This window comes from Xenopus laevis, chromosome 7S (genome assembly GCF_017654675.1).
Source record: "Xenopus laevis strain J_2021 chromosome 7S, Xenopus_laevis_v10.1, whole genome shotgun sequence".
In the NCBI taxonomy this organism is placed as follows: Eukaryota; Metazoa; Chordata; class Amphibia; order Anura; family Pipidae; genus Xenopus; species Xenopus laevis.
Window position 1 is genome coordinate 99161871 of NC_054384.1, and position 60225 is coordinate 99222095.

At 41.0% G+C, this 60225-nt stretch overlaps 3 protein-coding genes across 5 annotated transcripts; 2 read left to right on the forward strand and 1 right to left on the reverse strand.

Annotated features, from left to right (window-relative positions):
* Positions 1 to 6432: 6432 nt before the first annotated feature.
* MGC68606 (Ferritin light chain, oocyte isoform) lies at positions 6433 to 10182 on the forward strand. The gene is given in 4 exon segments (NM_001086458.1): positions 6433 to 6652; positions 7708 to 7854; positions 9071 to 9196; positions 9868 to 10182. Coding segments are annotated over 4 exon segments (534 nt in total). The 5' UTR covers positions 6433 to 6544; the 3' UTR covers positions 10021 to 10182.
* Positions 10183 to 14146: 3964 nt separating this feature from the next.
* Positions 14147 to 54425, reverse strand: LOC108697800 (circularly permutated Ras protein 1). Of its 3 annotated transcripts, none has more exons than XM_041571610.1 (23): positions 54322 to 54424; positions 42810 to 42940; positions 38807 to 39019; positions 38172 to 38312; positions 36375 to 36443; positions 36152 to 36304; positions 34930 to 35073; positions 33976 to 34065; positions 33618 to 33700; positions 33254 to 33430; positions 33054 to 33110; positions 31265 to 31354; positions 30675 to 30826; positions 28607 to 28688; positions 28248 to 28375; positions 27246 to 27330; positions 24782 to 24888; positions 23385 to 23497; positions 22928 to 23039; positions 21705 to 21845; positions 15970 to 16057; positions 14890 to 14946; positions 14147 to 14442 (listed from the first exon to the last, which is right to left on the reverse strand). In XM_041571610.1, the coding sequence occupies exons 2-23, from the start codon at positions 42922 to 42924 to the stop codon at positions 14353 to 14355; spliced, it is 2487 nt and encodes an 828-aa protein (XP_041427544.1). In that variant the 5' UTR covers positions 42925 to 42940; positions 54322 to 54424; the 3' UTR covers positions 14147 to 14352. The 3 variants fall into 3 exon arrangements, 2 of the variants coding, with proteins under 2 accessions (XP_041427544.1, XP_041427545.1); XM_041571611.1 differs by having other exon boundaries at positions 14148 to 14442; positions 34930 to 35049; positions 54322 to 54422; XR_005963085.1 differs by lacking the exons at positions 14147 to 14442; positions 14890 to 14946 and having other exon boundaries at positions 21705 to 21840; positions 54322 to 54425.
* Positions 16898 to 19449, forward strand: LOC108697801. Its single transcript, XM_018228226.2, has 2 exons — positions 16898 to 17394; positions 18377 to 19449. Exon 2 carries the CDS (start codon positions 18495 to 18497, stop codon positions 19419 to 19421), a length of 927 nt encoding a protein of 308 aa, XP_018083715.1. The 5' UTR covers positions 16898 to 17394; positions 18377 to 18494; the 3' UTR covers positions 19422 to 19449.
* Positions 54426 to 60225: the final 5800 nt, after the last annotated feature.

Below are 60225 nucleotides of genomic sequence, written 5' to 3' on the forward strand. Positions count from 1 at the left end.
ACATGCTCAGTGTGGTCTGGGCTGCTTAGGGATCATCATAAACAAAGCTGCTTGAGTTCTGCAAGGCTGGGAAGTAAGGCGGGGGCTCCCCCTGCTGTTCATAAGTATGATTGTTTCCCTGCAGAGCAGTTAGGGACCATCTGACAATTCCTATCCACAGCAGTAAATGAAGGGAGAATTTCACTGCATACAGTCAGGTTTATATAAAAACGGTACACATTTTTTTAATTAAAGTATATTGCAGATAGGTTTCTTTTTAATCAAAGAAAGTAAAAATGGGATTTTATTTTTTTGCCTTTACATGCCCTTTAAGGCTTTTTGAATGGAAACACGACAACATTTATTTGCTAACTCAGCAGCATTTGCCTCAGTCAGTGTCTGAGCCACAAGTCCCATGATTTCCCCTTACTGTATGGGACATGTGACAGTTCCAAGAACTCTGGGGTTTACAGCCAAAAACATGTTTTGTTCCCCATCTTGCTTCCCCTTTTCCAGTTGTATCACTAGCTGTTTGCCAATGAACAAACAAAACAATGATACACAAAAATGCTACACAAACATAATGAAATATATTTGCAGGAAATGCTTGACATTATTTGAGGTCGAAGATGGTTTTAGAGTAGGGAAGAGACAATATCTGCCATTGGCCACCAGCAGCATGAGACAACTGTTGATAGTAAAGTAAAGCCAAAATAGAAAAAGGCGTATATCTTTGCATAATAATAACTAGATATTTTCAGTGATAACATAAGTACAGTACAGCCTGTAGCCCTTCTTCTAATGTTAAAGTGTAATCATCCCACCAGTCTAAGACAGGAGATCCATTTAATTAACCTTTACTTATACAGAAGCAAATAAAGGACCATTATCAGTGTAATGAAAAACCATAGTGTCAAAATGTCCAAAATTGCCAACAATCACTCCCCTTTGTTCTCCCTGAGTGGATCGTTATCACCTCTAATGCCAAGGGTTAGGTCAAATGGCAAGGGCACACAAAGTGTATCTAATGCTTCTCTCCAAAGTCAGCGAGAATCGTTGGATATGCTTTGTGTGCCCTTGCCCTCAGTGCAATGCACCCTTTTAAACAAACCCTTCGGATAGTTAAAGGAGAACTAAACCCTAGAAATTAATATGTTTAAAAATGTCATATGTTATATACTGAACTTATTGCACCAGCCTAAAGTTTCAGCTTGTCAATAGCAGCAATGATCCAGGACTTCAAACTTGTCACAGGGGGTCACCATCTTGGAAAGTGTCTGTGACACTCACATGCTCAGTGGGCTCTGATTGGCTGTTGAGAAGCTAAGCTTAGGGCTCGTCACTAATTATCCAGCAGAAAATGAGCTTCCCTGGCTGTAATATAAACTGATGCTACAGGTTTGCTGATTATTAAATTCTGATGCTAATTGCACTGGTTTCTGTGCTGCCATGTAGTAATTATCTGTATTAATTACTAATCAGACTTATATTGTGACATTTCTATTCTATGTGTACTGTATATTGTGAGTGGGTCCCTAAGCTCAGTAAGTGACAGCAGCACAGAGCATGTGCAGTGAATCAGCAGAAAAGAAGATGGGGCGCTACTGGGGCATCTTTGGAGACACAGATCTTTACTGCTAAAGGGCTGTGGTTGCCTTGGGCTGGTACAGAAGCACAAAACTTAATGTACAACATTTCTAGCTACTGTACTTCTTTAGTTAAGATTTAGTTCTCCTTTAAGGGGTGCTAGGAGCGAGTAACTTTCAGCAAACCAGTACCTCAAGTACTTGCACTTGAACTTGAATGTAGCCCAATGTAGCAGTGTGATGTTAGTGAGAGGTCTCAGACAGTTTGTATGACTTGCACATATAGTACTGAGTCAGGATCCCATGTCTGTGACTCAGCAAAATAAACAGATTCTTGGCAAAATCCATCTGATCCTCTTAGCACTGCTTGAAATCTATGCTTTATCAGAAAAGGTGGCAACTATAGGTAGAACAAGGTAAGCATTTGTGTTGCCCCCCCCCTCATCTGAGGGGAATCCCTGTGATTGTGTCGATGGGGTTAGCGTATCTACAATGGAACAAAAAAGTCCCCCATACCCCTAATGCTTCTTCCCCTAATGTCCAGATGGTGGGACCTCTACTCGCCTTCTACTCAGGACTCAGGACACAACAATAAAAGTGAACTAGGAGATATCACACATTAAACAACAATTTAGGGGGCTAAGTCTAAGGGGGCATAGAGGTACAGCAGTGGTTCTCAACTGAGTAGCATGTGCAAGGGGAGCCCAGTCTGAAGGCCAGATTGGGTAAGATCTGAGGACAATGCCTGCCTGCTTGCTCTCCTAGATATGATTGCAGACCAGCTCAATCAATTAAGGCAGAAATCCCCAACCTTTTATACACAAGCCTGAGAGACTACATAAACATACCAAAAGTCCCTGAGGGTGCCAAATATGGGCTGTGATTGGCTATTTGGTAGCCCTTATGTGGACTGGCAGCTATAGGAGGTTCTGTTTGGCAGTACACATGGTTTTTATACAACCAAAACTTGCCTGGAATTCAAAAATAAGCTCCTGCTTTGAGGTCACTGGGAGCAACATCCAAGGGGCTAGTGAGCTGGAGAGATGGCTGATATTTTCTTGTAACTTTTATCTTGTTATCAGCTAAGAGGGGCCTAGACAAAATTATGAAGGGGGAGCTTGATATGAAAAAGTCTGACAATCATTGGGATAGACTATTGTGATCACAATGGCAGGGAGAAACTGTCCTCTTTGTACCCATTGGCAGGGGTGTAACTATGGGGTCCTTCCACCCCCAAAAAAACCTGTTATGGGTCCCTTATGTGATATTTTGCAAGGGGTTTCAAGTGATCTGCAGCTTAGCTTCCAGAGTGGGACACTTGTGACCCCCTTGCTCAAAATTGTGGTGACTACCAAAGAAGCAGAACCCGGCCATAGGACAATATTGGACCCAGGCAGTACATCAGTTGGGTTGGCTGTGAGGAGCAACACTCATATATCTACCACCCTGCAAAAGACTTGCCTCCATATGTAATATAAGGCACTAGGTTTGCCCAGGAGCAGTAACCCATAGCAACCAATAAAATGTCTGCATTTAAACAGGTGACCAGTAAATTCTACCAGCTGATATTGGTTACTGCTCCTGGGCAAACGTAGTTTCTTATATTACATAACCCCCTTTGTGTGACATGGCAGTACCTGGAGAAATCAGAGATCTTTATTATCTCTTGGGAGGTGGTACTGATCCATCTATAAGACCTTATTTTATGTTACCTTTAGTATATAGTTATAAAACTCCGGTACTGGCTTATTATCATCCTAATGGCACTGGGTTAGTTGTTATCTCTGAGAATCATGTATGCAACATTGAGTATAATGACAGGCAAAAGGAACAGTAAAGGCGACACAGTTGCAACCATACACCTGCCTTTTGTTATTTTCCATTGACTACCTCTATCCAGGTTGCAGTCAGTTACAGCACCTGTCATTAGTGCATCTCCTTAGTAACCCAATTGTTGCACCCGATGCTCCAGATCCACCCACATTAGATAGTGTCTCTCCCAGGCGTGTGCAGATACAAGGTACCTGTTGTGTAACTCCTGACACAGTTCCAAAGCCTCACGTCACGTTGCTTTCTGTGTGCCTGGCCCTAATGACCTCCTTTATGCTTTATCTTTTGTATTGTTTTCAACTGCCAGGGATTAGATACACAGCAATGCATTTATTATTTGATTGTTACTTCCTTTAATGGGGTTGTTCACCTTCCAACACTTTTTTGTAGTTCAGTTGGTTTCAGAGCCCGAACGATTAAATCCTTCGAATCGAACGATTCGAAGGATTTTAATCCAACGATCGAAGGAATATCCTTCGATCAAAAAATCTCAGGCAAGCCTATGGGGACCTTCCCCATAGGCTAACATTGACTTCGGTAGCTTTTAGCTGCCGAAGTAGGGGGTCGAAGTTTTTCTTAAAGAGACAGTACTTCGACTATTGAATGGTCGAATAGTCGAACGATTTTTAGTTCGAATCGTTCGATTCGTAGTCGAAGGTCGAAGTAGCCCATTCGATGGTCGAAGTAGCCCAAAAAACACTTAGAAATTCGAAGTTTTTTTAATTCGAATCCTTCACTCGAGCTTTGTAAATGTGCCCCTTAATGTTCCTGTCTCTGGTGATTGAGTCTGACAGGGCTTATTTACTGTGTGACAGCCACTGGCGTAACTATAGAGGAAGCAGAGCCCGTAGTCTGGGGGGGGGGCTCGGGGAAAGGGGGACAGAATCACAGGGTCTGTTTCCTCTAGTGTTGAAATCCCCCTCCCTGACACTTTCTTTTTCTTTAAATTGACACGCTTGTGCCTCAGCAAATATTTATCTGGCGATGGGGGCCCAGTGTTCTGTTGTTACGTGCCAGGCCCTCCCACCAGAAAATATTAGGAGGGCCCGGTCACATAGAGTCCTGTGCATATATTGCTCATCAGTAGAAAAACATTTTGCCTTTAAATTGTAAGCTCTTTTGGCTGGACCTCTCTGTTGTATTGGTTATTTTTGCATGTACTTTATTAATCTTATATTTGGCAATTTGACACAATTTGGGCTACTTTTACTCACAGCAATCAAAATCCCCCCAATCTCAGTGTGTGTGTATTCATGTGTGTCAAAAGGGATACTGTCATGGAAAAAACATGTTTTTCCAAAACACATCAGTTAATAGTGCTGCTCCAGCAGAATTCTGCACTGAAATTCATTTTTCAAAATATATTCAATTTTGAAATCTGACATGGGGCAAGACATTTTGTCAGTTTCCCAGCTGCCCCAGCCATGTGATTTGTGCCTGCACTTTAGGATGGAATTACTTTCTGGCAGCCTGTTATTTCTGAATCAGTCTCAGTGGGACTTGGCTTTGACTATTTAGTGAAGTTCTTAGATCTTCCAGGGAGCTGTTATCTTGTGTTAAGCTGGCCATAGATGTTGAGATTTTTAAAAGATCAGATCCTCATGGTGAGACCACGATTTTCTCGGAACGATCATACAATCTTACTAATTGACCATCAACTAAAAGGAAGGGGAGCTGACTGCTTGGCCCTGCAAACATAGATAGATTGCACTGGGACCGACAAAGATTTTTTGACCTGGCCGATCAATTTCCCGACAGATGTCGGCCGAAAAATCGTAATATTTACGATCGTTCCAATCCCACTAACTGCACGATAATTTTGAAGGATTGGTCGGACTTCCCTAAAATCGATCATTCGGCAAGAAGAATTGTCGCGTCTATGGGGAGCTTTAGGGAGCTGCTATCTCGTTACCTTCCCATTGTTCTGTTGTTTGGCTGCTGGGGGGGGAAGGGAGGGGTGATATCACTCCAACTTGCAGTACAGCAGTAAAGAGTGATTGAAGTTTATCAGAGCACAAGTCTCATGACTGGGGGCAGCTGGGAAATTGACAATATGTCTAGCCCCATGTCAGATTTCAAAATTGAATATAACAAAATCTGTTTGCTTTTTTGAAAAATGGATTTCAGTGCAGAATTCTGCTGGAGCAGCACTATTAACTTTTGAAAAAAACATGTTTTCCCATGACAGTATCCCATTAAGTATACTTTTAGTATATGTTATAGAATGACTAATTCTAAGCAACTTTTCAGCTGGTCTTTATTTTTTTCTATTTTTTTTTTTCTATTTTTTGAATTATTTGCCTTTTTTTCTTTTGACTCTTTCCAACTTTCAAATGGGGGTCACTGACCCCATCGACAAAAATCCTATGTAAGGATATACATGTATTGGATAGTTCACCTTCTAGTTAACTTTTAGTATGTTATAGAATGGACAACTTTTCAATTGGTCTTCATGATTTTTTTCTTATTGTTTTTTTAATTACTCGCCTATTAATTCTGACTCTTTCCAGCTTTCAAACAGGGGGTCGCTGACCCCAATAAAAAAATGCTCTGTAAGGCTACAAATGTATTATCGATACTTTTTATTACTCATCTTTCTATTCAGTCCCTGTCCTATTCATATTCCAGTCTCTTATTCAAACCAACGCATGGTTGCTAGGGGAATTTGAACCGTAGCAACCAGATGGCTGAAATGGCAAACTGGAGAGCTGCTGAATAAAAAGCTAAATGACTCAAATAATAAAAAATGAAATACAATTATAAATTGTCTCAGAATATCCCTCTCTACATCATACTAATAATAATGGTGGACTGTCCATTTAAAGAACATTTTCACGGAGATTCAACGCTAAAACCACAAGTGCCAGAACCCCGTGACAGTTCAAGGGATGGGAGGGTCCATTGCTGTTTGTTTTATGAGCTTGGACCAATCGCATCGCTCCGAAACGAGGGCTCGTCCGTCCCTCCAGAAACTCCGCCCATTTCCCCTATAAAAGTCCCGCCGTAAACAGTTGAAGCTCAGAGACATCCGCGCAGAGACAGCTGAATCCGCAGTTCTTGCTTCAACAGTGCTTGAACGGAACTCGGCTTCTCCCGCATATCCCGCACTCTTATTTCTACTTGGCCAAGTCCAGTAAAGTCGTGACATCATGAGCGCTCAGAGCCAGATCCGCCAGAACTACCACGAGGAAAGTGAGGCTGGAGTCAACCGCATTGCCAACCTGGAGCTGCAGGCCTCCTATCTCTACCTGTCTGTGGTGAGTCGGCCGTTTAGATCTCTCGGTTCCCTCTACATAAGCCCCATCACACCAGGCACATCTAGTCTCCCCCTAGACCCAGGAGCTTGTTATTTAAAGGGACAGGCTCCTGAAGGATCAGTTCCTGTTAACTCAGTCCTCTACCCATCTAACTAGCAGTGCAAAGTATTCCCTAGTCCCACAAAATACTTCTATTCCCTATTTAGATTTCTAGTGTCTGAGTCCTCAAGTGTCTACTGCACTAATTAATAGCAGGTGCAGATATTCCTGGGTTTTCTATGTTTCTGCAGAGTCAGTTTCTTGCTTTTTAATAAAATATACCCAGGGACGTCATCAGAAATCACAGGGCCATTTAAAAAAAACTGGGCCACCTTGTCTCAGCCCATGGCCACAATATAAAGGCCACACGGACATCTGCACTAAAACAGTAAAAACAAGTTATCATTGGTCATAATTTTTAAAAAAAAAAAAAAATTATTGGTGCAGCCAGAGCCCCCTATAAATTAAAAATAAATTGGGGTGGCATAGCCTGTGGTCCTCTATAATTTAAAAAATAAAATGTTGGTGGCCAGGGCCCCCCTGAAAGTTAAAAAATAATATTCCATGACCTGGACCACCCACAAGTTACAAAAGCAGGGGCGCTCCCCCAATGAGGTGAGTTGCCGCTCCTGGTAATTAAGAGCCGATTTTCTGGTTTTCAACTCGGAAATTCGGCTCTTCTAGTGTACTAGCAACGCGGCAAAAACTAAGGCCTCCTCGGGCAGCAAATTGGGCAGGAGCGCCCCTGTACAAAAGACATTGGTGGCCAAAATCAAAAAAGAAAATGTTATTGAAAGATGATCTCTTACCAGGGTAACCCCCAGTCCAAGGGTTTACCAATTTTTTGGGGGAAAATACAAAGAATTCAATTGTAGTTCAGGGTGACCTCTTCCTACATTTGAATTCTTTGTATTGGCCCAGAATATACCCCTGTAAATCCTAGGTGGGTGGAGAATGGTCTCTTGAGTATCCCGGGTTTTCTTATTCACGTGCTGTAGTTTCTCCCTCCCGTTTAGGGCTATTACTTTGATCGTGATGATGTGGCACTTTCCAAGTTCTCAAAGTTCTTCCGGGAACTGTCTGAGAAGAAGCGGGATCATGCCGAGGACTTCCTGAAGTTCCAGAACAAGCGAGGGGGGCGTGTTGTACTCCAAGACGTCAAGGTAAAGGATATCGCTCAATTCTTGGTTCTGGGCTTGGGATGTTGATGATGGTCCTACACCAGCTTTTTAGAGGGGTCGTTCACCTTCCAAACACTTTATAGGTTAAGTTGTTTTCATAATGTTCTCCAGAAATACTCTTTCAATTGCTTTTCCATTTAATTTTTGCTGGTTTTTCCAAAATCTCAAGTTTAAAGTTGAATGTTTGTGTCTCTGGGGTTTCAGTCTGACAGCTCAGTAATTCAGGTTCAGACTCTGAACTGTTACAATTTTGCAACATTTAATTGATAAATTTGTCAGCAGCATCTCTGGAATATCGGCAACTATTGTATCAATTCTAACAGCCGCTTGTAATGAAACTCAGGGATTCTGCTCAGCAGGGACAAAGATAAGAAATGTATCAATTTAGAACAGTTTAGAGGGTCGGTGACCCCCTCCCCCTTCCCAGAGCAGTTTTAGAAAGGTGAAAAATTAGATTTACACTTCAATATTAGAAAAAGTCACACATAGAAAACAAATAGGGATGGGCGAATTTGTTTCGTTTCGCCAAAAATTCGCCATCGGTGAAATGTCGCAGACGCCCATTAAAGTCTATGGGCATCAAAAAAATTGTTGTGTGGCGAATTTGTTTTGACGCGCGTTTTTTTTTTTTTTTTGACGCAAAACGCCATTTAAGTCTATGGGCGTAATTTTTCGGCGAAAAAATTCGTCCCATCCCTAAAAACAGTCATTGGAAAGTCTTTATTTCTGATGAACTGTCTGAAACCAACTGAACTAAAAAAAACTGTTGGTAGGCGAACAACCCCTTAAAGGAAAGTGTAGTTCTGCATGGAAACCAATGGATCTTTTAGGGCAGAGACATGGGTTCAGATTCGGGGAGATTTAGTTGCCAGGTGTCGGGGCGGCTAATCTCCCCAAACTGCCTCCCCCAGCTAGAATGTAAATCGACGGCCGGATGGCAATAGGAGCCCTTCGTTTTCCGAAGTTGCCTGAAGTTTCCTTGTGAGGCGACTTCGGAAAACAAAGTGCACCGATTTACATCCTGTCTGCGATTTACATTCTTGCCAGCGGGAGGCAGTTCGTGGAGATTAGTCGTTCCGAAGAAGAGGAGATTCGTCAGTGAGGGACTAATCTCCCCAAATCGGAGTGTGTCTCCTGAACAAATGGAAAACTTAACAAATTGCTTAGTGATCCCGTTTGTCTCATTTCGTTCCTTTAGAAACCTGATGATGACGAGTGGGGCAATGGAACCAAGGCTATGGAGGTTGCCCTCAATCTTGAGAAGAGCATCAACCTGGCTCTCCTAGACCTTCACAAAATTGCCACTGATCACACTGATCCACATGTAAGTACAGAGGTTTGCTATTTATGAGCAAAAGGGCTGGGTCCTGCAGGGAAGTGGGTGGATATGGGTGTTTAAGGCCGGTCCGGACTGAGAATTAAAATAGGCCCTGGCATTTCAGGTACACAGAGGCCCAAGCAGCCCCCAGCAGCCCACTAAATACTGACTTTTTATGGCACCTTAAAGCAGCCCCTCTGGCATTTGCCAGAACCCACAGATTGCCAGTCCGGGCCTGGTTTAAGGTGTAATAGGGTCAGCGCCGGATTTCACTGAGGCGCGCCCCTAGGCCGCGCGGTCCGACCAGGAGGCCGCGCGGTCCTAGCGCCCACCACACCTCACTTTCCCAGCGCGCCGGCGAAAAAACGCCGGCGCAGCTGCTGTAAATGAATAGGGACGCACGCGTCCCCATAATGCGGCTGGGCGGCATGCCGTCCCTATTTTTTTGCCGCCCTAGGCCCGGGCCTATGCGGCCTTGCCGCAAATCCGGGCCTGAATAGGGTAGTTCATATGACAGTTTAGGAACCACTACCTTAGGCAGTCTGAGCCGATTAAATACTGTGGCAAATAATCCAGAACTGCCCCCCTGGACCTAGAAGTAGTGGACATACCCAGCACATACACATAATCCAGATTATTGAATCCATTCGACTCAATACTTTTTTCTCTCTTGTCAGATGCAAGACTATCTGGAGCACGAGTTCCTGGAGGAGGAGGTTAAGCTGATCAAGAAGCTGGGAGACCATCTCACCAACCTGAGACGCGTAAAGGCAGCTGAAGAAGGCATGGGAGAATACCTGTTTGATAAACTCACCCTGGGAGAAGACTAAGTGACTAGAAGTCTTTAAATATGTGGGGTACAGCTCCTGCCTGGCCAAGTGCCCCCTTCCTCCAGCTTCTTGCTCATTTACTGAAATCCAAAGTTGAAATCTGATCTATGGAGTGTGATTTGCATGATCTGCATAAGCAAAATAAAGCTTTTATCAGCAGCAATAACTCGTGTATGTCTGTCGTGTTTGGGGGGGGGGGGTCAGCAAGATGCACGCCATACAATGGCAGATATTGCCTGCTTGCTCCGCCAGTTTTGATCAAGTCTGCAATTTAAAGGGGAACTTTCACAAAAATGAACATTTAATATAAGCTTCATCATACTGAAATAAGAAACTTTCTAAATACAATCAGTAAAATATTCTGCATTGTTTCTGAAATCAAGTATCTTCACTATCCCTCTCTCTGCTTCTGTTTCTCTTAATTCCGTCTTCATGCAGGTGTTGGGTGTCGGTTATTAATTGACATATCCAATATATATTATAGGGGGCTTCCTTTCCTTGCAGATGAATTAGAGCTCACTCTAACTGATTCCAATACAAACAAAATCTAACAAAATAACTGCATTTTGCACAAATCCTGCATATAGAGAGACCTTATGTCTGTTGATTTTATATAGTGAGCTCTAATACTTCTAGGCAAAAGGAGCCCCCTATAAGATATATTGGATCTAACTGTCCAATATCTGACCCCCAACTCCTGCATGAAGACGGAATGAAGTGAAGATGAACTTGATTCTTTCAGAAACGGTACAGAATTTGCAATTGGTTATATTTAGAAAACTTGTATGCTGAAGCTCATATTACATTTTCATGATGGTTCCCCTTTAAAGGAATTGTTCAGTGTAAAAATAAAAACTGGGTAGATAGGCTGTGCAAAATAAATAATGTTTCTAATATAGTTAGGCAAAAATGTAATGTATAAAGGCTGGAGTGACTGGATGTGTAACATAATAGCCAGAACACTACTTCCTGCTTTGCAGCTCTCTTGGTTTACATTGACTGGTTACCAGGCAGTAACCAATCAGACTTGAGGGGGGCCACATGGGTCATATCTGTTGCTTTTTAATCTGAGCTGAATGCTGAGGATCAATTGCAAACTCACTGAACAGAAATGTCCCATGTGGCCCCCCTTCAAGTCACTAACTCAGTTAGGGAGCTGAAAAGCAGGAAGTAGTGTTCTGGCTATTGTTACACATCCAGTCACTCCAGGCTGTATAGATAAAATTTTTGGCTAATTAACTATATTAGAAACATTTTTTATTTTGCACAGCCTATCTATTTACTTAGTTTTTATTTACACACTGAACTGTTCCTTTAAGGTTGAAAAGACAAGGCCACCAGGTTCAGCCTTTGCAGTTCTAGCTACTGCAGGGGAAATGTGTATTTCTTACTGCTTCCATCTCTTCTACCATATAGAAAAATAACACCCTTTTTGCACCAGAGATGAAACCACCTTTCTAGGGATGCCCTTGTGTCCTTACTGGTGTACTGGTAAATAAGGCATCAGAGGGTTTTCTTCTTGTTCATCTTATATAGTCCCAAGTTAAGCAACTCTTGTTCAGTTCAAAGCCATCATAACTAGGCCTTATTTTTTGTATTTCTTCATAGGCAATACTGTTGAATGAATACCCACAGGTGCACTTGGATACTTTTGTAACAATTTAAGATAAGCAAAGAAACCATTGTAACAATTTAAGATAAGCAGGTCTCCTAGGGATACTGTGACTTGCAGCTTAAAGGGCAATTTGCTTCATTAGCTAAACTGTAATAACACAGAAGAAGCACAGAAATGTGTTCAAACTTTCATAACCTGCCAAATTTTGTAAAATGAACTTGGTAATTAGGGGGTGTGACCACAAATATGTGCAGGGTACAAAAAGTTTCTGCCACGCTCCGTGCAGCAAATCTTTTTTGTCCCTCTATTTCCAAAATTTGTGAGGTTTGTAAAAGGTTTCTTTAAAGGAGAACTAAAGTTTAACTAAAGAAGTAGCTAGAAGTGTTGTACATTATGTTTTGTGCTTCTGTACCAGCCCAAGGCAACCACAGCCCTTTAGCAGTAAAGATTTGTGTCTCCAAAGATGCCCCAGTAGCTCCCCATCTTCTTTTCTGCTGATTCACTGCACATGCTCTGTGCTGCTGTCACTTACTGAGCTTAGGGTCCCACTCACAATATACAGTACACATAGAATAGAAATGTCACAATATAAGGCTGATTAGTAATTAATACAGATAATTACTACATGGCAGCACAGAAACCAGTGCAATTAGCATCAGAATTTAATAATCAGCAAACCTGTAGCATCAGCTTATATTACAGGGGAAGCTCATTTTCTGCTGGATAATTAGTGACGAGCCCTAAGCTTAGCTTCTCAACAGCCAATCAGAGCCCACTGAGCATGTGAGTGTCACAGACACTTTCCAAGATGGTGACCCCCTGTGACAAGTTTGAAATCCTGGATCATTGCTGCTATTGACAAGCTGAAACTTTAGCCTCGTGCAATAAGTTCATTATATAAAACATGGCATTTTTAGCCACATTCATTTTTAGGCTTTAGTTCTCCTTATTTCCATTCAATGAAAGCTGGTGATTTGGTTAAGAAATAAATGAGACCCATTCACAGGTGACTGGAAATAACCACACTAAATTTGCCTTTCTCTTCTGCCAGCTTTCAAATGGGGGTCACTGACCCCAGCAGGCAAAACAATATTGCTTGTGAGGATACGTTTGTTTTGTTATTGTTACTTCCTATTCAGTCTATCTTCTATACTTACAGTATTCCAGCCTTTTATTCAAAACTGGAGAGCTGCTGAATAAAAAGCTAAATTGAAGAACCATAAAAACTGAAGACCAATTGCAAACTGTCTCGGAATATCACATGGTATATATACATCATAGAAGCTAATTTAAAGGTGATCAATCTCTTTAAAGGATAAGAAATTATATATAAAGCACTGCGTAACCTGTTGGCACTATATAAATAAATGATGATGATGATGATTACATTATGACCCACTATTCCTTGTTTTCCCTCCTGTTCCAATACTGACACCTACAGGTTGCTCATAGTAACACGGGACATTGTGCCTTGTCCTGGCTGTTTCCAAAACGCCAGTCAGACGCGATATAAATGAACACGAACAACCATGCAAAAAATCATTTTCAGTTTTATTTACTACCTGTATTAAAATGAAATATAACCTTAGATGTCACACTGTAATTGTAGATGTTGAGAGTTGCAGTACAACAACAGCTAAAAGTTCACACCCGATACCTCAGCTTCATGTCATTTTCACCTCCAACCAGTGACTGTATTTAAAGCTGATTACAAGTGACAGTGGTCAGGGGATGGGGCTAGTTCTCTAATGACAGTCTGACGGACAACCCCAATATTATATCTGTTGGGGTAACTTCCAGCCCATTATTTATGGCAATAAATAGATTCCTTGAGCCTGACAAATACTTCACAGAAGTGCTGCACGACACGCAGAGCTGCTGTTCATTTTCCTGTCTGGGGTATCAGAGGCGCACAGCAAAATTCAGCCAATCAGGAAGTGCCGTTGGAGGAAGTGATGTCACGTGCATGCACGTAATGTCTCCGGAAGTCACGGATTCCACACTGCTCATGCGCTCATTGTTCCGCTGACATCACTTAAATGTTCTGCACATGCGCATGCCAGATTATTGCCCGAAAATAGAGTAAAATCATCAGAAATCAGGTGAATGCTTAAAGGAGAAGGAGAGCTCCAGAGTCATTTTATTGCCAATAGATTAGCTGCAATAGTGCAAGATAGAATGCTATATTTATTCTGTAGAATGGTTTACCATACCTAAGTAAAAAGCTCTAGAAGCTCTCTGTTTGTTTAGGATAGCAGCTGCCATATTAGCATGGTGTGACATCACTTCCTGCCTGAGCCTCTCCCTGCTCACTTATAGCTCTGTCCTCAGATTACAGCAGAGATGGGAGGGGGGAGAGGAGCAAACTGAGCATGCTCAAGCCCTGCCCTGGAGGTTTAAGCTGAAAACAGGAAGTCTGATACAGAAGCCCATGAGTACACAATAGAAGGAAAGAAATGTGGTGTTTCTTTTGACAGAGGACTCAGAGCGACATTACTTTGAGGGTTTACTGGTGTATTTATATAGACCTTTCTGATAAAGCTTACTTAGTTTTAACATTTCCTTCTCCCTTAAGAGTGTGGGGGATGTAGCCCAAAATCTCCCCAAAAAATTGGGAGGGGTGGGGTTGACAGCTGTGGCTGCACATGGTTAACTGCTCCACTCCATTGTGGGATTCTACATCTTCTCTGTTAGCCATGCCCTCCTATATTTTCTATTTATTGGGGCTGGAGCTTCAGCTTTTTTATCACTTTGTTCTTGGCCTGCTTCAGGTGGAACATCATGTTTGCCATTTCATCTGTAAAGCCCTAGAAAGCAAAGGTATTGTTACTTTCCCAAGCGTGAAAATACCATTGAACATTTGCAAGGTTGATTTTTGAAATGACTCTTACCCACAACTCAGGTCATCATTCAACCCAGAAATGCATATGCTGAATTTCAACCAGATGATCCAATTAATCAACCAATCCAAAACCTTTTTATACCAATCAGCCACATTCAAATATAAAAAAGAGTTCGGGTGCAACATAAGCATGAACATAGTTCCAGGGGGTGCCAAATGAGGGCTGTGATTGGCTATTTAGTAGTCCCTATGTGGACTGGCAGCCTACAGGAGACTCTGTTTGGCCAAAAACCTTTTTTTTCATGCTCCAAAACTTGCCTCCAATCCAAGAATTCAAAAATAAGCACCTGTTGTTTCCATCAGAAAGTACCAATGAGGGTAGAAATAGGTTACGTACTCTACTACAACTTACTTTCACAGCAGGGACATGCTCGTTTCCTTGTTCACGTTGTCTCTTGATTGAATTCCCCTAAAGAAAAGTCAGACAGACACAGATGATCACATTAAAACAGACTCTCTACTTCTATAGTGATATAGACAATTACGCATCCTGATCCAGTATCCTGCAACAACCAATGAGATGTTTCTTTTCAACATAATAACTGCACACAATGCATTACAGTTAACTGCTGATTGGTTACTAGGGACAAACTTCCATAGCTACAGGCCCCATCTAGAATATGCCGTACAGTTTTTGTCTCCATCACTCAAACAGGACATTATTGTATTAGAGAGGGTACAGAGAAGGGCAACTAAGCTGGTAAAGGGAAAATCTTAGCTATGAGGAAAGACTGGCCAAATTGGGGATGTTCACGCTGGAGAAGAGGCGCTTAAGGGGTGATATGATAACTATGTATAAATATATAAGGGGATCATATAATAATCTCTCTAATGATTTATTTACCAGTAGGTCTTTTCAGCTGACACAAGGTCACCCATTCCGATTAGAAGAAAAGAGGTTCCGGCTAAATATTGGGAAGGGGTTTGTTACAGTGAGAGCTGTGAAGATGTGGAATTGTCTCCCTGAATCAGTGGTACAGGCTGATACATTAGATAGCTTTAAGAAGGGGTTGGATGGCTTTTTAGCAAGTGAGGGAATACAGGGATATGGAAGATAGCTCATAGTACAAGTTGATCCAGGGACTGGTCCCATTGTCATTTTGGAGTCAGGAAGGATTTTTTTCCCCCTCTGAGGCAAATTGGAGAGGCTTCAGATGGGGTTTTTTGCCTTCCTCTGGATCAACTGGCAGTTAGGCAGGTTAAAAGGTTGAACTTGATGACTTGTGTCTTTTTCCAACCTCACTTACTATGTTACTTTAACTTTGTATTCCCCCCAACTTACAGTCCATGGTAACCAACAGAACTGACTCTGCTGCTGACATTACCTGTAGCCTGACAGTGTCCAGACTTAACTAGCCAGTAATAACCTGCGCTAATGACAAAAGCTGGCTGTGTATTCAAATATAAACAAGCGCCATGATCAAATACTTACATATATTTTCAAATCTTCATAGATTGGCGACATGGTGTTCTCCCATTCCTCATACACGTCATTGCTTGCCTCATACTTTTCATGTTTCCTGGTAGACCACAAATAATCACTATTCATCAGCATGTATGAGATAATACTCCCATCATACTACCAAAGGCCTTATAACTTGCTGCTTGATTGTTAGTGACATTGATGAACTCACTGGTCATATCACGCCCCCTGCTTTTATCTTCCTGGGGCAGGAGCTTTCTTATAATTAATAACAAACTGCACTTTGTTATTCATGAAACAAGCCCATTTGTTCCTATATGTCTCATTAGTAGTGATGGCCTAGGCATCAAAATTCGAGAAACTCCCGCGAAAATTCGCCGTCATCACAAAAATTTGGAACAGTCGGTTGTGTCAAAACCATTGCACGTCAACACTATTTGGACGCCCACTGACTTTAACACCCATTGTCTTTTGATGCGAATTGACGGGGCGTCAACATTGAGTTTATCAAATTTTTCGCCATTCCGCGAATTTCGTGTGAATTTTTCGGCGAAGGCAAACAGGAGAAATTCCCCCATCACTACTCATTAGCATGAACTAGTTATCCCAGGTCTGAGAAGGTATCATGTTATCAAAGATAAAAGCTGAACGCTGATTAAAATGTTATTTGTAGGGCAGATTTACTAAGGCTCGTATGGTAAATTCAATTTTTTTAATTTTTTGGGGGTCAAAACTCACAAATTCGAATTGAAATCTACCATCCCTGAAAAAAGTTCTAATTCAACTCTTCTCCACCTAAAACCTGTCGAGTTCATGTAGAAGTCAGTGGCAGAGGTCCCTTGAACTATTTGAAGATGTTAATAGTAGTGATGAGCCAAATTTTTGCCAAGTTTCGCTTCGGAAATTATTCTCCATAGACTCCAATGGGAGAGAAAAATGTTGCGCGTCAAAAAAAAAGTTGCACGTCAGAAAAAAATTTGACCCGCGCCAAAAAACTCTGACAAGCAAAAGTCGAGTTTTTTTTCGGAGGAAAACATGATTAGAATTCGATGTGAGTATTCAGGTCAGGACTATTCCATCAAAATTTAGACGTCCGAATTTTTCATAGATAATATACTATTTGAATTTTGAATAAAATCAAATTTATTAGAGTTTAAAAGAAATTCAGATTACTCTAAAATTTGACCTTTGATAAATAACCCCATACTGTATATTTTTCACTAGTAGATGGCAGCAAAGAGTTGTTGTTAATAGCAAAAGGTGTAATTACTGCAAGCCACCACCAGAGGGAGAAAAGGAGCCTCTCTGGAAAGGTTCTAGAGAAAGGGGAGGGGCACCAAAACTTATAAAAAGGAAGGTACGGTTGGGTGTGGTTCTCTTTGGTCCATGAAGACATCTAAAGAAGCAAGCTGGGAGCCTGAGACCCCAAACTAGGTAAGTAGAAACCAAAAGTAAAACATTGGGTGGGAGAAGCTGTCAAGGTAACCAGAACAGGAATAGTTTTTGTCATAGCTCTTCCTACTGATGAGAAGCAAAGAGGGAACAGATTGCAAGGGCAGCCTGTGCCCCATCCAGATGTGAGAAGGGGTTAGTTCCTCTGATGGGAACTCCTCAAGTTAGAGCCCAAGTGGAGAGTTTAGGGCACAGGAAGGCAGGGCAGCCATCAGGGGATGACAGGGGGTGAGTTGTAGGGGGCCCGAGGGTAAGGGGGGCCCCGGCCACGCCACACTTACTTGATTAGCCGGGCCCCCCATCTTTCTGAGAGCTGCTGACTTCAGGAAGGCATGGACGTTTAAGGGGCCCTGGCCACCAATTTTCTTATAATGTGGGGGGGGGGTCCTGGCCACCAATTTTTTTTCTCATGTGGGGTCCTAGCCACCAATATTTTTTAATGGGGGGGCCCTAGACACAAATGTTTTTTTATAGGAGGCCCTGACCACCAATATCTTTTTATTTTTTATTAACATGTGGGAACCGTAGCCAGCAATATTTTTTTAGTTTTTTTACTGTGTGGTGGGGAGGGCGGACCTGTAGGTGGGGCTTGCGGTGGGAGCAGCCCAGGGGCCCCAGGAAATGTTGTCGTACGGGGCCCTCCGGTTTCTGATGGCAGTCCTGCAGGAAGGACCCTGGTGTCCTTTAAGCTAATGCCCAAGAAAAAGTTAGGAGGGACCCAGTAAGAATCACCTGGCAAAGCTGGTACTGTTGGGTTAAGCCCCATGGAAGTGGGTGTGGAGGTCTCTCTGAGTAAAAGTACTGGAGTCTGAAGGTAAAAGGGGTGAAGGAACAGAAGGAAGGGTATAGAAAGGACCCTGGTGTGGGAATACAATTACTGAAGGCTCCAAGCAGGGGCCATAGTTTAATCACTTGCTGGAAACCACTGGACTGTAAATTTGAATTTGGCTCCATTTGTTTTCAGTGAACAGGAGGCGACTGCGTGGAGACGGAGTAGCTCCAGCCGTGGTGCCATATTGCTGAAAATTGAGAGTTTTAACACACTTTCGAGACTGTGGTTCTCTTATTGCCGATTGACAAACATGGCCACAAAAAGCAGTTCTGAGCCAAGTACCGATACGTGCAGAAGATACATGTGGGCTGGAGCTTTTTCGCAAAAGATTACAGCTCACGGTATTACCAAAACTGTGCCGATATGCAGCAGCTGTGAGCATGAGCTAACCTGGGCCATGCAGGATGTTAAAGCCTGCTGCTCTCACTGTGGAAGACCTTGCTTCTTGGGCCCTTATTACATGCGTGTGACTTTGCACCCTAAGACGGAGGTGGTAAGCAGATTCCGGCAGTTCCAGGTTGACGATTGTGACCTAGATGCAGAGTTAAACTCAGAGCATTTGTTTCCTGATGAACTGGAGCCTGGTGACAATTTGGAGCTCCCAGAGGCTACCTCAGAATTCTTTTCACCCAGTGGGAGTAATTCAATGGCAGAGCAGGGTGAAATTTCAAGTGCTGTGCTTTGTGTGCCCAGGCGCACCCCGCAAGTAGACGAAAGTGACTTTTGGGTATTACCAGGGGTAGCAGATACCAAATCCCTTGGTGCAGTGTCTAAAGTGCAAAAAATCATAAGTCTGGAAATATTTAAACAATATGGCTATTACATGCCTTACGCACCTGCCTGGGTTTTCGATGAGGTTGATGCACGAGTAAAAGACTGGATTCATAAAGATATCCTGGCCAATCGAAAACCAGAGAAGAATTCAGCCTTTTGTTCAGATAGAGAAAAGCATTGGTGGTCCTGGGAACGAGTGTGGGAGATGAGCATACAGTGGTGGTGGGGGCAAACAATAATGCGCCACGCTGTGAAGAGTTTTGGCGAATATCAGCCAGTACGCTATTTAAGCATAGATGTTGTCATGCCTAATGGTAAAGAGGTTGAAAAACCACACCCTGCCTATTATAGGTCATTGGAGGAAACCAAGGACTGGCTCCACCGTCTCTTCCAGACCATGTAAGATTTTTGCCAGAATATAGCCCTGTTGGCTGTCAGTTCATTTAACTACTGTGTGTTCTATAGGGATACTTCACAAATTCTAACTCTGAGACAAACATGTTTAGTTGCTGGCTGTGAAGTTAACAGAGCAGAAAACACTGTGCCGTAACAGTGTATTTTTGGGGTTCACTTAAAGAGAAGTTGCTGTGCCTTGATCAGTATAATGTTTTATCTCTATATCCTGTGATGTCAAAGTTTTTCCATATTTCATTCTAAAAGATTTCATTTATAAAAGTTATTTGCAACATCATGTCTGCGTCGTGTATTTTTGTGAAATGATCAGACTGCGGGTTATGAGCTTAATATGTGATTTATATATATGAATGTTGAATATTGTGTGTAGAGTTAAAGCCACAAATAAGTTAAGCAGGCTTTAGTGGCAAAGTGGTTTAAATATAATGGTGTGTGTAATGTATATTTTTTACCAATAGATGGCAGCAGAAAGCTTTGTTGTTAATATCAAAGGGGGTAATTAAGTCACCACAAGAGGGAGGTCCACCAACCCTGGAACGGGAAGGGCCTCAAATGGTAAAAAAAAAAGGAAGGCAGATCTGGTTGCCAGTTTGGAGGTTTTCCAGCCAAATTGGTCTACTAATATAAAGCCCAAGTGGGTTTTGAAAGTACAAACTAGCCAAGGTACAGATTTGGGTTGCTTTTTGCGCCTTTGGCTAGTTTGTACTTTGGAAACAAGCCAACATTTTTTCTCGCCCTAATGTGCCAAGCCTGCGTCTCCCAATGCATGTTGGGTAATGTAGTTTTTGCTTTACTTTCAACTTGGCAGTTGGCAAATTGTTAGACTACAATACCCAGCATGCAATGGGATTAACTTGTATAGAAGTCGTGAGTTACCAGATTTTGGGCTCTGTACCCCCAGTCTCCCATCACTCTTAAAGGAGAAGGAAAGCTACGGAGGCATTTTATTGCCAATAGATTAGCTGCAATAGTGCAAGCTAGAATACTATATTTATTCTGTAGAATGTTTTACCATACCTGAGTAAAAAGCTCTAGAAACTCTCTGTTTGTTTAGACTAGGAGCTGCAGTATTAATGTGGTGTGACATCACTTCCTGCCTGAGTCTCTCCCTGCTCTGGGCTCAGATTACAGTAGAGAAGGGAGGGGGGTGGGGAAGAGGAGCAAACTGAGCATGCTCTTGCCCAGGGCAATGAGGTTTAAGCTGAAGGCAGGAAGTCTGATACAGAAGCCCATGTGTACACAATAGAAGGAAAGAAATGCAGTGTTTCTTTTGACAGGGGACTCAGAGCAACATTACTTTGGTGGTTTACTGGTATATTTAGATGGACCTTTCTGATAAGGCTTACTTAGTTTTAACCTTTCCTTCTCCTTTAAGCATTCTTGCATTTTCCAGTGACTTTCCTCAATTTCAGAGAATTTTGGGGCAAAAATCTGCTGGCCACCAAAATTTCTAGAGGTTGACCTGTTTTACCAATATTTATTGAAATTGTATATATATTAGGGCCTTAGGGGGCCCCTATACCTCCTGGGCCCCCTCTGTAGTTACGCCCCTTGGTGATGGGCAAATCTGTCCCTTTTTGCTTCATAGAAAAATTTGAAAAAGGCATATTTTCAAATATATTCAATTATTTTTTTCACGGCACACATGCTATTTTTGGGCTACTTTTAAAGTGCCTCTTGGCTAGTTTTGGGCTGGTTTTGAAGCTGACTTTGGCTGGTTTTGAAAATTTGATCAGACAACCCTGGGTGTGGTCCTCTTTGGCATATTGGAACATCTGAGAAAGCAAGCCGGGACCCTAAGATGCTAAACTCAGTAAGAAAGAAATGGAAGCAAGACACCAGGTGGGGAAAGGTACTAGGGTAGCTAGGACAGGAACAGTTTTTGTCACAGCTCATCCTAGGGATGAAAGGCAGAGAAACAACAGTTAGCAAGGGAAACCTGTGACCCACATGTCTTGTCGTGTCAGGCAAGTCCCTTAGGACTAAAAACAGATGGGTCTGCCTGTAGACTGTAGGACAGTTCCCAGCAGCCCTCTTATTACCACCACAGAGCAATGTCTCACTAATACCTTTAAACATATTTTACATCAAACAGTGGGCCCTAAATATCAGGCCAGCAGGTTAGTCCTAGGAGGCCCAGACTGACACCACTGAAGCTTTCCTTTCTATATTACTGCCTAGGAAATAGCTGTTGATAGAGAACTGGGCTACTTTATAAAGTTAGCATTAGAGCAGCAACATTGCTACTGTACTATTAAACAATGATACTTACATAATCTGAGCAATGAGATCTTTCAGCGCCAGAGCCACCTTAGTGGCCTCATCCACACGTCCTTCTATAGCGAGATGGGCACTAATCTGGGCACTATGGATCTGCAGGACACTCATATTGAGGGCTTCCAGAGCAGCTAAACTAATGCAAAAGAGAAACAAAATCCAGTCAGAAACACAGTGTATGTAAAGTATGTGTTCAGTATATGCCTTGACAGGGGTTCACCTAAATTCCTATTGGCTCCACCAAAAAAGGAGCGGTTTTCAAAATTCAGTAAACTCAAGTACTCCCCTTGCACTTGGTCATGTACCAAATGAAGATTAAAAGTGTGAGTTGGGTTTTGGTTGGAAAGAAGTGAGTTGCCTGAGTGTGTGTATATAGAGTGTGTGTATATTTCTGTAGTTTGACTGGTAGAGTATTACTGTCTCTAAGCCTCATAGCAGACTACCTTCCATAAATTACCTTCCTATTATGTTCCTTGCACCTTTGATGGCAATTCATTGTAAACTACAGGCAAGTTAGAGTTAGGCATTGGGTATGGGTATTATAGTAGCAAGTCAAGCTTTGAGTACAAAATTAGACTCACATAGGGTTCTGTAATGTGTCTAGATCTTTGGCAGCTGATAAAACAATACATTATGGGGGTTATTTATTTAAGTCCTAAAAACTGGAAAAAAAATTTTACTATATAATCTGAATTTTTCATGGAAAAAACCCTCACATTTTTCAAGATTTATTATACCCCGAGGATGGAAAAAGTCTGAATTCGAAAATCCGGCATCTCAGACCTAACAAGGTTGTATATAAGTGATTGGGAGAGGTCCCTATCCCTATAGGTCCTTATCATTTGGAAGCTTCTGTGGTCTGCGCTGGAATTACCCCAAAAATCAGGCATTTCAGGCAAAAATGCAAAAAATTCAGACTTTTCGGGAAAAAATTTGAGCAATGCGGGAAAGAAAATTCAAAAAAATCGTACCATTCGGATTTATACGCGGTTTTATCAAGTTTTCCTCCAATCCAATTAAATCGAGTTTTTTATTAACAAATAAGGTCATATCGTGGATTCTATTTTGGTCTGAGTTTTTTATTTTAAATAAAAAAAAAACCTTGTCTGTTGGACTGCAATTGCCTCTATAAGAAGACAATATATATTATAATGTTAATAATAAAATATATATTAAAATATAAGGTTTCTTTTCAGTCCCCCTGTCCATTATGCTCACCTGTCATTGGTCACTGGCCGTCTATGAGTCAGAATCCGGTGGCTTCTTCTTCCGTCCGGCAGGCAAAATGTCAGCTGCACTTGGACTGGTAGTTGGGAGTGACGCAATGCATCTGTGATCCAATCACACAGGGAAATGTATATTAGTCCAACACATCCATACTAATTTGCTTGATATCACCTTTGCTAAAAAAGGTCATTATTCATTAAAATATACGGGCTCAAATATGAGCAGGAAAGAGGTTACAAGGTACAAAAAACAGGTTCAGTCCATTTTGCACTTGACTAAATTAATTGCTGCAGTTAACTCTTTGTTTTGGAGCACAGACAACTGCAGACAGTTGCCTGCGCACAAATTGTGACCCGGGGGGAACCTGGCCACATGGCATACATGTAACACACCCAACAACATTGCTAATTACTTAAATTTGTAAAAATAAACCATTTTACTTAATCACCCTGAATCTTGGATGAATGGATGTCAAACTCCATAGACAGCACAGTGTCAGGTGTTGTGCTTCCAATGGTTCGCTCCAATATGGGTGCAGAGTGCCCCTCGTATACAAAATACCTGGTGACAGAGAAAAAAGGAAAAAATTGTAAAATAAAAGAGTACGGTAAACCCCCGTGGGGCAGCACTTCAGATCACAAGAACAAATACTGTACCCTGCTAAGTGCTCATTACTCCTCCTGGTCATGCAGTTTATTTATTAAAGCAAAAAGAGATTATTCTCTAAAATAAAAAAAAGTCAATAATTTATTGACATAAATAGGAATCCTGCAGGATTCATAGCTCAAAACATGGAGCAAACTCTTCTGTAAGTATTCAGAGTAGGTCTCACTGTAGGTCTCAGCCTTGAGTGTGGCTGCTTTAAAATGGGAACACTTTTTGTTATGCCTTGCTTTGTGCCTTGTTGCACTTGCATCCACACACATACTCCTTTGCATTCTCCTATAATTGTGCTCGGCACAACCATGTCTGTCACATGTTCGTTAATGAACTGCCCTACTGGCACAGAGGAAACCCTGGAGTTACTGTGCCCTTTAAAAATGCCGGTAATCCCGGTGTTCCCTCTGCGGCCGCATTAATAGGCGAGGCAGACTTGCATCCTGAGAATCACGTGCAAAGGCCATATTTATAAAGAGGGTGGGAAATTACACAATTTACACGCTTTGAACATAATTGCATCTGATCTGTGAAAATGTAACCATCAGTCGGACAGTAACCCTTATCTGGAGAAAGAGAACTATCTAATTTAAAGACATTACCAATAACAACCCTGAGAAATTCTTAGAACTTGATAAACCTTGATAAAATGTTGGACCAGTGAGGAACCAGTGCTCTATCTATTTAAGGCATAAAATTCAATCAAAAACGGAGCACCGGGAATCCAAAATTCATTGATTAAAAAGTAGAATTTATTGCATAATCTTTAAAAGTTTGCATACGAACTTTTAAAGATTATGCAATAAGTTTCACTTTTTAATCCATGAATTTTGGCTTCCCCGATGCTCCGTTTTTGATTGAATTTGTTGCTACGTTGTACTGTTGGGATCACAGTGGATGTGATGCATGTCGGAGCCAGTTTGAGACCGGTAAGTGCTCCCACTACTATGTATGCTGGATTTACATATTTAAGGTATGACTCCCAGCAAAGATTCTTTGTCTTTCCTTGTCTTTTCTTTCCTTGCCATGTTTGTAGGAGATCAGTTCTATTTCAATCTCATTTTTTAAACTTTTTAAACATAGCTTTCAGTCAGTTCATACAACTACAGACATTTCAATAAAATCAAAGTGGTTCTATATCAGAGCCTCCTTGGTTCGTATTGCCATAATAATAAACATTCTGCTTACATGTAACTTGGTAGGTAAACCCTCACGTTCACATCTGTAGCATTGATTTCTTCTTCCAGAATAGACTGGAACTCTTGCGCCAAGTTCAGAGGATGGACAATATTTACCTACAGAGCCAAATAACAAGTAGTATCAGTCTATATTTTTATCAGATCATAGTTTTGGTAATTAGCAGCCTTCCTGTCTATGCTTAACGCCCAGGAACCCGTTAGTAGCCTCAAAGAAAATCTGACGCTTTTTGCTCCATGATACCATCCATCAATATCTGCATGTTCCCTGGGAGACAGCTTATATATTTACTCCTTAGGCCATTAGCAGGGGTGTAACTACAGAGGAAGCAGACCCTGCAGGGGGGCCCAGGAGGTATAGGGGCCCCATGAGGCCCTAATTCATATACAATTTCAATAAATATCAGTAAAAGAAATCAACATTTTGGGGGCATGAAAAACTTTTTTACGATTTTAGCATTCAGTCTCACTCGAAAACAATCACTGCGCTTAAAGGGCGTGTAAAGGCAAAAAAGAAATGAAATGAAAAAGAAAACTATCTCCAATATACTTTAATTAAAAAATGTGTACGGTTTTTATAAGAAACTTGACTGTGTGCAGTGAAATTCTACCTTCATTTACTGCTGTGGATAGGAATTGTCAGACGGTCCCTAACTGCTATGCAGGGAAACAATCATACTTATGAACAGCAGGGGGAGCCCCCGCCTTACTTCCCAGCCATGCAGAACTCAAGCAGCTTTGTTTATGACGATCCCTAAGCAGCCCAGACCACACTGAGCATGTGCACAGTCTTAGTCTTGCAAAGATGTATAACAAAGTTACAAGATGGTGACCCCCTGTAGCCAACTTTGAAAGCATAACTTATTTGTTTGATTAGGCTTGTGGTGCAGTGAGTTCATGTTTATGTTTAGTATCCAAATACAGCATTTCTAGCCTTATTCTATTTTAGACTTTACATGCCCTTTAAATATGATATTACAGCCCTGCAGTGAAATGACTTGTTTTCACCATAACAAAAGAAAATTGGATTCAATAAGAAAATCAAAACAGAAAAAAACTGACTAAAGGGGTGGTTCACCTTTACATTATCTTTTAATATGTTATAGAATCACTGATTCTAAGCAACTTTATAATTGGCCTCCATTTTCAAATAAAAAGGCTACACAATGGATTGTTATGTTACTTTTTTTTTGCTCATCTTTATCTATCCTATCTCTCCTATTCATATTTCAGTCTCTTATTCAAATCAATGCATGGTTGCTAAGGTAATTTGTACCCTAGCAACCAAATTGCTGAGATTGCAAACCAGAGTTTCCCCAAAAAAAAAGGCTAAATAATGTAAAAACCACAAATAAAAAATGAAGACCAAATTGTCTCAGAATATCACTCTCTACATCGTACTAAAAGTTAACTCAAAGGTGGACAAACCCTTTAACCTATGCTGGTAGAAGATGTAGTTATAACATCAGAATTAATAGATTTGTATTTGTTTTCTGCACAGTCGCTCTTAATATCTACTTCCCCCCCAAACATGATTAAAGTGGCTTTAGCCTCAGGGCTGGATTTGCGTCCATGGCACGCTGAGGCCTCGCGATCCTAGAGCTAAGATCCGGACGCACCCCCTGTGAGCGGACGTTCGCGCATACACTATGGCGATGGGGAATGCTGTGTTCCTAATGCGGATGGCGGCATGCCGCCCTTAAACTTTCGCATCCCTAGGCCCGGCCTGTTTAGCTTAAAGGGATACTGTCATGGCAAAAAAAATTTTTTCAAAATGAATCAGTTAATAGTGCTGCTCCAGCAGAATTCTGCACTGAAATCCAGATTTTTTTATATTCAATTTTGAAATCTGACATGGGGCTAGACATTTTATCAATTTCCCAGCTGCCCCTGGTCATGTGACTTGTGCCTGCACTTTAGGAGAGAAATGCTTTTTGGCAGGCTGCTGTTTTTCCTTCTCAATGTAACTGAATGTGTCTCAGTGAGACATGGGTTTTTACTATTGAGTGTTGTTCTTAGATCTACCAGGCAGCTGTTATCTTGTGTTAGGGAGCTGCTATCTGGTTACCTTCCCATTGTTCTTTTGTTTGGCTGCTGCGGGGAAAAAGGGAGGGGGGTGATATCACTCCAACTTGCAGTACAGCAGTAAAGAGTGATTGAAGTTTATCAGAGCACAAGTCACATGACTTGGGGCAGCTGGGAAATTGACAATATGTCTAGCTCCATGTCAGATTTCAAAATTGAATATAAAAAAAATCTGTTTGCTCTTTTGAGAAATGGATTTCAGTGTAGAATTCTGCCGGAGCGGCACTATTAACTGATTCATTTTGAAAAAAAATTTTTTCCCATGACAGTATCCCTTTAAAGGTTGAAAAACAAAATTTGGGATGGTAAATCTATATATCAAAAGATGTGTACCAGTGATTGTTGTATGACTGTAGAGATGTGTCACTTACCTTGCCTCCAGTTTTATCAGCTAACTGGCCGAGCTCAGGCAACCTGCAGTCAGTCCCTTCTATGGTCAGTACAGACACTACCACACTGTAGGGAAATATGTAATATGTTAGGACTGCAAAAAGAAAGTCACAAAATTCATGTATCTACAATTGCTGAATCATATTATTCTATCTTGCCTGTTGCCTTTCTCTAGAACAATAATACGTTGGCCTTGGAGATTCCAGTGACTGAATATTTATGTTATGGGATTTGTCCCATCGGCATGCCAACCCTCATAAAATTACTTATATCTTCTCTACCTATACAAAATACAGGAATGGGACGTGTTATCTATTGGGGTTTTCTGAATAATAGATCTTTCTATAATTTGGATCTTCGTACCTTAAGTCTACAAAAAAATCACGTAAACATTAAATAAACCCTATATCCTGGTTTTGCTTCTAATAAGGATTAATTATATCTTAGTTGGGATCATGTACAAGGTACTGTTTTATTTTTATAGAGAAAAGGGAAATCATTTTTAAAAATTTGGATTATTTAGATAAAATGAAGTCTACAGGGAGACAGCCTTTCCATAAGGTTTCCGGATAAGGATCCCATACATGTATCTGTATTCGAGCCATTCCCAATGTGTTGGGAATTTTAAAGTTTGTTGGGATTGTGTTTGCTTCCAAACAATACAATTTGAATCATAACTGTGTTTCCATGAACAGTCGTTGGGGTGGAGCTGTGGCTGGAGGTGAGCCTGGTGACATTGGAGGCAGGTCAGTGATGTTGGGGACAGACCTGCTGACAATAAAAGAGGGCCCACTAACTGTAACAGGAGGTTTGGACTGTTAGGTTTTGAGTTCCCTAACGCAATCAGTAATCTCTGGTTGTTTTCCTTTTCTAACATTATTCCGTTAAATCCCATGGGGATGATGTAATTATATACATATTTTATACATATTATACATATACATATTTTAAGGGATCCTGGATTAAAAAAGACAAGGCCTAACCTGTGCCGGAGAGCCAAACCAGCCAAGTTGCTGTAGAAGAGCCGGGAAGACTGATAGGCATGCTCTTCCGCAATATCATCCAGGTTCCCCAGGTACGTGTTGGCTCTACCGTCTGTGCAGATGATCACCTGAATATCCAGGAGGGGAAGAGAGGTCAAATATTTGTCTGTAATTCAATCACTTGAATAAAGCACTTAGAAAACATCTTGAGTGCCTGTTCGTTCTTCCTTTATACAGGAACTTGACTTTTAATATCCTTATATTTTAAAGTAGGGCCTCCATTAACCTTATATGGTAAATATATCATGATATGATGGGGTTCATTATCCCCTATGCATTAATAATTCAGACTCACTTGCCTTGGATCCTGGTTTTTGAGCTGCCATCGCTATGGAGACCAATGCTGCCGGTCCAAGTGCCGTCGCTCCCATTTCATACAAACTATTGAAATACAAGACATGTTATTTCTCTGCGTTTGAATTGGTGTCCAACTGTTAATTCTGCTTTGGAAATTTGATCAGGGATCACTTTCAAAGGCACATAATACTGACAATTTAAAAACAGACATGCACGACTGCTATGGTCCTGCACTTATTTGTCTGCAAGATTCAATGTTTGGAACTGATGACTTTTTAAAGCCAAGCAACCATTACACCTTTGTATAATCTTAAAAGAAATGTAAACCCTCAAAATAAATTAACGTAACGTTGGCCTGGGTGCTCTTATGAGCACTTTTGCATTTTACATGAATTATTTTTTGTGTTCTTAAAGGAGAAGGAAAGGCTAAAATTAAGTAAGCTTTATCAGAAAGGTCTATATAAATATATCAGTAAACCCTCAAAGTAATGCTGCTCTGAGCCCTCTGTCAAAAGAAACACAGCATTTCTTTCCTTCTATTGTGTACACATGGGCTTCTGTATCAGACTTCCTGTTTTCAGCTTAAACCTCCAGGGCAGGGCTTGAGCATGCTCAGTTTGCTCCTCTCCCCCTCCCTCCTGCCATCCCTGCTGTAATCTGAGCTCAGAGCTGTAAGTGAGCAGGGAGAAACTCAGGCAGGAAGTGATGTCACACCAAGCTTATATGGCAGCTTCTATCCTAAACAAACAGAGAGAGCTGTTTACTCAGGTATGGTAAAGCATTCTGCAGAATAAATATAGCGTTCTAGCTTGCACTATTGTGGCTAATCTATTGGCAATAAATTGTCTTGGAGCTTTCCTTCTCCTTTAATCATGGCATCAACTTTTATGGCAGATGTCCTAAAAGGATCAGAAGATGGCAAGCTGTGTTGGACAACATTGAAGGAATGGATCATTTATGTTATAGGCCTGTTGAACGTATGGGCTGATACAGTTCAATATATAAGATACATAATTACTAGCTGTATATTTGTAGGCTTTAGTTCTTCTTTAAGAATAATTTTTTTCAAAACAAAGAATTCAGATTACAGAGAGACATTGGCCCATAGCATATAGGCTCAAATTTAGACTGGTACATCTGCCCCAGGAAGATTGTACAGATATGGGACCCGTTATACATCTCCCATAGACTTAGCAAAAAATTCTGAATTTTTAAAAATTGTTTTATTGTTTTTCGGTAATTACAGTATAAAGCAGTACCTTGTACTTGATCCCATCTAAAATACAATTAATCCTTATTAAAGGCAAAACCAGCCTATTGGGTTTAATTAATGTTTACATGATTTTTAAGTAGACTTAATGTATGGTGATCCAAATTGCGGAATGATCCCTTATCTGGAAAATACCAGGTCCAGAGCATTCTGAATAACAGGCCCTTTACCTGTACAGGTCAGTGAGACTGCAAACTATTGTGACACAACTACTATCGGTGGTGATAATGATGCTATTGATTAGCATAAATTTTACAGGAGACTCATGACTTTGGTGTATTATAAAGGACATTAAATGCCACTGATGAGTTCCATGACCTTTGTGCGTGACCAGTGGAGAGAGATTGAAGAGGCCTAGGGGTTCAATCAGGCAACATTATGCCTAGTGTTAGCGCATGTGACACACACATAAGCCAGTGTCTGAACTATAGGATTGCACACAATAGTAGAATGGTAACCTAAGTCAATGAATTTCTACATAACAGGTTACAAGAGCCTCTATGTAGGTGATATGGATAGAACTGATTATGTGTGTACCTGCATTATATAAAGTTCTGTGATTAAGGTACAAACTCAGTACCTGAACCAAATACAACAATTAGGACAACTACATCTCCATATTGCCACCAAGAGGCATCCATCCTTGCCTATAAATACTCACAATCACTAAAACTTAATTTCTGGTTGTTATTTGCAGTAGGGGGTTCCCATGATTACTAGATGCTTCAGCACCAAACTTGGGAGCACCCCATTGTTGAACCACATCCAACCACAATCTGTTTCAATGACACACACAGTACCTTCCAATCCTCGACTTCAGTGCAGTCAGTGTTTCTTCTAATGTGTGAGGCATTGGCTGCGTTTCTCCGCAGGATCTTAAATAATCAGGATCTAACAGCTCTGTATCATCCAGGATATGAGGTGGTGATGTGCCATCCCCATATATCATTACCTGGAATAGATTAGTGTGAGATGTCAGGGCTCATTGCTTCTGTAACAAGGAAATTCCTGAGGTGGTTGTCTAAGTTGGTGTAACCCATTGATTCCCAACCAGTGGCCCATGAGCAACACGTTGTTCACCAACCCCTTGGATGTTGCTTTCAGTAGACTCAAAACAGATGATTTTGATTTTTGAATTCCAGGCTTGGAGGCAAGTTTTGGTTGCAGAAAAACCAGGTGTCAAGTAGAGCTTTCTGTTGGCTGCCAGTCCACATAAGGGCTACTAAATAGCCAATCACAACCCTCATTTGGCACCCCTGGATTTGTTTTGATGCTTGTGTTGCTTTCCAACACTTGAATGTGGCTCACGAGTAAAAAAGGTTGGGAACCCCTGGTGTAACCAAACCATTTTCACCATCTGAGTATTAAAATGCTGCCAAAGGCCACTTACCTGGTCACTGAAAGTGATGAGCACAACCCTTTTCTTTGGATGTTGGCTATAAAGATAATCAAGAGACTGCAAGAGACCAGATTTCAAGGCCTGAGAAAAGAAAAACCAATAAACACTTTTGTCCGCAATATGTTTTCAGGGAAGGTACTGCACTATGCTCCCTTTTGTGTCTTGTATTCCTAGTCCAGCAGTAGCTCAGCCAAAGTCTCAGGCTTGATCTTCCATCTATGTCCCCAAAATAAAGGTGAACTGCTAAATCTTATTCATTTATTTGGTGAATATTGAGAAAATGGTGCAAAGAAGTGGAGCATTTGTTGAAACCATAGACAATCTGAATAATACTCTTTACACTATACCAGTGATCCCCAACCAGTGGCTTTCTAGCAACATGTTTCTCACAACACCTTGACTGTTGATCCCAGTTTCCTCAAATCAAATGCTTATTTTCAAGCTGAATACCCAAGTAAATAGGAACCACATTTTGCTAAATTAATCTGAGCACAATCATAATTTCTGAACAAAAGGTAAGCAAAACTGTATAATCAATCATCAGCGCATTCCTGATGAGGAAAGGGGACTTCAAGATCAACTTTAAAATTGCAACAACCATTTGACTAAATTTAGGTTTGAAATAGGAGGTTGTCCGGTTTAGCAGCAATAAGGAACATTCTTTTTTGCCAAGTCCTGAATGGAGTCAAACAAGGTTTTCCGAAGAGGACAACCTGTTGTACTGCGTCTGTTTTGAAAAGGCACAAACAATACAATACATGAAAGATGGGAATTTACTGTTTGACGGCAAAGCCAACAACAAGATGTTAAACTCATGAAAGAACATATAACAATTATTTAAGGTGTTTCATATATCCTGTTTTACAGCATTTTTTCAGCCAGGCTGCCTAACCAGATTTAAAAATAAATCATTGTCTGCACCAAACGTATTGGGAATAAGCTGTATAAGAAAGTACACAAACAATTAGTTTGGCCTCCTTGTACCCTTCCTGGGTCATCAAATCAACAAGAGTTAACATATTTATGTTCACAATTCTGAAGTACATAGTGCCCAAAACAGTTGGGGGCTGGTGATGAACAAGAAGGTTACCCTAACATGATGAAATAGAATGTTCTTTAGGGCCTGTGCCCTGGGTCTCTTGGGTACCTAGACAAATCCATGAATTAGTTGTTCAGGCTGATACATTAGATAGCTTTAAGAAGGGGTTGGATGGCTTTTAGAAAGGGAGGGAATACAGGGTTATTGAAGATAGCTCATAGTATAAGTTGATCCAGGGACTAGTCCGATTGCCATCTTGGAGTCAGGAAAGATTTTTTTTCCCCCTCTGAGGCAAATTGGAGAGGCTCCAAATGGGATTTTTTTGCCTTCCTCTGGATCAACTGGCAGTTTTTATTTAGACTTAGAAAGGTTGAACCTGATGGACATGTGTCTTTTTTCAAGCTAACCTACTATATTACTATGTCTGTTACTATGTTACTTCTGCGAATGTCATACAAAGTCACACAAAGAAAAAAGATATCGAACCGTCTTGGGCCTTCAAATGGATCTATATCCAGCTACTCATGCAACCCGCTAAAAGTGCAGAATTCCATTGCTATTAAACCACTGTTACCCTGAACTAATTAAGTTAAGATGCCAGACTTGCAGCCCATCAGCTGTAAACTTTAGTATGACCCAGCAGTTAAAGGCTGTAATTGTAGGTCAGAGGAAAGAAAGAACATCTTTATCATTTACATTTATTGGGCTCAGAAAAATCCTGCTTATCCCAGTGAGCCTTACCTCCATTCTTGTTATGTAGAGTGCTTGGTTACCATTAAAGCTCATGTCATTTTCTATCTGCAACAACATGAATTAAATGTAAGGCTCATATCGCTGTGTTCTACCACACATAAGAAGGAACTCTACTAGGCAGTATCTAAAAGTCAGAATTACTACAGATAAAACTGAGCTATCTCAAATAGAAGAGCAGCAAGACTTACTTCTGATGTCACACTCATACTCCCAGATATGTCAACGCAGAATATTAATATGGAGTCATCATCAGGTGTCTGTCCAGGCATTGGATCAGAGAGGCAGATTTGATCTTCTGTAAAGTTCTCAATGTGTGTACCGGCTGGCATAGTATTTTCACATCCACAAAAAACACAACACCAGGTCTGGAGAAAAAAAATGGAGTAAAGGGTCAGTATACTGTAGAGCTAGATGACTAGTCGTGTCGCTTACCAGTGCAGTGAGCTTCCTACAACAATAATTATGATGAAAGCCAAATAAGTAATGTGCCCTTTCCTATTATCAGACGTTAGGGTATCATAGATCATGTGACTGCATTCAGCTTCCATTCACCTTGTTCTCTTGTACAGGATTGACCTTGGATAACGCGGCAGAGCAGTTGCTACACAGAGATGGCTTGACAGAGTTTGCCGTACCTATGGTACAAAATGAGAAGGGCTTCAGAATGAGATACACTTTGGGCTTTCCCAAGGCACCCATTTAGATAGAGAGTGACCAACCAAAAGGTCCCTAAAGGGCACGGTCTATATTAACTCCCTTGGTATTTAGCCTGTCCAGAGAGAAACCATGAGAATGTTTAATTGTAAACCAAAATAATACCATAAACTAAATACACTAATCCAAATAGTAAAGTATACCAAAATAAAGATCCTCATCTCAAGTAGCAGTGATATATATGGTATTGTCTTACCTGGGATATCCACCAGCTTCCCAAGATTGAGGAGCAGGATATTGCAATTTGCTTGTATCTGTTCTACTTTGTTTTCTTCCAATTTAGGTGCTACAAGACATAGTAATGGCCAAAATATAACTGATCAGCTTGTAACAAATAGTAATAGCACAAAAGGCTATTTTGGGTGCTTTAAGCGGCACGTTTTGTAGTCGCCCATCAACAGAATGAAAATACCCTGACAAGTGCTTGTTGGTTGATATTAGCCTTTGAAAACTGTAGTGATGTATTTCCAGGCTATGAGAGCTACCATCAAATGAGAAACTTGTGTCATGTCCATCAAGACTTTGGGGATGGCGGGCAGTTTTGGGTGTTTTGCCAGTGTGCCCCTATGCAAGTGTACAAATGCAACTGTTTCTTTTGTTCAGTCCTGCTTATTTGGCAAGGTCTTTGATGAGTGTCTCTTTACCCTATTTGGCCACCTACATTCAGGGCTGAGCCAATCATTTGGCCCTTGTGCCAACGATCAGATCATATGGGCGTCTATGCAGACCCGTCAGGAGAGGTCAGTGTCAATGCACCAAATTAGTCAGGTTGGGCACTCCTGCCTTACTGCATGGTTCGGACACCTCCAATTTCTTCTTGATGGTGTTTACCCAAACCCTACCCATCAAAACAATAAGGGCCCTCATACCTCAATTGCATCTTAGGAGCAATCCCACAATTTATTGAGCCCAATACATTCTTTTTACAATCTGCAGAATAGTCCCTGCATAAAGGGGGCAATGTAACTAGTGGATATTTTACTCAATGTCTCACGGTCGGCTGGTTTAAAGTTAAGTTTCTGCTTGTAGAACAAATACCTGGTGTATTTTTGAATAGCAATAGATTCTATGTTAATGAATCGACAGTCGTTGGACATCTGTACCCCACCTAAACTTTGTAATGATAGAAATAGCAGAGACCATCACTTACAAACTGGTGGAACCAATGAATGCCTCTTCTTTCTCTCTGGAACAGGAGGTGGAGTCTTTGACCTTTCCAGCTCTGAGGAAGTTGCTGGAAGTATTTCCAGGTAAGCAGTGGATGCCCCGCCTGTGGGTGGTTCATAGTACATAGCTGACAATGAGTAACATAATGTAAAAAATTTACCATATAACAAATGTTCCGTCCCAAACATGACAGACCGTGTCCTACAGCTAACTTCTTGGAAGACTAATGATCCTAACACATTAGAAGTTGAATATTATTATTCTCCAGGGTGAAAATAACAGACATACAAAAAGGACTGATACAGGTAAAAAGGGTAATGCTCAGTAAATCACCTAGACAAAGGTCATGTTAGACACAAGCTGAAGGGATGGGCCAGATCATGATTCAGAAGAATAATTGAGAGATATGGCATTGAAACCTGCACTTGCTCAGTGCCAATGGCTTATTATGTTTTAAAATATTATTTGAAGATTGAAGGATTGGGACGCAGCCTAATGGAAAGTGTAAGGGAATTCCAGAGTCAGGGAGCAGCTCTTGCAATGTCTCATGTGTGGGCATAGTAGGTAATGGCAAGGCACTATTTCTATATTGGCAGGGCCACTCCTGTAATGAAGCAAGCTGATAAAAAGCCACCTCTGGTAATGTTAAGAACCGAATTTCCATTTTTTTAAACAATAGGAGCATCCCCGGAAAAGCACCAAGGGCCTCTGCCTTAGGCTGGGGCGAAGTGCCTTTATAGCAAAAAAGTGTTCCCCAGACACTTCTGGCTAAATTACAATTGCTGCAGTTGGATATTGTCCTTCAAAAGCCAGTTGGTGAAAGGACTAGTCTAGTGTCTAGGACAGGGGTCCCCAACCTTTTTTACTCGTGACCCCCATTCAAATGTAAAAAGAGTTGGGGAGGAAAATAAGCATGAAAAAAATCACAAATACAGGAGGCTCCGTTTGGCAGTACAGCTTGTTTTTATGCAGCTACAGTTGCATAAAAACCTGCTTTGAGGCCACTAAGAGCAACATCCAAAGGGACAGTGTCTGTAGTTTATCTGTGAATTAATGAGAAAGTGAATAATAATTAGAAAGTACCAGATATATTTTACTGAATAGGTGAAAGTGGAGTTTTGTGAATGAAGATGAAGTTGTTGGAGATCAGTCAAATACCCCCTAAACTTTGTAAAGGTAGAAAAAAAGCAGAAGCCATGACTTACAAGCTGGAGGAACCAATGAATGCCTCTTCTTTCGCTCTGGAACAGGAGGTGGAGTCTTTGACCTTTCCAGCTCTGAGGGAGGGGATTGAAGCACTTGTAGATAATCACTAGATGCATCTGGAGCACTGTCAGGGGGTGTTTCATAGTACACATCTGAAAAGAAGTAATACAGTGTGAGAAATACACCCTAAAAAGACCTTCATCCCCTTAATTCCAAATTTACCTGTAGTTTGATTGTCAGCCTGGGATTCCTCTTTAGGATTGAAATTATCATAGCCAGGTTCAAGAACACCTGCAATTAAAGGCAAGTAAATTTATATCTAGAGCAGGAGTGGTGAAAAGTTACCCTTCCAGTGAGTTATCTTTGCGTTAGGCTGGGGCCACAATCACGAAGCACTACCCAGTCTCAGATACTGTAGAACACAGGCAAAGGAGTGTCAGCCTGAAAGCCAATTAGATATCCCTGAAAGCCAAGCTAGAAGGTCAATTTTGGTGAACCCTTATTTGCGGTCATAGATATTCTTGGAACCATGGTTGATGGATGATACGCCCTCATTTCCTTATACTTGCAACCTTGTCCTGAGTCCTGAAATAAGGTTGATCTTTCAATTAGAGCTTTGACGAGGAGTGTGATGTGATCAGGAGAGGCAGAGCATCAGAGCATCTTGTAGTGTGTTGGACACAACAGCACATCTGTCATTTAGCTGCATAGTTCTGCCCTCATTTCTACATGTTCTTCAAATCTTTAGAGATAATTTTTTCTCAAAGATTGCTCATGAGACTGCTTCACCTTTTAAAAAGAACCCTTGCTTTCACTTTCATTTGTTTGTATGTACAACGCTAGTTGCTGCCCCAACCTGGAGTAAAGGCTGTGTGTCTGCCCAATATTGTAAAGGTATGGAATCCGTTATCGAGAAAACTCCAAATTACAGGAAGGCAGTCTCCAATCAAATCCATTTTATCAAAATAATCCAATGTTTTAAAAATGATGTCCTTTTTCTCTGTAATAATAAAACAATACCTTGTAATTGATCCCAACGAAGATATAAGTAATCCTTATTGGACACAAAGCAATCCTATTGGATTTATTTCATTTTAAATTACTTTTTAGCAGACTTAAAGTGATACTGACACCAATAGTTTCATTTTCAAAATATTAATCAACATTAAAAGTTACCTGTAGGTCATGTTGATCGTTTTTCGCCGATAGTTCTGCTTTTTTAAGTAATTGTTACTTGAAGTATCTAAACCTGACAGTTTTGCCAACCTAACTGACAGTCCCTTCTCAGCCTGTCAGTTAAAGTTTCTAATGCTAATGGACTACTGCTGCACAAATATGGCAGCCTCCTCGTTACAGGAACATGAGGGGGTAAGAAAGGTAAGGTAAAAGCATCAGGTAAATACTTTTATGGCAAAATTATAAATAGCATTCACAGACAATGTTATGATAGATATAAAAAAGGTTATTTTTCAGGTGTCAGTATCTCTTTAAGGTAGAGTGATTCAAATTACAGAAAGACCCCTTCTCCGGAATACCCCAAATCCCAAGCATTCTGGATAACAGGTCCCATGCCTGCAAATAGGGTTGCCACCTTTTATAAAAAAATTTACCGGCAGCTGGGGGCGGGGCCTCAAAACGGTGGGACATGATGTAAAAAAGGGCGGGGCGTGATGTCAAAAGGGGCGGGGCCACACAACGGACACCGCGGACGCTAGAAGAGGCAAAAGAAAAGATAAGTTGCAGGGGATTGGGGGCAGGCCGAGGGCTGCTTTTGATCGTATTACAAATTTACCGGCAGCTACATTGCTGGTAAATTTGTAATACCGGCCCCGGCCTTGGCAGGTATTTTACCGGCCAGGTGGCAACCCTACATGCAAATCTCCCTGTACAATATGTGGGAAGTGCAACGAGACTCCCTGCAATGAATGGCACTTATAGCCTGGAAAGAAGCACCAGTGCAATTTCAGTCAAAAAGATGAAGGGATTCTGTGTGCAGAAAAGTGTCCTTCCAGACTGTACCTTGGTGCTGAACCATGGAGGGTTTCTTCCTGCGTTCCGGAATAGGAGGGGGTGTCTTTCTACCTGTAGGACCAGATGGCTGTACATCTAGGTGAGGATTTGGTGGTGTATTGGGAGAGGGTGCCTCCTGGAAAGTGGTGGCTATAAGGGAGAACCAACACAAGAGTCATCTTAATCCAATGAAAATACTGTTCAACCATTCAATATAAGTAAATACAGTGGAACCTCAATTTTTACATTGTTGTTTTGTGGTCCCACCTATATATTATGCATAATACATGTAATACTGATTGGCTAGCAGTGGGTTAAATGATACTGCTGTGTTAGTTCAGGTGAAGCAGCCAGACCAGCACAGGAACTTTATACATTTATTAGAACATGGCAGGTAATACAGCCCTGCTCTAAACTTGCTCTCAGCTTAGACAGGAAGAGGGAAAACAGGAACAGGAAATGAATCATAAGGCAATGGCAAAACAGCAGGAATGCCCTTAACCAAAATGTCCACAAAAGCTGCTTACTACAATACATTTCCCTGATTTTACATTTTCCTTGATTTTCCACCATTTTTTTCTGTTCCCCTAAAAATGTGGGGGTTCTATTGTACATTTTTTAAAAAAAAAAACAAAAACCCTCACCTTTGTGTAGAGTGATTCTCTGTATTAAATCGGCTATAAGTGGGGAATGAGGCCTGGGAGAGACATTTGTCCTTCGCTCTGGCTTGGGTGAGAGCTGGGGTTTCAGTGCAGGAACCTTTTTGGCTACAGAAGCCGCTGTAGAGTTGTCATAGGCAGGAGGCCATTCAATGGGAATGAAATTATCATATGAACTTGTAACCAAGGAAGGATTTTCTGTATGAAAAGTCATCATTAGACACCACTGTATAGAAACATCTTCATCATATTCAAGATAATGTACAGGTAACTTATCTGTAAAGAACTAAACTCTAAAAATGATATGACTATGGCTAAAAATGCCATATTTTATATCCTGAACTTATTGCACCAGCCTAAAGTTTCAGCTTGTCAATAGCAGCAATGATCCAGAACTTCAAACTTGTCACAGGGGGTCACCATCTTGGAAAGTGTCTGTGACACTCACATGCTCAGTGGGCTCTGAGCAGCTGTTGAGAAGCTAAGCTTAGGGGTCGTCACTAATTATCCAGCAGAAAATGAGCTTCCCTTGTAATATAAGCTGATGCTACAGGTTTGCTGATTATTAAATTCTGATGCTAATTGCACTGGTTTCTGTGCTGCCATGTAGTTATTATCTGTATTAATTACTAATCAGCCTTATATTGTGACATTTCTATTCTATGTGTACTGTATATTGCGAGTGGGTCCCTAAGCTCAGTAAGGGACAGCAGCACAGAGCATGTGCAGTGAATCAGCAGAAAAGAAGATGGGGAGCTACTGGGGCATCTTTGGAGACACAGATCTTTACTGCTAAAGGGCTGTGGTTGCCTTGGGCTGGACCAGAAGCACAAAACATAATGTACAACACTTCTAGCTACTTCATCATTTAGTTTTTATAGTTTTTAAATAATTTGCCTTCTTCTTCTGACCCTTTCCAGCTTTCAAATGGGGGTCACTGACCCCATCTAAAAGCAAATGCTCTGTAAAACTACACATTTATTATTGTCCAATAAATCCACTAATCATGCTTTTAAAATGTATCATTTAAAATTACATATCATATCCCCACAAGGAGTCCAACGCATTTCATGCTTACCCAGCACTTAATCATAGGCAATTCCAAGAGAAGCAGAACACATATCTCCATGTATATATACATTTTCAGATGTAACCTCCCATCAGTTAAAACCAATCATGGTTGAGCAGGGTCATTAATAAATCAGTATCTCATTAAGGTATCCCAGACAAACCCACTTAACCATGAAATCACTCAGCATCTCTGATTCTAAAAAAAATTCATGTTCAGGGGTAAAACCAAGGCAGTTGCAACCACTATAGGTTAAATCAATACATATCAATCTATAGATTTATATATAGATTAAATAAAGCATGTAACATCAAATCTAATATTCATTCCTAGTGGTAAACGTGTCTCTAAGTAAAAAATCCAATAAATAAACTTCTCGTTTCCGTAATGTAGTTAAAATATTTCCTACCCTGATACCCATTTTTACCTGTTCAATCGTTTGAGCTGAAAAATATTTCAAATCCCATAAAATGTCTGTTGACATTGGTTTTATTGCAATAATTAATATTGCTAATCTGATTTATATGCTCTCTAAATCGTCCAGAACGTATTAGAGAGCATATAAATCAGATTAGCAAAATAAATTTTGTTAGTTATATAAAAATGTACTGTATAAAGGCTGGAGTGACTGGATGTGTAACATAATAGCCAGAACTCTACTTCCTGCTTTGCAGCTCTCTTGGTTTCCTCTGATTGGTTACCAGACAGTAACCAATCAGGGACTTGAGGGGAGGTCGGGTAAGAGTATACACAAGTATCAAGAGGAGTATCAAGTTTGCTTTTATTCATGTGCTGCTGTATGGGTGGGGATTTCGGTGGAAAGTACACTTTGGAGAGCTGCCATTTGGAAACAATTGTGTAGGTGCATACGCCCGGCTTGTTTCTTTGTATACAGCTGATGCTATTTTAAAGCAGATCTGACTTTTCACCCGTTTTCCAGTGATCATTTACTAAAAGAAATGTAAACCTCTCAAAACCAACGTCGGACTGGGGTAGGCAGGGCCGAATTTACATAGTGGGTTTTCCTAATCCCTCTGCCGTCCGTCAACCCTGTTCTCTCTCCTTCATTTGTGCACAAATGCTCATCATAAGGTCGGGAGAACTGGGGATTGGCGCGTGGAAAATTTAAAAACAACTATTGTATCTCATGATCAGCCCCAGAGCTTCTGAACCAATTGGTTGGGCTTCATGCCGCCCCCTAAAATCCTGCCGCCCTATACCCAGGCCTTGGTAGCCTTTCCACAAATCCGGGCCTGGGGGCAGCCGTATAGCCCCCTCTTGCCCCCCCCCGCCCCAGCAGCAAAGTTCGTAGCTTTTCTCCCCACCCGTATATTTTCTCTAGCACCGCACCTGAGGCCAGAGAAGGAGGGTAGGGAGCGTAGTGAGTCATGTGACAAGCAGGGAGCGTAGTGAGTCATGTGACAGAGCTTCACCAAGCACCCAATGACATCACCAAGTACCAATTATATAGTTTCAAGCAGGGAGCGTAGTGAGTCATGTGACAGAGCTTCACCAAGCACCCAATGAAATCACCAAGTACCAATTATATAGTGAATAAAGTAACCCCTCTTGTAAAATATAAGGATATTATAAGTTACCGAGAAGTTTCATGACCATATAAAAACATGAGGCCGAAGGCCGAGTGTTTTTATACAGGTCATGGAACTCAGAGGTAACTTCTAATATCCTCATATTTTACAAGTGGGGGTACGTTATTTATTATAATACACAAATTTCAGTGAGTCATGTGACAGAAATTACATCAGTTTATAACTGATGACATCAGAACTCATCGTTTATAAGGATATCATTTACAAGATATTCTTGGCTTTTGTGTATTATAAGTATATAATGACAGAATATTCTGCCTTGTGTATTATATATGCAAATACTTTATCCAGGGACTCGTTATTCAGAAAGCTCCGAATTACAGGAAGCCCATCACATCTCCCATAGACTCCATTTTTAGCAAAACATTTTCAAAACGATTTCCATTTTCTCTGTAATGATAAAATAGTAGCTGGTACTTGATGGCAACTATGTCACATGAATCCATATTGGTGACTAAACAACCCAATTGGGATTATTTAATGTTTGAATGATTTTTAGCAGCCTTAAAGAATCTTTATCCATAAAACCCCAGCTCCCAAATGTTAAACATAATAGATCCCATACCAGGGGCGATAAGAAATATTTTAGGGCTAGGGATATTCCTTCCTTTATAAAATACATGATCCAATTGATGTTTAATCCTTTAAAGGGATACTGTCATGGGTATACATGTTTTTTATCAAAATGCATCAGTTAATAGTGCTGTTCCAACAGAATTCTGCACTGAAATCCGTTTCTCAAAAGAGCAAACAGATTTTTATACCTTTAATTTTGAAATCTGACATGGGGCAAGACATATTGTCAGTTTCCCAGCTCCCCCAGTCATGTGACATGTGCTTTGATGAACTTCAGTAACTCTTTACTGCTGTACTGCAAGTTGGAGTGATATCACCCCCTCCCCCCCAGCAGCCTGACAACAGAACAATGGGAAAGTAACCAGATAGCAGCTCCCTAACACAAGATAACAGCTGCCTGGTAGATCTAAGAACAACACTCAATAGTAAAATCCAGGTCCCACTGAGACACATTCAGTTACATTGAGTAGGAGAAACAACAGCCTGACAGAAAGCATTTCCATCCTAAAGTGCTGGCTCTTTCTGAAAGCACATGACCAGGCAAAATGACCTGATATGCACTTACACACATATATTACAACTAAAAAATATACACTTGCTGTTTCAAGAATGAAATTTTATATGACTTATAGTGAATTATTTGCAGTGTAAACAGTGTAATTTAAAAATAAAAACAACACTACAAAAATGATGACAGAATCACTTTAAGCAGAAGCTGGTCCATTAAACATACCATTCATAGGTGCATTTGGGTGGATCTGCAGTGGGTGGGGGTGGGAATGTACTATCCCATTGTCTCTATTGATGTTTTTGTCGTTGACATAAATATATCTGCAGCCGAACTCCATTTCCGACCTCCAGCACCTGAAAGGTAAACACCAGAAATTCTACTTTTAAATAATAAACCTTTAGATGGAAATGTCACTAAAAGGTCATTGTCAGTGGCCCACAGAGCTATGCAAAGTGGAAACACAATATTCACACTGAGTCAACAGTCCATTCAGGAGCCAGGTTGGTTTATTTAGGTTCACATATGTACAGTGGAATATTGCTCAATGATGTGATTTTACTTAAAGGAGAAGGAAAGTCTGAATTTACTTGGGGGTGCCAAAAGTTAGGATCGATCGGCTTCTTTCTTCAAATTTCCTGGGACAGGCGAATGTGCAGTAGAATGAAATAGTTTGGGTTTTTGGCTCACCCATGCGAAGAAAGAAGAAGCCGGAAGAGGATTGCTCAGTGGTGCTCACTGGTATAACCCCGGGCTGGTGCTGTTTTCTGCTGATAGGAGCAATGGGCTGGGGTATCTGGTAAGTAAATACAATCACTTGGGTGCCTTACATTTCGCACTCCCAAGTAAATATGCCGTTCCTTCTCCTTTAAGTTAAAGTGGACCTGTCACCCAGACATAAAAATCTGTATAATATTTTGAATTAAACATAAAATTCTGTAAGGAATGTAATCAGGATATGGAAGGCCACAGGCACAGTTGGTATGAAACCCGGGTCTGACAGGCCAATAAAAATACAGGAGCGGCATATGCGGAGGATTGTGAGAATGGTTACAGACAACCCAAAGATCACCTCCAAAGACCCGCAAGAACATCTTGCTGCAGATGGTGTATCTGTACATCGTTCTGCAATTCAGCTCAATTTGCACAAAGAACATCTGTATGGCAGGGTGATGAGACAGAAGCCCTTTCTGCACTCACGCCAAAAACACAGTCGCTTGTTGTATGCAAAAGCTCATTTAGACAAGCCACAATCATTTTGGAACAAAGTGCTTTGGACTGATGAGACAAAAAATTAGTTATTTGGTCGTAACAAAAAGCACTTTGCATGGCGGAAGAAGAACACCGCATTCCAAGAAAAACATCTGCTATCTACTGTCACATTTGGTGGAGGTTCCATCATGCTGTGGGGCTGTGTGGCTAGTTCAGGGACTGGGGCCCTTGTTAAATTCGAGGGTCGGATGAATTCAACCCAATATCAACAAATTCTTCAGGATAATGTTCAAGCATCAGTCACAAAGTTGAAGTTACGCAGGGCGTGGATATTCCACAATGACCCTAAACACACTTCAAAATCTACAAAGACATTTATGCAGAGGGAGAAGTACAATATTCTGGAATGGCCGTCACAGTCCCCCGACTTGAATATCATGGAAAATCTATGGGATGATTTGAAGCAGACTGTCCATGCTCGGCAGCCATCAAATTTAACTGAACTGGAGAGATTTTATATGGACGGTTGGTCACAAATTCCGCCATCCAGAATCCAGACTCTCATCGAAGGCTATAGGAGGCGTCTAGAGGCTGTTACTTTTGCAAAAGGAGGCGCAACTAAGTATTTATGTAATATCTTTGTTGGGGTACCAACATTTATGCACCTGTCTAATTTTGTTATGATGTATATTGCATATTTTCTGTTAATCCAATAAACTTTATGTCACTGCTAAAATACTACTGTTTCCATAAGGCATGTTATATATTAAAAGGAAGTTGCTACTTTGAAAGCTCAGCCAATGATAAACAAAACACCAAAGAATTAAGAGGGGTTCCCAAACTTTTTCATAAAACTGTATGAATAGGAAAGGCCTGAATAGAAAGATGAATAATAAAAAGTGGCAATAACACTAAATGTGTAGCCTTACAGAGCAATTGTTTTTTAGATGGGGTCCGTGACTCTTATTTGAAAGCAGGAAAGAGAATAAAAAGGCAAATCATCTGAAAACTATCAAAAAATAAACAGCCAATTGAAAAGTTGCTTAGAATTAGCCATTCCATAACATCCTAAATGTTTTAAAGGTCAACAACCCTTTGAATTATTTTCTTATCACATTGTCTACAGCCAGACTCCTATGGAAGCAGAATGATATACAGTATATTGCCTTATGCAATCTTTAAAAAAAACATATTTTAATTCATTTTGTCACCATGAATGGCATCTTTTCAGATGCCAGTGTCCCTTTAAAGGAGAGGTCATATGAATTGTTAGGGGCTGATTCACTAAATTCGAGTGAAGGATTCGAAGTAAAAAAACTTCGAATTTCGAAGGTTTTTTTGGGCTACTTCGACCATCGAATGGGCTACTTCGACCTTCGACTACGACTACGACTTCGAATCGAAGGATTCGAACTAAAAATCGTTCGACTATTCGACCATTCGATAGTCGAAGTACTGTCTCTTTAAAAAAAACTTCGACCCCCTAGTTCGGCAGATAAAAGCTACCGAAGTCAATGTTAGCCTATGGGGAAGGTCCCCATAGGCTTGCCTAAGTTTTTTTGATCGAAGGATATTCCTTCGATCGTTGGATTAAAATCCTTCGAATCGTTCGATTCGAAGGATTTAATCGTTCGATCGAAGGAATAATCGTTCGATCGTTCGATCGAATTTTCTGCGCTAAATCCTTCGACTTCGATATTGGAAGTCGAAGGATTTCAATTCCTAGTCGAATATCGAGGGTTAATTAACCCTCGATATTCGACCCATAGTGAATCAGCCCCACACTGTTATGTAGACAATGATCATTCTAAGACAATTTGCCATTAATTTTCATCAGTTTGTCACTTTTATCTGGTCATCACTTTAAGATGGTCTTAGGTAAAAGGTAAGTAATAGTAATCAGATAAGCCACAATAAAAATGAAGACCAACTGCAAAAAATTAAAGAATACTGATATCCACATTGCAGTTCATTCTCAGATGACTCTGTGTTAGTTTCTGATTTCAGCCAGGGACTAAAGTGTCTCCCATTGGGTTAATTTAATAAAATTTATTTAGTCTAAAATCATAAATAAGTAGTTTATTAAAAGATCCAAATATTAAAAAACAAACAAATAAAAATGTGAAAACCATCAGAATACTAGTAGGAAAACCTCAAAATCCTTCTGCAATTAGAAATTAAAAAAACCCAAAACCTCTAAAAGCTTGAATTAAAGGAAATGTACTATTTGATAAGGATAACTCCCACTGACTTCTACGTGACCTGGACAGCTTTTAGATGGTGAAGTTTTGCATTAGTAATTCTAGTTCCATCCCCTTACTAACTACAACTGGAGAGGTTCTAGTTCAGTAACTAAGCTCATGCACCAATAGCTCCACCAGTAGCTCGTGAGCAACATGTTGCTCTCCAACCCCTTGGATGTTGCTCCATTGTTGCAAAGTAAGTGCTTATTTTGAATCCCTGGCTTGGAGGCAAGTTTTGGTTGCATAAAAACCAGGTGTACTGCCAAACAAAGCCTCAATGTAGGTTGAACTCCACAAAGGGGCTACCAAATGGCCAATCACAGCACTTATTTGACACCCCAAGAACATTTTCATGCTAGTTTTGCTCCCCAACTCCTTTTACTTCTGACTGTTCTAAAGGTTGGGGATACCTGCTATAGAGAAAGCAGACCCTGCAGGGGGGCCCAGGAGGTATAGGGGCCCCATGAGGCCCTAAATCATACAATTTCAATAAATATTGGTAAAACAGGTCAACATCTAGACATTTTGGGGGCCTGAAAACTAATTTGCTGTGGGGCCCAGGAATATCTAGTTACACCTCTGGCTCCATCCAACAGACAAGGAGAGAATATACAAACTGCTAGCAGGTAGTGCCCTGGTTTGAATGAAACTCAGAGCCATCAAGCCACCATGTTGGTTCCTGGTCAGTACCAATGCTCATGCCACCAAATCAATCCTGGGGGCTAAGAAGGTTCTGGTTCAGTAACAACTCTCAAACACCAACTCTCAACAGCTTCTTCCCATTCACTAAGCAACTGGTGAGGTTGTAGCTCAACTGCAAATCTCATATACCAACAGTCTCACCCCCCTGTCTAAATAATGTTGGGTTCAGCCCACAAGCAGAATACACAGCACCTCTACAGAGCCAGATATGGAGAACTATTGCATTCAGCTTTTCTCCATGTACCTTGCAGGGTATTTAAGCAAATAAACATAATCTGGCCAAGGTGTTGTTTATGTTAAGTTTGTGTTAGAAGCGATAAAATTGATTAAGATAATCTAATATGAGGTTATCTCTAGGTAGGGGTTTGGGGCGGCTCTGGAGCTTTGGCAGAAAGTTTGTGTTAGGAGGACAAGGTCTCCACTGAAACTGTGTAATATTATAAGTACTCATTAACTCCAGTTACCAAGGAACAATGAAAGGAAAGCTATTTAACATTCCTTTGGGCAATAAAAGTCTATTTATTTTACACACACTGTAAGGGGCCCATTTACTTAGCTCAAGTGAAGGATTAGAAGAAAAAATACTTCGAATTTCGAATGGCTACTTCGACCATCGAATAGGCTACTTCGACCTTCGACTACGACTTCGAATCGAATGATTTGAAGTCAAAATCGTTTGACTATTCAACCATTCGATAGTCGAAGTACTGTCTCTTTAAAAAATACTTCAACCCCCTAGTTCGCCACCTAAAACGTACCGAGGCCAATATTCCTAACAATTTTCTGATCGAAGGAAAATCCTTCGACTTCGATATTCGATAATTAACCCTCGATATTCGACCCTCAGTAAATCTGCCCCTAATTGTCAAATGGGATATTTAACTTGGCTCGTTTAGGTGATACTATTCTGTGAATCTGTTCATCTTTCATGCAATTATACGCTCAAAAGTCACACTGGTATCATGATTCATGGTTTCCACCTTCACTTTATAATTGTAACACTACTCCTAATTTTAAAGCTGTGGTTCACCTTTAAGACAACTTTTAATATGTTATAGAATGGCCAGTTCTACGCAACTTTTCAATTGGTCTTCATTGTTTTTATTTTATTGTTTTTGAATTATTTGCCTTCTCCTGACTCTTTCCAGCTTTAAATGGGGGTCATTGACCCCATTTAAAAAAAATGCTCTGTAAGGATACACATTTAGGGGCAGATTTATCAAGGGTCCCATTTCGAGGTGATGGGAGTTTTTTTTTAACAAAAAATTCATTAAAAAAATCAAATTTTTTCCAAAAAAAAACTTAGATTTTTCAAAGTCCACCAAATGACTCCAAATAGGAATTTTTCAAATATTTAGGCGCAACCTCTTTTCTTCTAATCGGAATGGGTGACCTCATGTCAGCTGGAAAGACCTACTTGTAAATAAAGCGTTAGAGAGATTATTATATGATCCCCTTATATATTTATACATAGTTATCATATCACCCCTTAAGCGCCTCTTCTCCAGCGTGAACATCCCCAATTTGGCCAGTCTTTCCTCATAGCTAAGATTTTCCATACCTTTTACCAGCTTAGTTGGCCTTCTCTGTACCCTCTCTAATACATTGTCATAATAGCCAGAACACTACTTCCTGCTTTGCAGCTCTCTTGGTTTCCACTGATTGATTAACAGACAGTAACCAATCAGGCCCCATGGGTCATAACTGTTGCTTTTGAATCTGAGCTGAATGCTGAGGATCAATTGCAAACTCACTGAACAGTTATGTCCCATGTGCCCCCCCTTATAGTCACTGACTAACTCAGAGTTAGAGAGCTGAAAAGGAGGAAGAAGTGTTCTGGCTATTATGTTACACATCCAGTCACTCCAGCCTTTATACATTACATTTTTGGCTAACTAACTATATTAGAAACATTTTTTTTTATATTTTGCACAGCCTATCTATTTACCCAGTTTCTATTTACACTGAACTTTTACTTTAAGACTGATGCAATGGGATAATACATTTCTGCCTTAATCGAAATTGGAGCAGTCCCTGGGACAGCATTTTGCTATGGGACCTACTTACTTACATTGACATTTTTTCTTACACTTTGTTTGACTCAAACACATTTTTCCAAACAAGGATTTCCAGTCAAGATTTGCAGCATGAAAACATTGAATGAATCTTTAAATACAACGCTAGACCAATAAAAGGAGACTTCTTGTTGGATAGAATGGTTCATGTCAATGTCAGATAGGCAAATTGTTATTTTTTTAAACAAGTTTTACAATGCAAAATGTAGTAACATGCTCTTATATGTAATAGTAGAAGTATGGGATCTGTTATCCAGAATGCTCTGGACCTGAGGTTTTCCGGATAACAAATCTTTCTGTGTGTTGGATCTACTAGAAAATCATGTAAACATTAAATAAACCCTAACAATAGGCTGGTTTTGCTTCCAATAAGGATTAATTATATCTTAGTTGGGATAAAGTACAAGATACTGTTTTATTATTACACAGAAAAAGGAAATCATTTTTAAAAGTTTGGATTATTTGGATAAAATGGAGTCTATGGGAGACGGCCTTTCCATAATTCAAAGGTTTCTGGATAACGGGTTTCCTAATAACGGATCCCATGCCTGTACTTATAATCTGGTGATTTTATCACTTGCTAAAATGTATTCCAACCAATATGCTCTTTTAAGCCTTAGACTGAGGTTGTTAACCCTTATCTTTATAGGCAGAAATGATCTCTTAAAACATAATGAGCCTTGGCAGTTCGTCTTGCAGGTGCTGCTCATGTTATCTACACATTCACACTGTATTAGTCATTGTATCACTGATATATATTTTATTGCTGAAGACATCCCTATAAGTGAAATCCTGTTTACTCCACTGATCCTGATGATATGGATATGAGTTCATTCACACTCCTTTACACTGTTACACTTGGGCTCATCCTCCACGATATGCCGTATGAACTAAGATCTGCTCTTTGTAGGAGTCAGTGCATACCTCCGAACCCTTGAAAAACAAAAAGAGGGACAAAAAGTGTTGGCCGTGCCTAATTTATGACTACACCTCCTATTACCATGTCCATTGTACAAGATTTGGCAGGTTATGAAAGTTTGAACACATTTATGTGAGTTTTATTGCCATGTTTTATGTGTTATAACAATTTTGCTAATGAAAGTAAATTGTCCTTTAAGCTGCAAGTCATAGTTTCCCCAAGAGACCTGCTTATTACAATTGTTTCTTTGCTTATCTTAAATTGTTACAAACGTATATACAGTACAACTACAGCTGTTGGCTGTTGGCTGTTCTGGGCTGTCTGCCAATAGGCTCTTATTTTTATTAAGTTTCAAAAACGTTGTATCTTATTCTCAAATCAGTGATCAAAGTAAAGTCGGACATTTCAGTAAGAAACCTGGGACTGTTGGCTGAGCTGTCAAAATCAGGACTGTCTCACAGAAAATGGGACAGTTGGGAGGTATGGTCAGTGTATGGGTTCTTGTTTGCGAGAACTCTTGCCTTTCACCCTTTTATGTCATTATCTGTAATCATTTTTAAGGTGTTTTTAGAGAATATTTTTAATTAGAAAGAAAGATACAGTGGCGGAAGTACCGGGGGAGCAGGGGGTGCAAGCGGGCCAGGGCCCGCACCCCCTCAGGGCCCCCCGGCAGCGCCGCACGCCACTAAATTCACCCTCGGAGCGCGCCGTATGGAGGGGGCGGGGCCCGGCTGCGCGTCACGCACCAGGGCCCGCCCCCCTCTAGGAACGCTGCTGGAAAGATAGACTTACAAAGGGGTCCAACAGGGTCGGACAGGGCCAACGGGACACCGGGAAAAACAGTCCCCATCCGACCCAGATCCGCTCTCACTTGATGCTCTGTGATCACTCGTCCGACCGATGCAAAAAAAGCAGGTACTTCCTGGTCAGGGGGTGGGGGGGGAGGGAGGTGGATAGAGGAGGGTTGCAGGCGGATGGCATCAGGGGCCCTGAAGTTGTTGGGGGGGTGTGGGCCCCAGACCCCCCCCCCCAGTTCAACACTGGGTGCCAAGTTGCCGTACTTCAGAACCTATGCCTTCACGGCTCTTCTTACAGAAAAACATCACCCTGGGGCTAGGCCGCCATTAGAAATCATGGGCCCCGTACAACAAAATTCTCTGGGCCCCACTCACCCCAGATCCCACCCACACAAACATCAGCGCTAAAAACAGTAAACCCCCCACAATAAAACAGTAAAACCGCCCACGATAAAAGTTTTTTTTTAAAAAAAACATTGGTGCCAGGGCCCCCCCATAAAAGTTTTTTTTTAAAAAAAGTTTTTTTAAAAAAAAAACGTTAGCGCCAGGGCCCCCCATAAAAGTATTTTTTTTAAAAACATTGGGCCAGACCCCCCCCCTTACAAGTCAAAAAGAAACATTGGAGCCCCATAGAATATTTTTTTAAAAAAAACACTTTGGTGTTCAGTAGAACCAAACTCATGGCTTCAGGACTTCAACTTCGTTCCTTTTGTGGCTTTGGGTCTCTTCGTGGCTTGGGGACTTCAACTTCGGCTCCTGACGTGGCTTTGGGACTTCAGCTTCGGCTCCTTTCGTGGCTTTGGGTCTCTTCGTGTCTGGGGGACTTCAACTTCGGCTCCTTTCGTGGCTTTGGGTCTCTTTGTGGCTTCGGGACTTCGGCGGTTCAGGACTTTGGCAGTTCGGGACTTCAGCAGGTGAGGCACGGCTTCGGCCCTTTAGGCCAGGGCCCGGTACAAAACCCCCTGTGCCCCCTGATGGCAACCCTGCCCTGGGGTACTTTACTTTTCCGCCATTTCACTCTACTGGTGCCCCAGCAGCCTCTGTTCTACTTAGGGCTAGGGCTAGCCATATAGAAATACCCCTCTCTGTACTGTAATGTTCAAGCAGAGAAAATGCTGGAGCACCAGAAGAGTTTGGCAGCATGGAGTTAGGAAGTGTTTAAACAATGAGATTTCACTTACATTTTACTACTTTAAACAATTACCCAAACCTATTGATAATGACTTGGCACCCCTCCAATCTAAACCTTTTTATAGCTCTGTAAATAGTCAATTCCAGCGTCGCCAGAAACCGGCAAAGTGCAGTGACGTTACCACTCTCATGAGGTGCCTCATATACAGAACCAGATATATGCAAAATAAACAAGCCCTTTATTTGCTGAGGAAAAGGACAAGTCACGTGGCTCAAGCGCCTTCATAAATCAGGTGTGGACCAAAATGACTTCTATAGATCTCATCGGAGGTAATAATAGCTAACATGTTTTAACAGTGACCGGTATTAGGTGTTTGGCTGCATACCAACCGGAGCAAAATAAACCTGTAAAGCAAGTCACTGCTTACAAGAGAAGACCAAAGGAGTGTCCCTATACAGGAGGAACCAGATACAGAGAAGTGGGTAAGATTATTCCATAGCCCCTAAGGTACCAGACATGTCTCAGAATTAAAGGAAACCACAACCCAGTTCAGTGACAGGGACCTAAAGGTGGTTTCAGTCCACAGGACACAATGGAATGTAGTTCTTTTGGCCTATGATTTGGAATGCAGTTCTTTTGGCCTATGATTTGGAATGCTTGCTCACGCTTCTGCCTTTATTTGTTAAACCCATTCCAGGCTACATTTATTCAAAAAAGGATTCCTGATTTTGGATTGTTCTGTAATCCCATCCTCAAAACATGAGGAAAACAGAACGTTAGACACTCAAGGACGTGTTTGAAATGCACTTGGCTACTTTCCATCACTGTTCTGATTGACCATAAATACAGCCAGTTACACTGAGGAACATCAACGTAGTTATTGATGGAAATGTTAATGGTAGTAAAATAGATTGACGTATACATGGCTGGAACTAGGGGTAGACACGATAGGCAGCTGCCTATGGTGCAAAAAATTACAGTAACTTCTGGAAAGGATAAACAGGACCCCAGCAGATTTTGTATGTGGAATGAGAAAAGTTTTTGTATTGTAAAAAAAAACTTGTAAAAAGTGTCTAAGTAAAACATTTCTGAGATAGTGTAAGTCCAACTAATACACTAAATGGCACAAAAATATCAATATCTAAAGGTGGTCATAACTAGGCAGATTTAAGATGCTGGTTCAGGTCCTTTAGACGCATTTGCCAGCTTATCTAGCCGTGTTTGTAGCCTTCCAACGGGCCTCCCCGACCAATTTCTGGTGAAAAATAGGCCAGATACCGTTGAAGCAGGTTTGTTTTACTCCACGATTGAGGACCGCATTGGCTAGTTGCCTTTGGTGGGCACATCGGGAGAAAGTTCCCCTCGTTTGGTGACATCATCAACTGACTGGTTACTATAGTGTATGGCAAAATGCCATGTCTTCTGTTGGAATACTGCTGAGTTGCAAACTGACTCTGGAAGCTATGCCAGAATAGCATATGGTCCTTAGGACTAGTTAAGGTGGCCATACACGGGCCGAAGCATACAGAGATCCAGCCAATTGGCCCAGGGGCTGAAAAGCCTGACACAGCGTAAGTGATTCCCAAATTTTGGGTCTAGACCTCCAATATTCCCCCCTGATAGCTGCCTTGTTTTCTATGGTTCATACAGCCTGGTTCTCCTTCTCCTGACATGTATATGTCTGTATTGAAAAAAACGCATGTTCAGGGATTACATATTCCTAGTATTTTATTGCTGGAAGGAATAGATTAGGTGTATGATGCAGATAATCCAGTTGAACCCAGCACTGTATATTTCCTATAAATTTCCTATATAAAGGGAAATCCTGGAAGGAATCCAGCTGTGAGGCTGCAGAGGTTTCAGCACAACGGAGTATAAATGTGTCCAGTTCTGTCACCGTTCAACATATATGTAAATGATAAATTACAGCTCGACTATCGTGTATATATATATATATATATATATATATATAGCAAAAGTTTCCAGACCAGCACTCCCTTTTGGTGAAAATCAACAATCTTTTATTGTGACATTGTGATTGTTGATTTTCACCAAAAGGGAGTGCTGGTCTGGAAACTTTTGCTGTATGTCAATATTACCGTGCACCCCTACTTATCCATTGCCTTGGAGTGCGGATACTCATCCAAGAAATATATATATATATATATATATATATATATATATATATATATATATATATATATATATATATATATAACAAACAAGGGAAAGTTGTGCTCACCACTAATTTTTAAAACCATTATGCGGGGGTGCAATGAGGCTGTGACCACAAAATACATATAGTCAAATACAAGAGTCCTCTGCACTCAACCCATTATCAATATATTTAAGACAGAGACATTTTGTGCATACTGCTGCTGAAAAATGCCTTACCCTTTAAATAAAACAGGGATTGTTTGTCCATATATTGCAATATATTTAAGCTGAACAACTACGTCAAAGTCATCCCATATCTGGCCAGTCCTATGCTCAATTTTCATCTGATTCATTAAGAATTCTATTGCTTCATTATACATTTTACAAAGGGACTAAGTTATATATATATACATTTTACCAAGATGAATTATGTGTAATGAGAATCAGCACATATAGGACTTAATAATAAAAAGTAGAGAGAGGGAAAAATCTTCCCTTACCTGCTCAGTTGTCACTTCCTTTGCTCCTTCTATAGCAGTGAATTGTCAAGTGCTCAGATCTGACTTTTGTGACAGGCTCAGTAACACCTGACCTGGGGGAAGGATTTCCCACCACACCCCGTACTCATCTGTCTAATGTCAATACTAAAGGATATGCGTGTAGTGTGACTAGTCTGCCAGAGGAAGGAGGTAAAGAGCATGATGTCCACCTTGCTGATTCCTGGCAACACACCAACATCTATTTACAGTAGCTGCTAATCTGGAATGCAGACACAGTATATTTGAAGGAATCATGTAATAAAATTACAGAATTTCCTGTTTATAAATATGAATTTTTGCCTCCCCTGTTAAAAGCTGTCTGTGGTAAGGTTCTCACCTTCCTTATGCCAGAAACTCCACTCCTGGTACTCCATAAACACAACCCAAACACAACAGAGACTACTATCCCACTGTTACTATAGGCACCATCTCTCCCTACTATACCTGCTATCCCACAGTCACACTCCCTTCCCAGAGACTATTATCCCACTGTTACTATAGGCACCATCTCTCCCTACTATACCTGCTATCCCACAGTCACACTCCCTTCCCAGAGACTATTATCCCACTGTTACTATAGGCACCATCTCTCCCTACTATACCTGCTATCCCACAGTCACACTCCCTTCCCAGAGACTATTATCCCACTGTTACTATAGGCACCATCTCTCCCTACTATACCTGCTATCCCACAGCCACACTCCCTTCCCAGAGACTATTATCCACTGTTACTATAGGCACCATCTCTCCATACTATACCTGCTATCCCACAGCCACACTCCCTTCCCAGAGACTATTATCCCACTGTTACTATAGGCACCATCTCTCCCTACTATACCTGCTATCCCACAGCCACACTCCCTTCCCAGAGACTATTATCCACTGTTACTATAGGCACCATCTCTCCATACTATACCTGCTATCCCACAGCCACACTCCCTTCCCAGAGACTATTATCCACTGTTACTATAGGCACCATCTCTCCATACTATACCTGCTATCCCACAGTCACTCTCCCTTCCCAGAGATTATTATCCCACTGTTACTATAGGCACCATCTCTCCCTACTATACCTGCTATCCCACAGCCACACTCCCTTCCCAGAGACTATTATCCACTGTTACTATAGGCACCATCTCTCCATACTATACCTGCTATCCCACAGCCACACTCCCTTCCCAGAGACTATTATCCCACTGTTACTATAGGCACCATCTCTCCCTACTATACCTGCTATCCCACAGTCACACTCCCTTCCCAGAGACTATTATCCACTGTTACTATAGGCACCATCTCTCCCTACTATACCTGCTATCCCACAGTCACACTCCCTTCCCAGAGACTATTATCCACTGTTACTATAGGCACCATCTCTCCCTACTATACCTGCTATCCCACAGTCACACTCCCTTCCCAGAGACTATTATCCCACTGTTACTATAGACACCATCTCTCCCTACTATACCTGCTATCCCACAGTCACTCTCCCTTCCCAGAGATTATTATCCCACTGTTACTATAGGCACCATCTCTCCCTACTATACCTGCTATCCCACAGTCACACTCCCTTCCCAGAGACTATTATCCACTGTTACTATAGGTACCATTTCTCCCTACTATACCTGCTATCCCATAGTCACACTCCCTTCCCAGAGACTATTATCCCACTGTTACTATAGACACCATCTCTCCCTACTATACCTGCTATCCCACAGCCCCTTCTCGGAGACTATTATCGTATGAATATAGGCATCATGTCTATACTGCTATCCCACAACCCACAGACCCATATCCCATAATAATTATAGCTGTGTCCAGGGCCTGCACAACTGACTACAACTGTTATAGCTACCAACATCTTTTTCACTGATTTATTTGACAGAAAAGAAAGGAGCACCACAGAGTAACTACTACTCATTTAAAAGTCAAGTTCAATATTCAAGGTCAGTGGAAGAGAAAGAAGGGTCCAGCCAATGCAGGAAGTTTTGCAATGCTGGAGAGTCCTAATGTACTGTGTTTTGTAGGTTTTTATAGTTAAACAAAGGATACAAGAGAGTAAAATCGCTAAACAGCAGGTCATTGGCCACCTTCTGTATTCTGGCTTTTGCAGCATTAAATCTCCCAGCATTCCTGATTTACCTTTCTGCCGACACTGCCTGTAACGGATAAAACTCTGAATTCTGTGCCTCCTTAGTCCTAACTTGGTCTTTTAGTAGGGTGCTCACCAAGATGAGTGCTGATAATATGGAGACTGGATACAAGGAACAATTAATGCTTCTTGCTGGTGGTGTTTGAGTACCTGTTCTTTCTACTCCTTAGGGTAATCCTTTACATTGGTCCCATTGATGTGCACCTTCCAACAACATCCCATAACAACCCTCTTATTCTGGGGCTGTCAGACTAGGCTTCCCTCCAGGCCCGGACTGGCCATCTGTGAGTTCGGGAAATTGCCCGGAGGGCCTCTCTGCTTATAGGGTAAATGGGCTGCACGGGTCCTCTCTGTTCTGTAAAGGGGCTGCTGGAGGTGGAGGGATCATCTTAGCTGGCCCAATCCGTTATCGAGTACGGTCCTCCCTCCCAACCTTATACTCACTATCTAACCAATTAAAAAGAAGCAAGGCAGGCTGAAGGGGTATGGGAATTTGGCAGCGAGGGAAGCAGAGGCAGAGTTTATCTCAGGCTGAGCCAGGCAGGTGAAGTTTCCCTGGCTGACAGCTTGACAAGGTAAAAAATGTTCCTGCATTTTCTCTTAGCAAATGATTTAGCCTTGGGCAAAATACTTTACAATTTTATGGTACTGGTGATTATTTCTACATTAATTGCTGTGTTCTCTGAGAGTTTTTAAAAGCCTGTATGATATTGCAAATTTGCAGCCCTTTTGCCTGTGGTGTTGAACTATAAGATTTCAGCAAATTTGTAAGGCCGGTAGGGCCACAGTCCTTATTCAAATAGTGGAGCTATATTGTGCTTCTATTTACTACACTGTATATCCCACTTCTGCAAGCTTTTCAAGTTTCATAATGTTGTCTACTGGCTATGTGGCCCTGTATGAAGGAAGATGGTAAAGGCATTATAGTTTAAAAAATGAGGTAGACAGTCGCCATTCGTTTCTATTTTAGATCGTTCCAAGCTCTATCAGTTTTTGGAGAACTTTGAACTGTGCCCCTTTACTTTATGGCGAACTTTGGCAGCCATTGTGAGAAATAGCACAAATAGAAATACATTCTCTGTTCTGATGAATAAACTAAATTCCTGCAATAAATAATATATACATTGCACTACATTTGTTAAAGGGCATGTAAAGTCTAAAATAGAATAAGGCTAGAAATGCTGTATTTTGTATACTAAATATAAACATGAACTTACTGCACCACAAGCCTAATCAAACAAATAATTTATGCTTTCAAAGTTGGCTACAGGGGGTCACCATCTTGTAACTGTTACACATCTTTGCAAGACTAAGACTGTGCACATGCTCAGTGTGGTCTGGGCTGCTTAGGGATCGTCATAGACAAAGCTGCTTGAGTTCTGCATGGCTGGGAAGTAAGGCGGGGGCTCCCCCTGCTGTTCATAAGTATGATTGTTTACCTGCAGAGCAGTTAGGGACCGTCTGACAATTCCTATCCACAGCAGTAAACAAAGGGAGAATTTCACTGCATACAGTCAGGTTTCTTATAAAAATGGTACACATTTTTTAATTGAAGTATATTGGAGATAGGTTTCTAGGGATTTTATTTTTTTGCCTTTCCTTGTCCTTTAAATGTAAGCTGGGTTAGTTTTATTGCAAGTGTCTAAGGACTATGGGACAGGTAGCATTTTTAATACTTTTTTTTTGACAGCACTTTAATTCTTGAGTGCTGTCAAGAAGCCCTGCAACAGTGAACACACCATTAATTGCTTGGAAATAACTTCTCAGTGAAAAACAGTTGCTTCACCTGCAGTGACAAGCATTTTGATTGCCACATTTTTGCCAAGAGCTGTACAGCAGTTACATATTTGCTATACTTAAGTGAGCAAGTGTGTAGCACAGCAGATTACAGTGCAAAGTCTTTATGTATAGGGTTTATTGCCAGGCAGATGTATGCTTGTGGGCTGCTTCACAGTTTTTGCCAGGGCTGCTTTTAACTCCCAGTCCACCCTGCTTCCTTCCCAAGTCTTCGGGGCAAATTCACTAAGATGCAACTTCGCCGCACTTCGCCAGGCGTAGTTTCGCCAGCGGTCCGCAAATTCACTAAAATCGTAAGTTGCACACAGGGTAGCGTAAGGTTGCGGAGTTGCGCTAGCGTTTATTCGCTATATAAAGCGAAGTTACGCCAATGAAGGCTAATTTGCATACGGCGCGAAATTCAAATTTCAATGGAGGAATACGTATCTGCACTACAAATGCCAAGAAAACCTTCAAATCTGCAAATAAAAATTTTATTTTGCCCTACACATGTGCCCACTGTCTAGGTAAGTTGCCATGAGTCAGGAAATGTAGGGGGGAAGGAGGGGAGCCCCAAAAAATGTTTCGATCTTTTTCAGCCTATCACCCATCATGTAGAAAACACGCCAGCGTTTTTTGGGACTTAGAAAATTTTTTGACTTTTTTGGAAACAATCCCTATCTACTCTATTGCGCTTCGCCAGGTCTGAGGTGGCGAAGGAAGTCTAGCGTAAAAAGGTAGCGTTCAGTACACTGCGCAAGTTAGTGAATTTGCATAGTTTCGTCGCTAGCGAAAATTCGCCTGGCGTAAGGGTGCGAAGTAACACTAGCGAAACAACGCCAGCGTTCGTTAGTGAATTTGCACAGTAGCGAAAATGCCAAATGCTAGCGAATTAACGCTAGCGTTCGGCGCTTCGTGAATTTGCCCCTTCATCTCTAGGGCTTTCACTTCATTTTCAGAATTCCTGCCCCTTCTCCTATTTGGGTTCTGACAGTTTTCTAGATGCCCAGTTGGCAGCACCCACCAAGTATTTGTGCATCCAGTTGTGTACACCAGTGGTATAACCATTTGGAATTCAGCAAGAAAAAGTGCAAATCTTGTGATTTACTAAGAACAATAAGGTATATGGAAAACCCTCCCTTGCCAAACTGGAAATTGCACAGCTGGTGAAATACTAGGAACCACCAGCGCTTAATGTTGCCTTTAAAGTGAACTCCCTGTGTAAGATTTGGATTCCGTTCATCACAAAAGAAAAATGAAAACATACAGAATTTTTAATTGAACCCCAGATGCTCAGTTATGAATGCATTCGTTTAATATGCACAGTTATGGGAATATCTTTATACATTAACCCCCATATGTAATAAAAAAGCACGATGTTTGCCCAGGAGCAGTAACCCATAGCAACCAATAAAATGTGACCAGTAAATGCCTTCTGCTGATTGGTTGCTATGGGTTACGGCGCAATCTTGGTGTATTTTATTACATAACCCTATAAGTGTACTAGAAAATATTGAAACATTTAAACAAATAAACCCAAAAGGCAGTTTTTTCTTCCAATAAAGGTTAATTATATCGTTGTTGTGATCAAGTACAAGCTTCTGTTTTATTATTACAGAGAAAAAGGAAATCGTTTTTTAAAATGTGTATTATTTGGATAAAATGGAATCTATGGGAGACGGCCTTCCTGTAACTTGGAGCTTTCTGGATAATAGATCCCATACCTGTACATACATACACAAATATATAGTATATACATATACACACACACACATTTAATGAATGGAATCGTATAAATATGACCTTAAGAAACCCAGCAGCCTTTTGTTTTTCTTTTTCTCGGTTTACTTTTCTTTCCTGCTGACAAATTGTCACTTGGGTAGTTGTTTTTCTTCCCGTGTGTTTCACAAGATCTGTTCCACAGAATTACCCCACCCTGT

What these genes read in the sequence shown, in the direction of transcription:
- LOC108697801 (XM_018228226.2), top strand. Translation starts at nt 18,495, where the DNA reads ATGGCCACAAAAAGCAGTTCTGAGCCAAGTACCGATACGTGCAGAAGA.
- LOC108697800 (XM_041571610.1), bottom strand. Translation starts at nt 42,924, where the DNA reads ATGGAGTTCGGCTGCAGATATATTTATGTCAACGACAAAAACATCAAT. An exon ending in TTCATTGGTTCCACCAGTTT is followed by an intron (nt 34,066 to 34,929) that starts GTAAGTGATGGT and finishes TATGTCTTGTAG; the next exon opens with CACCTAAATTGGAAGAAAAC. An exon ending in CTGAAGTCGAGGATTGGAAG is followed by an intron (nt 28,689 to 30,674) that starts GTACTGTGTGTG and finishes GTATTTCAATAG; the next exon opens with TTTGTATGAAATGGGAGCGA.